The sequence below is a fragment of the Aegilops tauschii genome, chromosome 3 (assembly GCF_002575655.3).
Source record: "Aegilops tauschii subsp. strangulata cultivar AL8/78 chromosome 3, Aet v6.0, whole genome shotgun sequence".
In the NCBI taxonomy this organism is placed as follows: domain Eukaryota; kingdom Viridiplantae; phylum Streptophyta; class Magnoliopsida; order Poales; family Poaceae; genus Aegilops; species Aegilops tauschii.
The window spans coordinates 561,695,282-561,767,370 of NC_053037.3; the positions used below are offsets into that span (position 1 = coordinate 561,695,282).

Genomic DNA, 72,089 nt, shown 5'->3' on the forward strand with positions numbered 1-72,089 from the left:
AAATGCGAACAAACACACACAATCAAAGAACAAGTATCACAAGTCGCATGGAAAAAAAGTGCAGACTGTACCTTAGTCCTATAGCTGACGCGCCAAGCAGATGAAACGACGATCCAAACACAGTGATCAATTGATCGCCACAATTTCTGATAAAACAAACGAGAATGTAGGTCAGTTAAGAGCAAACAGATGGCTAGAAGCGCATGCTATATGCTGAAGCTATATTCACTAATATTCATTTTCTTATCAAGCTTGTTATGATAATGTCAAAAACATCTTTGAACTCTTTTACGCTGTCATGGTCGTATGTGCTATTTACCCGGCGCCACGAATGGGGGGTGGGGGGGGGGGGGGGGGGGGGGGGGTGGTGATCTGTATTTATACATGAGTTTCGTATGTACACGCACCTATTCAATTCATCTCACACCCTATTTCTTTTAGCAGTTCTAAGATTTTGTTGCAAATGGCAGTCACATATTTTATGGTCTGCATCACAACACAACACATCTGATTTGACATGAATCTTCATGATGCCACATGCGACAATCTTGCTCAAAACAACATAAAATAAAAAGCAGAGCTGACCGGCATGGTAAGAAAGGTGCCGCAAACAGCACCTGAACGAGAGAGACGAACAAACCAAATCCGATGATGATCCGAGAACTGCGATTTCTGAAAAAAGGAAAGAAAATCCAAGGCGTCACACGAAAGAGACATAACAACAAACACGTGATGAGCGTGAATGAAGCGATACAGCCAGGAATCGAAAATGAACATATGGACACTCATCAATAGAGATGAACAGAGCATGAAACGTACCTTGCCAGTGATGAAAGGTGCAGCGAAGAGGGTGGAACCGGAAGAGCGATCGATGAACAGCAACAGATCTAGAAGTCAGTTAACACCAACCTGGTAAAAGAACACCACAGAGGAGCAGTAACAAGAGCAGCAACACCTATCAAAAAGAGAACAACAGGCTGGCTTAAGGGAAGAGCGATTCTACCTCCATGGTTCTTTACGAGCGGAGCGGAGGACTGGATGGGGCGACGCAGAAGGACGAAGAGGCGACGAGAGCGATGCATGTATATATGAAGGACACAATAGAGGGCAGACGCAGGAGCAGAGTGAGCACATCCAAACGACGGTGGCTGGATATGAAAGCAACCGAACCTCACTGAGCACACCCAGACAAGAGGTACACAGGAGGCATACAACGCGGGTCGGCCAACGTGGGGCCTTCACATCAGAGAGCATGTAACCCGGGGGGTGAAGAGACGTTGTGTGCCACAAAACGCGCCCTGACACCAGCCATCGCTATCCCCCACTCATCGCAGCCCAACCATCCATCGCTATCTCTCACACAGACGCAATGCACCCACACGCATCGCCCGCAATCCACTGACAGGTCGGCCCAGCATAAACCAGGCCCATAGGCCAGGGTGTGAGCGCCCGAGGTAGGCTCCTCCGATACTAGCAGCGTAGCTTGCGACGCATTGCCGACACGATTGGGCAGAAGAATTGGAAGCACGCGATTGGCGAGCACGAGAATGCACAGTAGCAGGTGATGACATGGATGATGCGAGCGGGCGCCTATCGTGTGTAGCTTATTGTTTTGGATAGTGCTAGCACAAGTCTAAGACTATAGCGACGTCCATGAAGAGCGCACGTTTATCATCAAAAACCATTATGCTTCGCACCCTTCAGTTGCTTGCCTTTTTTTTTTTCGGGTAATCAGTTGCTTGCATGCATAGTACGAATTTCGTGCAAATATTTTTTTTCCAATGGTTTAGGATGAAACATGCTCAGCTAAAACACGAAATTCGTTTAAAACAAGCTAGCAGATTTAAATACTTTGGTCCTTTAGAAAGCACTCACTGGAGAAAATTCCAAGGAAATTATGCTTAACCATAGGGGTGGCATTTTGGTTCTTGAGTCAATTTTGTTGACAAGAAATGTTATTTGTCCAATTTTCAAGGAAACTGTCCACCATGAAAAATAATTAAAACTTCAATTTTGATACAGTACTACTTAGAGCATCTCCAACAGCCGCCGAACGCGCCGCGCGCTAAAAATCACTTTTCCACGCGCCCTTCGCCTGGTTTTGCGCGGCCAGCAGCGCTGGCTCCAACAGCCGCGCTAAAATGCAGCGCGCGCGCGCCGCTCCAGCAGCGCGCGCGACTCGCCGGCGCATGCCATATGTTGCATTTTGGCACAAAATGGATTTCAAACATTCAAAATGCAATGAACATGGCATATAAATTTCACACAAACAAGTTGATGAATAAAAGTTCATGCCCACAAGTTCATCCAACCAAGTTCAAAATGCAAACCAAGTTCATGACACAAACGAAAGACACATCAACCCTCGTCCTCGTCTTCGTCCTCATCTTCGGAAGACGATTCTTCCTCCTCCGAAGATGATTCTTCCTCCTTCTCCTCATCATTGTCGCGCACCGCATCACATGAAGCTCCGACGGTGTCGGCAAGATCTTCAACGGCATCTTCATGGGAAGGTGTGTGAGGAGGCACACCGGAAGACATTCCGCCCATAGCGGCCGGAGGTGCACCCATGCCTCCCATGAGAGAAGCAAAACTCATGCCTCCCATGGCGGCCAAGGCGCCGGGCGGTGCTCCAAAGCCACCCATGGCTCCCATGGTCTCCATGGTAGCTCCAAAGCCACCCATGGCACCTAAGCCGCCCACGGTAGCTCCGAAGCCACCCATGGCGCCAAGGCTACCGCCACCCATGGCGCCAAGGCCACCGCCACCCATTGCGCGAATCATAGCTCTTTTTTGGATCAAGACTTCTTCATGGGCAAGATTGACATACTCCTTTTGCGCCTCATTGAGGATAGATGTGTCCAAGAAGAACAAGTGCTTCTCCCATTCCAACAATCTAGTTCTCTCCTCATTGCTCACCTTCCTCTCCTCCAAAGCCACCTTCCTCTCCTCGGCCGCCACCCTCCTCTCCTCGGCCGCGGCATCTTGGTTCCTTGCCATTTTCCTCACCTCGTTGGCTTCTTTTCTTGCCTTCACAATAGCTTCCATAGCATTTTTTAGCTCATCATCTCCTTTCCTCTTCTTCTTTTCTTTTGCGTCTTTCTTGCACCCATCTGGCCGTTTTGGCTTCGAGTATGAAACCGAGTTGGGTATGGGGCTTCTCTTGCCGTCATCAGTTGATGCATCCTCCTCCTCCTCATCATCATCATCCAACTCAATTGTTCGCTTGCGTTTGTTGCTCAAATCCAAATCATCCAAATCATCACGCTTCTTCCATTTCTCATCATCCTTCAACACTTCATAGCAATGAGGCAAGGTAAATATCCTTCCTTTCTTGATCTTCCCCTTCTTGGTTCTCTTCTCCTCTCCTGTGAACAAGTTTTGTGCAATGTTGTACTACATGAAAGCAAAGCAAGTTCGCACTTCAAACACCAACAACAAGTATGATGAACATGGATGAAATGCCACTTACTCTATCGTCCTCATTGGTGCCACTTGGGTTCAACTTGTCAACCGCCTTTTGTGCGGTCGCCCACTTTTGACAATCCTTGTTGATTGTCGACCACCTGGACCGAAGTGATCGCTCGGAGCGGTCAATTCCACTCACGTTGCGAACATCAAAGTGTTCTTTCATCCGCCCCCAATAAGCATCTCTACTTTGATCACCTCCGACGGATGGATCCCTCGACACTTGCAACCAAGTATTGCATAGTAAGATGTCTTCGGCGTTGGTGTAATTGCCCGCTCTTCCTTTCGGCGCGTCGACAATGCCCTCACCATCCTCGTCCACCTCGAACTCATGGTCTTCGAAATCCATGTCATTGGTTTGAGACCAATGCGAATTGTTGGAGCCAACACCCATAGTTGACATGTATGCATCATCGTTGAGACTACAAAATATATAGAACAATGCAAATAAGCTATCTATATGAATGCATTCAAAAAATAACAAGAAAAGAAAAGTTGGAAAAAAAATCTACCTTTGGGGCATATCGTCGAACACGTTGTGCGCATCGGCCGCCGGTTCAACGAGTGAGCTCGCCGGCGCTTCGGTAGCCGCCGCGCCCGTCACACGCCCTGCAAGCTTCTTCCTCCTCGCCTTCGAGGTGCCGGAGCCGTCCGCCGCCTTGTTCTTCTTCGCGGATGTCTTGCCCTTCTTCGGCCGCGCGTTGGGGAGCTTCGGGGGGGGGGGGGGGGGGGCGGCACGGGGCGGCGCCGGCGCGACGCCACCCGCCGCCGAGGTCATCCGTGGCGGCATGAAGAGGCCGCGCGCGAGGCCGATGCTCGGAGGAACTCCGGCGGAGGCGAGGCCAACGCTCCCCGCGCTAGGGTTTGCGGAGGCGGCGGCGGCGGTGGAGGGGTCGCGGCTGTAGGATGGGGTGAGCGGGGTGCCGGCGCGTGCGTCCATCGGGTCAAGTTCGCCGGCGCCGGCGCGCGCGGGGCGAAGTTGGCGGGGAGGAGAGAGTGTGGCGCGAGCGCTCGTGTGTGCCGCGCGCGAAAGCGGGCGCCCCAAATACACATCGCGAGTTGGCGATTCGGACCGCGCGTCCAACTCCATATGCCGCGCGCGCGGTTATTGCGCACCCGCCGGAACCACTCTACCGGTTGCGGCGCGTTAAAATGGCCAAATTTGCGGCGCGACGCTTGTTTAACGCGGCTGTTGGAGATGCTCTTACTGTGAAAAGCTGTTTATATTCTCTGGGGAAAAAAGGCGTCAAGCTTCTACATATACTCCTACGGTCCTACCTCACATGTGAAAAGGAAGAATTGTTTAATCTATTCTTGTTTTGACTTAGGATGGAAAAAGTACATAGTGAAGTGTCGAGCAGCTGATCTATGGAGCAAAGACGCGGAGCAAGTCAGCAGTCACACACACCGTTTATTCGACGCACTGTCCTACATTTGAGAAGTCTCAGCTGTAGCGTATCGAATGCAGCACTGCTCACGTTTGAACAGATTCTCACCTCAACAAGAACGTGCAAATAAAAAAAAATTTTAACAAGAACGTGCAAATGAAAGAGCACCATATACTTATAGATGTTCGATGGGCAAGATACACGTGTACACAGTGTACAAGTACAATCAGTGTACTTGTGTAGCATCATCACTTTACAAAAGACGATAAGCAAAGGGAGGGACGGAGCTCGTAGAGTATCTGATTCTGATCCCTGCAGGTTAGCCATGTACCTGAACATAGTTTAGTCGAATTAACACACATATCCCTAAAGAACTCGTCATTGACACACATATCTCACAAGCACGTTGCTAGCTGCTGGCTAGACGTGTTTCCATAATTCTCCACGCATGTATAAAACTATAAAGGAGAAACATACTGCGTGCAGTGCTCATCGTTTTATTTTCTAAATATGACAGTAGAATATATTTTATTTTCCAACTAAGAATAAATGGGGTGAGTGTTTGTTTAGCTATATCATAACTTTTTTTAGTGTATTCTAAATTTCCACATGGATAATTAATGCGCTTGCCTATGGTTCACTTGAGAACTGAGTCACTTGACTAAGAAATAACTATTTTCTTACTTAATTTTAGATAGCCGGCTGATCAAGATTTTTTTTTGTACTTGCAAGTACCAAGATGTCCCGATCGAATCGTTATTAGTGGCGACTTCAACGGTATAGTTATTTATTATTTTCCATGGAAATAACACAACAAATAAAATTTGTATTATTGGTGCTCCTCGCACATTAAAAGAAGTGTATACTTGTATAAGTAAATAATGTTACACAAAAAGTCCAGTGCTTAACAATCTTTACGTTGAGAAGAAAGTAAAGAAGTCCTTAGGAAGAGGTGGAGCAGGGAGAAGCTAAAGAATTATACTTTCATTTTCTGTCGTCGCTACTGAACAACCAATTGTCCAAAGAGCTGGGACCTGATTACACAAATCCAGGATTACTGTATTGTGACAAAAAAATTGTGTCTTATTTTTATTCAGTATGTCATGTGTGGATAAGTGATGTTATAAGCAAAGTTGAGGGTCGCCAAACAGAACAATCTATTTTCTGACAAGTGTTCCAGATAGAACGATCATCGGTTTCTTTCTAAATGCGATCGCACACATGTTTTGTATTGCGTTGGATTACGGTTTAATAAGATCCAGGTTTTAACCCCATGCATTGGATTGATGTTCTGCAGAATTTTTTGGAACATCTACCATACAAGCACTAGCAAAACGTGATGCTAATCGGGTGCTGACTAGGAGCGGTACAGCAGTACTAGATGGAGCATAAACAACTTTGGTGTGCGGCACTATTCTATTCTTACGCGTGACGCACACACTGCCATTAACAAAGTAGTTCAAGCATCTATAAGTAGATGAAACCAACCACTGCACCCACCATCCAAATCATCGCAACAGCAGCAGCCGGGCAGAGCAATCTTCTTCTTCGATCTCTCGTCATTCATCAATGGCCAAGATCCAGCCCCTTCCTTCCTCTCCCTGCTCCACCTCTTCCTACGGAAACCAACAGAGCTCGCAGGCTTACACGGTGTGGATGAAGTCGCTGGTCTTCAACGGCAACGGCTGCGCGGTGTACGGCCCAGACGGCGCCGTCGCCTTCCGCGTCGACAACTACGGCTGCAGGGGCGGCCGCGAGGTCCTCTTCATGGACCGCGCCGGCAACGCCCTCATCAGGATCAGGCGCAAAGGCTTCGGCATGTTCAGGAGGTGGGAGGTCTCCCGCTGCGCCCACAACGGCGGCCAGGACGAGGAGGCAACGCCGTGGTTCAGAGTGCGCCGGGCCGAGAAGGGCGGGGCCGCCGTGGCGATGCACGGCGGCGCGGGGACGTGCTACACGATGGACGGATGCTGCGCGCGCAAGCCGGAGTACAGAATCCGCGACGTGGATGGCACGGTCGTGGCGGAGGTGGCGCGGAAGCAGACGACGGCGGGTGTGGTGCTCGGAGAGGACGTGCTGACGCTGACGGTGGGGCCGGAGGTGGGCCACCTGCTCGTCTTGGGCTTGGTCGTTGTGCGTGGCCTCATGAACGGATCCATGTGATGGATGAATTCCACTCAAAAAAAAAAATGTGATGGATGAATGCAACGGGTGCTCGTTCTCCGGTTCTCCTGGCGAAAATCTCCAATTTTGTACGTACAACTAGTTTAGAGTAGCCGAGAGCTTGTTTCACACGAACATTTAGAAGCCATTTTGGGAACATTTTTAGCCAAACTGAGGACATGAAAACTCTTTTTGGTGGATGTTTTTTCACCCTTTATCAAGTGTTGTTCGAAGAAATCCTTGTAGACGTATACATGTGGTAACATAATTGCAAGTGTTTTCTGTTTGGATGGAACGCAACAACATTTGACAAAAGTCAGAGCTAGATTCTTTTGAGGACGGGATGCCATGAAAAGGAAATACCATATGGTAGGATGGATAGAGCTTTGCACCCTAAGGGCATCTCCAATGGAAGGCGCTTGCTTAGGCGCTTAACTAGCTAAAGTAAATGATTTAAATTCCTAGCGTCTGTGCAAGAGTCCGTGTCTCCAACGGTAGCAGCTATCCAATAGGCGCCTGGGCCGATTTTTCCTCTCCTAATACGTGAAAAATTCCTTGTAGCGCCCGGCGCATCAGCTGGCATTAGTGCCAAAGATAATCCTTGGATCGACCAGGAATTGAACACAACGGCCAGGGAAACAATCCTAGCGTCGGGCACTAGCGCCCGCGTTGGAGATGCCCTAAGGCTTTGGGAGGACTTGGGCTGTTCATTTGCAAGAAGATGAACATATTACTTCTCATGAAATGGTGTTGGAAGCTTTCTCATGATCCCACGGGGTTGTGGATGACGATCATAAAAGCCAAATATTTTCCTAATTATTTCTTGGATAACCTAGAGGATCTCATACTTGGAACGGGAGCCGAAGAGTCAAGAAGATTTTTAGTTTAGATACTAAATTTGCAGCGGGCAACGGATGGGACACTTTTTTCAAGTTCAGCAAATGGCTTAGTACAACGCCCCTTCATGAGAAACACCCTCACATCTTTGTCCTAGCCTCTGAGCCTACAATTAGTGTTACCAACCTTTTGCAAGACAATTGAGTCAACATCAAGTTTAAGTGCAAGCTCAATTAACCGAGTGCTAGAAAATTGGGATTCGCTCCGTGGGGAGTTGGTTTGAGTTACCCTCAATGACAACACCGATACAACCTCATGGGAGTTGGAAGCGTAAGGTAACTACTATGTTAAATCTATGTATAAGTATTTGGTTTGTGGGCCTGCTATCTGCGATGCTAAGTGCCTTTGGTCGACAATGGTGCCACTGAAAGCGTGTGTCAACCCACTGAAAAATCATGGCCTGGGTGGTGGCACTTGTGTGTTACGCTTGGAACCTGAGAACACCAATCACATTATTTCCAACTATGCACCGGCCGGATCATTTGGAGATGTATTTACGAATGCTTTGGTTGCACTTGGGACCCAACCTCTTCTAATGAGGTGATTGGTATTCTTATGAATCTTAAGAGGTCATCTCGTACGCGTAGCTTGAAAGGCATTTGCGATGCTAGCCTTGAAGTTGTGTAATTGCTGCAACAAATTTCCTATTGAGGGGGCATCCCAAATCATCCAACTGACTATATTAAAATCTCTATTTTCTTTAGTTGTGGGAGTCCCTAGGGAAGATGAAGGCCATGGGAATGTGCACTGAATCAACAGAGAAAGTCAGATCCCATGATCATCACTAGCAACATTTATCTAGAACCCATTCCTATGTTTTGTGCTCGATGTCGAGGCCTTGTTTTAGTATTTGGTACTTATGTATCTTTGCAGTTTTGGTTTGTTCTATAAGACTATGTTATGTTGGTCTATCCACTTCTCGAGCGTTATTGATTTAATGAAACAAGCTTCAGGCACCTTTCATCTAAAACAACTACACATTTTCTCTTAGCGAGTACATTTTCCTGAACTTTACCATTAGCAAGATCAATGATTTTAGTCATGCTTTAATTTGAACTGGAGAATAGGATCGTGCAATTCCTAAATCACCTCCGAGAACAACTTACATAAAAGGAGGCACAAACATCATATATCCATTCTAATGTTTGTTACCTACTTATATGACAGCTTCAACCCGGTCAAATACATTCTTATTTGACCAATTGACTCAAGAAAAAGTGTGTGTGTGGTAAACCATACTTTCCTTGGAATTTCCAAGGGTGGCTGCTAGAAGGACCTCTTTTTTTTTAATCTGCTATCTTGATTCGTATTATTTTTTTAAATTTCTGTAAGGGTTTGTGCTGATTGATATACAACTTCTGGCCTTTTAGCAAGAGAAAAAGTCGCACACACGTGGGGAGAATCCACATTTTGCGTTGGGAAAGGGGCACAAGTCACATTTATATTATTTCTAATATTTTTTTACCTACTTATACGTCAGTTTCCATTCAACCCGGTCAAATATATTCTTATCTGACCAATTAACTCATGAGCCAACATGACCCCATCTGATTAAGCATACTTTCCCTGGAATTTCCGGTGGTGGCTGCTATCTAAAGAATATCTCTATTTTAAATTTGCTAACTTGTTTCAAACTTTCATCAGGGATGAAGTTCCAAGGTTGATCATGCTTCACCGGAAACTCTTAGCATACAATTTTTTTTTGCATGGAATTCGTATCCTACATGCAAGCACTTTTTTCAGAAACACGGTACAACGGCGGACACTAACATACAGACACTACACTTATACTTATGAATGAACACACACTACACTTATACTTATGAATGAATACACGTACACCTATGAGCACCTTGAAGAGAGTGAGCCGGCGGGTCATGAGATTGATGTAGTCAGCACGGACGGATGGTTAATGAAAATATCACCTAACACGGAATGCATATTTTCCTTTATGAGACACGTAGTTTGATACCTCGTGCGTTGAGGGTACAACCACCCTCCCTAACCATTCAACCATATGTCAAGCACGGAGTCTTTGATGATAAACATGTGCTATATGGTTGTCACTACTGCTGTAGACTCGTATTAGTCTGGTCCATTCGTTGAGGTGTCACTTTCATTTCTATTATTCCCACATCTTGTAGAAAAAGTGCAACTGATACGGTCAGCAAGCTTCACTTCTGAAGATTCATTTGTCTCGTATAAAGTACTCCAGTACAGTAGTAGTTCCGTATGCATGCATCTTGTGATCTCTATCAAAATGATTAATTGTCATCACTAAATGATTTCAGAAGTCTCCCATCCCAACAATTTTGTTTATGCTAAATTATAATCCGCAGAAGGCTCCCAATTTCGTGGTACGCATGCCCTTGCTTTGTTTAACACCGCATCTCTGGCCATCTTGTGTTCCTTGCTCTTCTGGTTTGGGAGATAGGCTAATCATTTGACCCATTAAAATATCTCAATTTCTCTCATATTAGTTGTCGCTGAAATAGATATATCTGAGTTCTCACTTCCGCATTATCCATGTAGTGCATCTGTATCCGTTTAAATTAGGTCATCACCACAAACTGCCGCTACATTGTAGGAAACAAGCTCATGTGTGCACTAATCTAGGTAGATGATGGAAACGTATGAATGGAGCTTAATTTTTTGGTACTTTGTCAACAGCCATGTGTGGATAACTATCTGTTTAGAAAAAAAAAAATCATGGCGTGGCCTTTGTGGAGTGACATCAGAGAAAACGACAGTGTAAACAAGTATGGGGATTAGATCGACCTTTAGCTAAACCTAGATAGCCTTTTTTTGCTAGCAGCTTAATTAGGTGCAATGCAACAAAGAGTACTTATATAGTTAGGTCGCTGTGCATACACATACCTGCTTTATAAATATACTATATGCTCACCAAATAGAACAAATAATCAGTAATATGTTCCCATCATAGACGTTGTGATTGGTCCAATAACTCGCACATGCTACATGTTGTGACTTGCATATTGGATCCAAGTTTGCAAATTAGGAGCAACTCTAGCAGAATCGAGATATCGGCAGCCTCCAGAACATGTATGGAGGACCTTTCATCGTAAGTTTGGATGCTGCCAAGTCAAGGTGCAAACTCGGAATCAGCTAAAACAGAGCCTCCAAAATTTTCATGTGGGTGGGACCCATTTGTCATAGACTATAACTATTTCTTCCCCCATTCTCCACCCACGCACGCAGAGTAAGCAGAAATTTAACACGGCCGATTTCATTCATAGGTAGGGGCGGAAAATTAGTCAGACCGTGATTTAGATTCATAAAGCTACTAATATTAAACTACTAAACCTACAACTAAACTAGTTGCGGCAGCGACGACGACGAGACTTCCGGACGTGGGACGTGCCGATGCGTAATGCGGCATTGGACACCTCAATATCATGGAAACAAGAGAGGATGGCCTCACCCCATGCTGGCGATGTGCGCAGGAAGACATTTTCGGGTTGCAATAGCGAATAAATGGGCCAGTTTGGCCTCATTGCACGCCAACCATTCGCGATGGTCGGCGTCGAAGCCAGGGCGGGCGCACGGTCCCAAATCGTTCGGTCCCTCTCGGCATCCATCCTCGGACTAACGCCAAAGGCATTATCAACGGCATCCCGGTAGACATCCAAGCCGTACACCTCCCCCTCCCCCTTGATGAGTGGGAAGGGAAGCTTGCTTAATGCTGGCTTTATCTCGCTTAATGCTGTGTAAAAAAAAGACTTCTTAATTCAAAGCCGGGCTAGGCTCGAGCCCCATCTCAGGCTCGGCTGATACCTTTTCTCTAAAAAAAACACCATATGAGCTGTTATTATGATGATCCGAGCGATATGCCGCATCTGCTAGAGTTTGTTCTCATTGTGCTGCTTCAGATGAATTTGCTCTTCTGGCCATTTGCAAATTTCATTAACCACTATGCCCCAGATTGCCATGTCATACTAAAAACCAAGTCCAAACAAACGACATGTCATGCTAAATGCCAAGTCCACATACAGGCACTATGTAAACGTGGCGCTAACTGAATGCTGACTGGTACGGTGCAAACAACTCGGGTGCAGAACTATTCTGTACTTGCGTGTGATTTGTACAGCGCCGATAGACGGATCCCAGGGTAACGAACAAGCTGCGAGTATAAATAGGCGGAGCCAGCCATTAAGCCCACCATCCCAATCGTCTCATCTACTTCGTCGCAACACCAGAAGAGCAGAGCAATCTTTCTCGACGACAATGGCCAAGATCCAGCCCCTTTCTTCGTCTCCCTGTTCCAGCTCTTCCTCCGATGATCACCAGCAGGGCAGGCATGCGTACACGGTGTGGATGAAGTCGCTCGTGTTCAACGGCAACGGCTGCGCGGTGTACGGCCCCGACGGCGCCGTCGCCTTCCGCGTCGATAACTACGGCTGCAGGGGCGGCCGCGAGGTCCTCTTCATGGACCGTCAGGGGAACGCACTCTTCACGATCATACGCAAGGGCTTCTGGGCGTTCAGCAGGTGGGAGGTCTGCCGCTGCGCCCACGACGGCAGCGAGGAGGAGGAGGCGACGCCGTGGTTCGGCGTGCGTCGTGCTGAGAAGGGCGGGGCCGCCGTCGCGATGAACGGCGGCGCGGGGACGTGCTATAGGATCGATGGGTGCTGTGCGCGCAAGCCGGAGTACAGAGTCCGCGGCGTGGATGGCGCGGTCGTGGCCGAGGTCGCGCGGAAGCAGACGGCGGCGGGGGTCGTCCTGGGGGAGGACGTGCTGACGCTGACGGTGGGGCCGGAGGCGGATCACCTGCTCGTCCTGGGCTTGGTCGTCGTGCGTGGCCTCATAACCCGCTCCTTGTGATGGATGAAACGGGGTGGTGACTCTCCTAGAGATTTTGGCGAACATATTGAAGTTTCTGCTAGCTAGTTTGAGAGTTTGTTTCACGCGAAACATTTAGAAACTCTTACTCCCTCCGTCCCATAATACAAGAGAGTTTTTGACATAAGTGTAGTGTCAAAAACGCTCTTATATTATGAGACGGAGGGAGTATTTGGGAGCCTTTTTTTTGAGTGGATTCTGGTCCCCCCCCCCCTAATTATCCCATTTAGCGAAATTTCATCCGTTTTACCCCATTTAGTAAAAGTTCTACCACGATTTACCCTGTTTAAAATTTCGTGAGTGTTCTGACCGACAGGTCCCAATTGAGTCCAGCTGGCATGCCACATCGATGGTTGACCGGCCCGATGGAGGTCGCTCGCGTTGCGTCCAAAGCATAATGCCTGAGTCGACCACGCTCCATACTCACACCCAATCGATTGCATCGCCCGTCCTGGCTTATGCCCGCACGTACCCGTCACGCTCGCTCGAACCTAGGGTTAGGGATTGTCAGGCATCGGCAATGGCTACGGCAGCAGCGGCGCGATTTCATACCTCCTCGAGCGGCGTTGTATGGCCGCGACATGAAGGCAAGAAACGACCCCGTGGAATCCGGCTCTGTCAATCTCGCCGACGTCTGGCCGCGACATCTAGGCAAGAAACGACCCCATGTAATCCGGCTCCATCAAGCTCGCCGACGTTAGCGTGGGCGCGTCCATGTACATGACCCCATCAGGTTGTGCTCAGTTGCGGATCTATGGGGACCGCTGGTCCAACAAATCAGCAAGGTTACCCCATTCCACATGATTTTGACCATCTGCATCATATATAGCAAATTTTTGTATTATGAAATTTTCCTGACTCATGCATTAGCCGGTGAGGCGTTTGATTCGGACAGAGTTAAAAATGCTTATTCGGACATATTAAGGACAGTAAAACTGAGCCTAAAATGAGCACTCTCACGCCTCAACATTTTTGACCGTTCGATTTCATGTGTTGAATGTCCAGGGTCGTCAGATCTTCCTCATGCGTGCGATGGCTCGCTAACTGGGCCAGCTGTCCTATTGATGGCTACTCCGGAGGAAAAATCGGAGTGTTGTGGTTGATTGGGCCGTGCGCGTTGTTGCAGGCCCGTGTAGCGTGGTGGGGATAACGAAGGCATGTACTAGGGAATATCTTCAAGCCTCAACAAAAAACTAGGGAATATCTTCAAGCAAGACCATTGATTTTTGCCATGCTTTCATTTTTGTACTGGGGAATATCTTCATGCAAGACCGAAATCACCACAGTTGATCCACATGTTAATTTTAGGATGCCGATAACTGCCACACGTGTGGCACAATGGACACTCTCCCACACGGCCCTGTGTGGCATATCCAGCAGGCAGCCCACACGGCCCTGTGTGGGCGGATATTAGAATTGCCCACACGTGTGGCAGGAGGAGCACCCTACCACACAACTCGTTCAGTTCGAGGGGATCGATTCCCTGCACGAATTCGTTCGTCAAGGTGAACCCACAGCCCCACACGCTCGATCACACCAGGCCCTTTTCCATGTGAAAAAAAGGAACAAAAAGCCCACCGACAACGAATTAAATGAAAAGGCCCAGATTTTGGTTCTTTTGTGACAAAAAAAACCCCATATTTGCTCAGCTACTGAAAAAAGCAAAAAAATTGCCATTCAAGTTTGACCAAACTATTTGCCATTGTATTGTTTTTAACAATGGCAAAAGGTATATAAACACATATTTAATCCCCTCAAATGAAATATGGCAAATCTGCCATGACAAAAAAATCAATTTTGCCATGTGAAAAAAAAACACAAATAGTTGAAAAATTCTTGTGAAAAAAACACAAAAAATTGACAGGACAACAAAAAGATAAAAATACAATGGCAATTAAAATTGCAGTGTTTTCAAGGAGATTTTTTGCCGTGCGTGAGAAAAAACACAAAAGGTTGAAAAATTAAGTATGAACAAAAAGAGATTTGCCATGGAAGATTGGTATCAAAGAATTGCCATGTTTTGTATGATGAATTTATCGTGTGTGAAAAACATAAAAATTGGAGATTCAAGTATGAAACAAGAAACTTGACATGGCAAATTCGTATCAAGAATTGCCGTGTGTTTGTATGATGAATTTGCCATGTGTAAAAAAAATAAAAATTTGAAAATCAAGTATGAACAAGAAAAATGCCATGACAGATTCATATCAAAACTCGCCACGAGAAATTCACGTAAGCTAAATTGGCCATGAACAAGAAAATTGGCATGGCAGATTCATATTGAAACTTGCCACGCCAGAAACAAACATGTAAACTAAATTGCCATGATTTGAAAACTAAATTTGCCATGATCAATAAACTAAATTTGCCATGAACCAACGAACTAAAATTTGCCATGATCAATAAACCAAATTTGTATCAAAACTTGGCAAGGCAGATTTGTATCAAGAAATTGTTGTGTTCCTGTATGATGAATTTGCCGTGTGTTTAAAAAACAAACAAAAGTTGAAAAATCAAAAAAATGAACAAGAAAATTGCCACAGCAGATTCGTACAAAAACTTGCGATGGCAAAATTCGTATCAAGAATTGTCATGTGTTTGAATGATGAATTTGCCGTGTGTGAAAAAAACACAAAAAAGTAGAAGATCAAGTATGAACAAGAAAAAATGACGTGGCAGATTCGTATCAAAACTGGCCACGACGAAATTCACTAAATTTGTCACGAACAAGAAAAATTGCCATGGCAGATTCATATGTAAACTAGATTGCCATGATTTGAAAACTAAATTTGCCATGATCAATAAACTGAATTTGCCATGATTTGTAAACTAAATTCTCCATGAACCAATAAACTAAAATTTACCATGATCAATAAACCAAAATTGCATCAAAACTTGGCATGGCAGATTTGTATCAAGAATTGCCATGTTTTGGTATGATGAATTTGCCGTGTGTGTAAAAAACACAAAAGGTTGAAAATCAAAAAAATATGAAGAAGAAATTCGTAAACTAAATTTGCCACGTCAGATTCGTACCAAAACTTTCCATGGCAAATTCGTACCAAGAATTGTCGTGTGTTTGAATGATGAATTTGTCGTGTGTGAAAAAAAAGTTGAAAATCAAGTATGAACAAGAAAAAGTGCCATGGCAGATTCGTTTCAAAACTTGCCATGGCAAAAATCACATAAATTAAAATTTGCCATGACTAGTAAACTAAATTGACCATGGACCAAATAAACTAAATTTGACATGATCAAATAAAATCAGTTTTGCCGTGATCAATAAACTAAATTTGCCATGGCAATAAACTAAATTTGCCATTATCAACAAACTAAATTTGCCGTGGTTAAGTAAGAAACAAAAGCATAAAAGATTGCCATGGGCATGTTAAAAAAAACCTAAATTTGCCATGGCAGATAAACATGACATTTCTGCCATGGCAAACTTTGAAAAAATGGGTCACAGGAACAATTTCTAAACTTGCTATGTGATCAAGTGTAGAAATTGCCATGCTATGTACACATAGTGCGACAACTTTGAAAAAACAAGCATGGCAAGAACATGAGAAAAGAATTGCCATGAATAGTTTACAGCTAACAGGAAAACTTACTTGCAATTGCCATAACAGAAAACATAGCTAAAAGAAGTTTGTACTAATTGAAGACGAACTTAAGTAACCGATTCAAATTTGCCATGGTCAGTACTACTCACACGGCAATTAGAAAAGCTAATAAAGTTCACCATGGCCAATGTAATAAAAATGCCTTGTTCCGTAAGGTAATTTGCCGTGCTAAATCCAATAAAATTGCAATGTCAAAGCATATTGGACAATGTATAGCATTTCAGTTTTCACTGAAAAAAGAGGCACTGAAAAACTACAAATGAATTTGGCATGGTCATATTGCCATCTGGCCATTTGTGAATTTCGCATGGTCGGTGAAAAAATAATTTGCCATTGTCAGTATAAATAAAAGTGCCAAAAAAAATACCAGTAGAGATAGACATCATCTGAGCTTAACGATTATAGCCATGAAAATTGATGAACAACATCTGAGCTTAATCATGGTTGCCATTTTCATACAATTTTAATGTTATGGGAGTAATTTCAAAAGGATAGTTGTGATGAAACATGGCAAAAATGACATAAAAAGTAACCATGGCTCAGTGGATGTAAGTTGCCACACACGTATGATAGAATTTGCCATGTTTGTGAGTTAGAGGACCTAGACATCTAGAAAGTGTGATTTATCAGAAAAATGTCATGCTACTGCTCTACCACACACCCAAGGATTGGCTAACACGAACAGTCCGCTACCCACGCTCTCCCAAGAGCCAGAACCGCCGCCTCTGCCAGTCGCCGGAAACAAATGACGGATGGAGTTATGGAACTCACTCACCTAGCAGCCCGCCGTTGATACGTCGCCATGGGGCTGCACTAGATTTGTGTCTTTGGGCTGGTTGGAGCATGAAAGGCATCGAGCGCGCCGGCGGGAGCACCGACCCGCTACCACGACGCTCGCGCCAGGCTGTTGCAGGCCTCCATCGACAGGTTGCCGCGCCTAACGCTGGCGAGCCAGGATCCCCGCTCCTCACGCAGACGATGCGAGCGACCAACAACAGGATTGCCGACTGGTGAGTAAGAATCCAAGGATGGAGGGGTGAGGGTGGCGTTGCTTCAGAGCGGGCGAGCAAAAGATGAGCAGAGGCCGGCGAGTACCTAGAGACAGAGGCGGAGGCGCGCGAGCTGCCGTTCCATGGCCATCGGATCCGGCGCGTGATGCAGATCAACGGAACTGCAAATGAGAGGTCGCCATGGGCAGCAGGCTAGGGCACCACAAATATGCCCGTCGTCAATGACGGCCAGCTGGTCCCCGGCCTCCCCCTCCAACCTCGGCGACGTGGAGGCGGACGGCGAGGTGTCGACTCCCGGCCTACCGCTGTGCGCGCCCAACCAGCTCTCCAGCTCGGCGGTTGGAGACCTCGAGGCGCAGGCTCTGCTCCCTGCTACCGTCGTCTCTGGAAACGGCAACAGGAACCGGCCTCCCCCACCAACCTGGGCGAAGCGGAGGCGGTCGGCGAGGTCCTGCGCGGTGATGGAGATTGCAGTGGGGAGTGGCGAGAGTGACGAGGAGAGAAGGCAGTGGGGAGGGGAATGGGTTGGAAAAGCGGTGGAGCTGCGAATGGATAACTCGTCCGGGCGAAAGCGTCAAGTGCCACACATTCGGGGGAACGCTCTACCACCCGCACGCCTCACTATGCCTACGTGGCACGGGAGATGCCGGCTGATTCCTGTAAGATTCGCGCACTGCAAATCAACGGTGATTAGCGCGTGTGGATGAAGTGCAAAACTGCCACACGTGTGGGCATTAGTATTTTCGTAATTTTATTACCTCATTGACCGATTTATATAAATTCTATAAACCATCATCACCTAGACAAATTTACATGTGCCCGTTCATGCACAAATAGTAAAGTTCTCACAACTTGATGCACGCTGTATCCACTCGTCTTTCTTCATATATTCCCATCAACCCACATTTCCAGCAAAATTCTTTTCCAAGCCTTCTTCTTTCTCCAGAAAAGTGCTTGTTCTTTTCTACTATCTCTGATCCATGGTCTCCATGATCGATAGTCCCTTCCCGATGTTGTCTACCAGCTTCCTAGGGCTCGCTCCATCAACGAGCCAACACTCCACTATTTCCCACCTTCGCAAGCACATCACAACTGCATGACCTAATAGTGCCGCACATTTTGTCTGATGCCATAGACGCCTCTCGCCATTCACCGCGGTAAGATGTCATCTTAGGAGGCCTAGGATATGGTAGGGATGGCCAAAAAACTCATATCTGTTTTGTCCTTTTTGCAATATAGATATGAGTTGGTTGATTCGAAAATTGATGTGTTGGAGCTTGAAAGCATTGCTCTAAGACCAAATTTGAACCCATCACTTTTCTTTTTTGATGGAATGTCACGGTTTTAACTATGGCCTTCGTGTACTTCAAGTTCCTAGTCCTTATATGAAGCGCGTGTTTCGAATAGTGAAAGTTAGGTTTCCTTTTATTGAAACCTATGGATCAATAACTTGAAATATTTTACTGAAAAGCAAGTTGAAACATTAAACATGTGTTAAGCAGCTCATTATTCATGGATGATAACTAGTTTCAACTAAGTTTTGTTTGTGTGCATCGATAGATGTAGATGTTGGGGGTACCCAGAACACATATGTTTTTCTTAAAGGCAACGCCGTATGGCGGAGCACAATCTATGGTTGATTACTGCATCGAGTTCTATATTGCCTTTTAAGCTTTTTTTTTTCAATGTGACCTTTGAAATTAGGAATACTAAGTACAATGTGGGCCTTTGCATGCACTCAGTCAATTTTCTTTCAGAAAAGTGTGCAGGAGAAAGTATGGTTGCACGCATAACTTTGGAGATTCTCTCCCCCATACAAAAGGCATGCATTTTAGTCCCTCCGTCCCAAAATAAGTGTCTCAACATTAGCACAACTTTGTACTACTAAATTTAGTACAAAACTGAGACACTTATTTTGGGATGAAGGGAGTGTTTCTTTGTGGCAATTTAGATTATTGAAAACTTCTGAACTAAAAGACTGATTTCTTATACAATTACATATTTGCATTCATTGCAACAAGAACTTGGGAGCTATGTCATCTTTGCATGCATTTTGACTAGTTCATATTTCTTTATTTAAATATATTTTTTGATAAAATTTAGAATCATTTTGATATCGGTACCAATAGCTTTGTCGTTACACATGATATGTTTCCAAAAAAAGATTTGTGATTTTTAAATTTCGAATTTGTTCAATCATTTCAATGCATTTAAATATCATTATAATTAAATAATTAATATTATTTTAGTTTTATTTAAATCAATTTTGGAAATATTTTACATAACTATTTCCTAAATAATCTGATGAATTTCTGTTATTTATGTCACATTGAGGAATATTTATAGAGATTTCACACAAATTTCAGTTATTTTAGTCACCTTCCAATAAAATCCTCAAAACATTTGACAAGATATTTTTAAATCCAATTATTTCCATCACATTTTAATCTAGTTCAGAAACATTTTTCCAAATTAGTTGAGTGTTTCAAACGAGCTTCAAACATGTGTCATAAAACTCACATTCAATTATTTTAGCCACAATTCAATTAGTTCCAAAAAAATCCCAAAGATTTTACACCAATTTCATTTATTTCTTTAAGATTTCATTGTCTCACACTTTTACAAATATATTTCATAAATATTCACATAGATTTCAATTTTTCAATTGCTTCATATATCTAAGACTATTGTGTATTTTATCTTTTGAATATTTACATTTTTTATTTTCTATTTTAAGTAGTTACATTATTCTTATTTTTAAAGATTTTAGAACTATTATTATTAGGAATTTCTGGGTTGTTAAATATTTAAAATCAAAATGCAAATAAAAAGAGAAATGCAAATAAATCAATATGCTACCATGCATATGTGTTTCCTTAATCACTTCATGGACGGTCATGGATTTATTTTTATTAGCTTCATTAATCAGCAGCAATGCAGCACCTAGTGCAAGGGTGATCTGTGTCTTATCTTGTTTGCTTAAAGTTTGGGTTTCATGGACATCCAATCGCCGCCCGCCTCGCCTCGGGGTGCCTTCCGGTGCCAACGAGGTGGGCCGTGGGGGGAACCCTGGCTTGAAAATTAGTTGTGGAGTTTGCGTCGTTCTAGCCCTAGCTAGGGCTTAGTCTAACGGTCGGGCCTGCAGTGGCAAGGTGATGGCGTCACTGACGACATTTAATAAATTCTTCGAGTCTTGTCCTCGTTTCAGCGATGCGGATCGGGGTCGGTGGAGGGCATGTGGAGCTTCGGTTGGGGTTAGATCTGGTTCCCTATGTATGTCTATGTTTCGTTTAGGTACCTGGGCTCAGGAATTTGAAAGTGAAATGACTACCATACATAGCTTAGAGTTGGAAGCTGCACTACTATACAGAGAAGACTGGATGTGAACACGGGCGTCTTTGATGGTGTCGTTCGGTGGAGTGGACGATAATGGTTCGTGTTTTGGTATTGTGGCTTCTCCGTTCGGTGGTCAGGTTTGGCTTCATGGGGAAGCTAGTGATGTTGGGCCTACTTGGTACTGTCTGGACGGATCATGGATGATTGTCCAACCCTCTTTGTTAACTACATGACACCCCGCGCATTGCAGCGGGAACATGCGGGAATTGGTTGTGATGTGTTATTTTGATGAGATTTGGTTTCTTGAATTTGAATATATGAGACTAAAGATTAACAATATGTGTAAATTTTTTATTTGATTATATATAATAAATATTAGGCAGTATCTCTTATGCATGTTGAGAGAAATCTTACATTCTTAAGAAGTTGGTCTCAATCCTCTCAGCATGCAAAGTGTCCACCTCAATGTCCCACTAAGCAATGCATTTAAGTCTTCTCTCCCACTAAGCCATACAAAATTTGCCACCTAAGTGAGTCATGCATTTAACTTATACTAAATTACAATTATTTTTGCATTAGTCTATGCATATAACGCTGCCACATAATATATTCATGTTAGTCATCCTTCACATTTTTGTTTGAAATAACATTTTTAACTATAATTCAAAAGTGTTATTCTATTTTAAGACACTTCCTTTTGTTGAAAGATTTACCTGCACAGTTTGATCAGATTTACCTGCTCTAATTAATTCCAGGACGGCCGGTGGCAATCTATCTTAGCTTCATCATCAATTACAATTAGGGGTAAACAATGTAGTAGTGCAATGTCGTACATCTTCGTGGACGATCAAATCAAATGGGATTTTGGACGTGCTACTTCTATGTGTTTTATTAATCATGTATCCTAGTTTGCATCCCCAGTTTGTCCATCATGTATTCTTCAGCATGGAGTAACTGTATTCTAGTATGTTTGATGATGCATCCAACATATGTTTGGTACCAATTCAGTTCGGTCAGATTATTCAACTGATACTATATCTGTGTTCAGGAGAAGCGTGGCTATCTTAATTAGCTTCATCATCACTTACACGTAGGGGGTGATGTAGTGTAACGTGGTATCTGTGTCTTATCTGTCAAAATTGGGAATTTGGGCATGCTATTATACATACAATGTGCTCAACTATTTTCTGGGATGGCATTTGCTTCGATCGTAGGATAGTAACTTTCTCTGTATTGCGTTACCGGTTATCTGGTATGGTTGTGAATCGGAAAGATCGACCCATAGTCACCGAGAAAGTCAAGATGAACTGCATCCTACATGTGTTGGTCAGGTTGTTTGGGAGGATGCATCAGTAACAGTATGCTTCCTACATGTGCCACACTTCAGTCAGTTTGTAGTTTAAAAAATGAGGGTGATTCAGATCATCATAGTTAAATATATTATGTAGTTTGTACTTCTGTGAGAAACTCACTTCAGTCCTCATTCTCGTGGAATGCTGATTCGATATCACAGGCTTTTCTTCTTACCGCACCTTAGTCCTAAGGGCATTGCCAATGCATAACCCTAGGGTGATGCCCCGCATTCCCGGACAACTGGCTCCACCGGGGTGATCGGCGCATCCACCGACTCGGCACGAGCGGGGCTGCCGGAAGCGTGATGACCCACAAGTATAGGGGATCTATGATAGTCCTTTCGATAAGTAAGAGTGTCGAACCCAACGAGGATCAGAAGGAAATGACAAGCGGTTTTTAGTAAGGTATTCTCTGCAAGCACTGAAATTATCGGTAACAGATAGTTTTGTGATAAGGTAATTAGTAACGGGTAACAAGTAACAAGAGTAAATAAAGTGCAGCAAGGTGGCCCAATCCTTTTTGTAGCAAAGGACAAGCCTGGACAAATTCTTATATTAAGGAAAACGCTCCCGAGGACACATGAGAATTATCGTCAAGCTAGTTTTCATCACGCTCATATGATTCGCGTTCGTTACTTTGATAATTTGATATGTGGGTGGACCAGTGGTTGGGTACTGCCCTTCCTTGGACAAGCATCCCACTTATGATTAAGCCCTATTGTAAGCATCCGCAACTACAAAAGAAGTACTAAGGTAAACCTAACCATAGCATGAAACATATGGATCCAAATCAGCCCCTTACGAAGCAACGCATAAGCTAGGGTTTAAGCTTCTGTCACTCTAGCAACCCATCATCTACTTATTACTTCCCAATGCCTTCCCCTAGGCCCAAATAATGGTGAAGTGTCATGTAGTCGACGTTCACATAACACCACTAGAGGAAAGACAACATACATCTCATCAAAATATCGAACGAATACCAAATTCACATGACTACTTATAGCAAGACTTCTCCCACGTCCTCAGGAACAAACGTAACTACTCACAAATCATATTCATGTTCATAATCAGAGGGGTATTAATATGCATAAAGGATGTGAACGTATGATCTTCCACCAAATAAACCAACTAGCATCAACTACAAGGAGTAATCAACACTACTAGCAACCCACAGGTACCAACCTAAGGCTTTGAGACAAAGATCAGATACAAGAGATGAACTAGGTTTTGAGATGAGATGGTGCTGGTGAAGATGTTGATGGAGATTGACCCCCTCCCGCCGAGAGGATCGATGGTGATGACAATGGTCATGATTTCCCCCTCCCCGAGGGATGTTTCCCCGGCAGAACAACTCCGCCGGAGCCCTAGATTGGTTCCGCCAAGGTTCCACCTCGAGACCGTGGCGCTTCGTCCTGAAAGCTTCCTTCTTATTATTTCTAGGACGAAAGACTTCATATAGCAGAAGATGGGCATCGGAGGTCTGCCAGGTGGCCCACGTGACAGGGGGCGCGCCCAGGGGGATAGGGCGCGCCCCCCACCCTCGTGGATGGTGGGTGGCCCCCCTTTGGTTGATTCTTTCACCAGTATTTTTTATTAATTCCAAAAACTGTCTCCATGAAGTTTCAGGACTTTTGGAGCTGTGCGGAATAGGTCTCTAATATTTGCTCCTTTTCCAGCCCAGAATTCTAGCTGCCGGCATTCTCCCTCTTCATGTTAACCTTGTAAAATAAGAGAGAAAATACATAAGTATTGTGACATAACGTGTAATAACGGCCCATAATGCAATAAATATCAATATAAAAGCATGATGCAAAATGGACGTATCAACTCCCCCAAGCTTAGACCTCGCTTGTCCTCAAGCGGAAGCCGATAACGAAAAATATGTCCACATGTTTAGAGATAGAGGTGTCGATAAAATAAAATATGGACATGAGGGCATCATGATCATTCTTAGAACAGAAACTTCATTGAAAACTAGCAAACTAGCAATTTATCATAACATCGGAAATAGTCAATATAAGAGCTTTTCAGCAAGTCCACATACTCAACTATCATTTAGTCTTTCACAATTGCTGACACTCACGCAATACTTATGGGTATGGAGTTTTAATCGGACACAGATAGATAGGGGCTTATAGTGTTGCCTCCCAACATTTTACCTCAAGGGTAATGTCAACAATAATAGTTCATGATAACTTACATCCAATTGGATATATATATATATATATATATATATATATATATATATATATATATATATATATATATATATATATATATATCAGGATCTTTCCAACACAATGTGCTTGCCAAAGGATAAAATGTAAAAAGGAAAGGTGAAGATCACCATGACTCTTGCATAAGGCATAAGACGGAAATAAAAGATAGGCCCTTCGCAGAGGGAAGCAGAGGTTGTCATGTGCTTTTATGGTTGGATGCACAAAATCTTAATGCGAAAGAGCATCACTCTATATTGCCACTTGTGATATGGACCTTTATTATGCAGTCCGTCGCTTTTATTTCTTCCCCATCACAAGATCGTATAAAGCTTATTTTCTCCACACTAATAAATCATACATATTTAGAGAGCAATTTTTATTGCATGCAACAATGACAACTTACTTGAAGGATCTTACTCAATCCATAGGTAGATATGGTGGACTCTCATGGCAAAACTGGGTTTAAGGATATTTGGAAGCACAAGTAGTATCTCTACTTGGTGCAAAGAATTTGGCTAGCATGAGGGGGAAGGCAAGCTCAACAGGTTGGATGATCCATGATAATATACTTTATTTCGGATATAAGAAAACATAACCCATTACATTGTCTTCCTTGTCCAACATCAACTCTTTAGCATGTCATATTTTAATGAGTGCTCACAATCATAAAAGATGTCAAAGATAGTATATTTATATGTGAGAACCTCTGTTTCTTTATTACTTCCTATTAATTGCAACAATGACCAAAACTATGTTTGTCAACTCTCAACAACTTTTACTCATCATACTCTTTATATGTGAAGTCGTTACTCTCCATAAGATCAATATGATCTCATTATTTCTTTTTATTCTTTATTTTCCTTTTATTTTTATTCCCTCGAGATCACAGCAAGATAATCAAGCCCTTGACTCAAAACTAATCTTTATTATATATAGCTCACGGACTCGATTACATAGAAGGATCATAAAGCAAAGCTCAAAACTAGATCATACGTACTAAAACTTTATTCTACTAGACCAAGATATTACCAAAAGGATCAAACTAAGAACAACGGTAAAGATAGGAGTGTTGTGGTGATACGATACCGTGGCACCTCCCCAAGCTTGGCAGTTGCCAAGGGGAGTGCCCATACCCATGTGATTATATCTCTTTCCTCGGGGGTGGTGATGGTGGAGTTGTTGATGATGTAGGCTTGTCGTCCATCTTCCAAGGCATAGGCTCACCATCGTAGAAGGATGATCGAGTCTCCGGGATCCTCAAATCTGCAGCCAAACTCATCCTCTTGAATCTATATTCATACTCACAGTTTTGGTTTTGCAGGTCATAGATCTGGGCTTGGAGGCGCTCAATTTTTTCGTGAAGCTTGAAGATGGCCTCCCCAATGTTCTTGCCATCCAGCTTGTGGTTGTTGGTGAACTCCGTGATCATTATGTGATTGGCGTCAAGTCCACGCTCCACCATCTCCTGGCACTTGAAAACTTGTTGCTCCATTGCTTCAAGCCTTGTCTCCACGCTTCCAGTCCTCCTTGGTCCCTCAACATCCTGGATGTGCAGCAACCCCTCACGCATCTCAATGGTTTGAGGATGTTGCAACACTTCCGCGAGGTAGGGGTTGATGACCTTCTCGAAGCACTTGTCCTTGGGGGCACTTGGGGACATCATGATGATATACATCTGTCAGAAAACAGCTCAAAACAAAAACAGGAGATATTTGCGTGATACGAGGGTCAAAACCTTCGGGAGATTATATAATGATTTTTTACCGACCAAAAGTAGTATCGGGCAAGAGAACGGAGTCCGGAGAGCACACGAGGTGCCCACGAGGCAGGGGCGCGCCCAGGGGGTAGGGCGCGCCCTCCACCCTCGTGGACGCCTCGTGTCCTTCCCGGACTACTTCTTATTTTCCTATTTTCTTAAATATTCCAAGATGGAGAAAAACTGCCATTAGAACTGTTTTGGAGTCGGTTTACTTACCGTACCACATACCTATTCCTTTTCGGAGTCTGAAACGTTCTGAAAAGTGTCCCTTATGTACTCCTCCGGGGTCACAGTGTCAATGACAATAGTTTCAACATTTATGGGATTACCTGAGATATAAAGTTTGATTCTTTGACCGTTCACCACCTTTGGATTTGTGCCTTCGAAGTTGTTGATTTTTATGGCACCGGAACGATAGAACTCCTCGATAACGTAAGGACCTTACCATTTAGAGAGAAATTTTCCTGCAAAAAGTCTTAAACGAGAGTTGAATAGCAACACATAATCACCTACATTAAACTCACGCTTTTGTATCCTTTTGTCATGCCATGTTTTAACTTTTTCTTTAAACAGTTTGGCATTCTCATAAGCTTGGGTTCTCCATTCATCAAGTGAGCTAATGTCAAATAGCCTCTTCTCACCGGCAAGTTTGAAATCATAATTGAGCTCTTTAATGGCCCAATATGCCTTATGTTCTAGTTCGAGAGGTAAGTGACACGCTTTTCCATAAACCATTTTATACGGAGACATACCCATAGGATTTTTATATGCAGTTCTATAGGCCCATAATGCATCATCAAGTTTCTTGGACCAATTCTTTCTAGATCTATTAACAGTCTTTTGCAAAATTAATTTAATCTCTCTATTACTCAGTTCTACTTGACCACTAGAGTGTGGATGATAAGGAGATGCAATTCTATGATTAACGTCATACTTAGCAAGCATTTTACGAAAAGCACCATGAATAAAATGTGAACCACCATCAGTCATTAAGTATCTAGGGACTCCAAACCTCGGAAAAATAACTTCTTTAAGCATCTTAATAGAGGTGTTATGATCAGCACTACTAGTTGGAATAGCTTCTACCCACTTAGTAACGCAATCAACAGTAACTAAAATATGTGTATACCCATTAGAGGAAGGAAACAGTCCTATATAATCAAAGCCCCAAACATCAAATGGTTCAATAACAAGTGAATAATTCCTAGGCATTTCTTGACGTCTACTAATATTACCAATTCTTTGACATTCATCACAAGACAAGACAAACTTACGGGCATCTTAGAAGAGAGTAGGCCAATAAAAACCAGATTGCAATACCTTATGCGTAGTTCTATCTCCAGCGTGGTGTCCTCCATAAGCCTCGGAGTGACACTTGCGTAGGATCTGTTCCTGTTCATGCTCAGGTACACAACGTCTAATAACACCATCTGCTCCTTTATAAAGGTGTGGGTCATCCCAGAAGTAATGTCTTAAATCATAGAAAAACTTTTTCTTTTGCTGGTATGTGAAACTAGGTGGTATAAATTTAGCAACAATGTAATTAGCATAATCAGCATACCACGGAGCAGTACGAGAAGCATTTATGACAGCTAATTGTTCATCAGGAAAGCTATCATCAATAGGCAGTGGGTCATCAAGAACATTCTCTAACCTAGCTAAGTTGTCTGCAACGGGGTTCTCAGCTCCCTTTCTATCAATAATATGCAAATCAAATTCTTGTAGCAAGAGAACCCATCTAATAAGTCTAGGTTTAGCATCTTTCTTTTCCATAAGATATTTAATAGCAGCATGATCAGTGTGAACAGTTACTTTAGAATCAACAATATAAGGTCTGAACTTATCACAAGCAAATACAACTGCTAAAAATTCTTTTTCAGTAGTAGCATAATTTCTCTGGGCACTGTCTAGAGTTTTACTAGCATATTGAATAACATTTAATTTCTTATCAACTCTTTGTTCTAGAACAGCACCTACAGCATAATCACTAGCATCACACATAATTTCAAAGGGTAAATTCCAATCAGGTGGCTAAACAATGGGTGCAGAAATCAAAGCTTTCTTAAGTATTTCAAATGCTTCTACACAATCATCATCGAAGACAAAAGGAATATCTTTTTGTAAGAGATTAGTCAGAGGCCTAGAAATTTTTTATAAGTCTTTAATGAACCTCCTATAAAAACCGGCATGACCAAGGAAACTTCTTATACCTTTGATGTCCTTAGGACACGGCATCTTTTCAATAGCATCAACTTTAGCTTTATCAACTTCAATACCTCTTTCAGAAATTGTATGCCCCAAGACAATACCTTCATTAACCATAAAGTGGCACTTCTCCCAATTCAAGACAAGATTAGTTTCTTCACATCTCTGCAAAACTCGATCAAGGTTGCTTAAGCAATCATCAAAAGAAGTTCCATATACGGAGAAATCATCCATGAAAACCTCAACAATCTTTTCGCAAAAATCAGAGAATATAGCCATCATGCATCTTTGAAAGCTAGCAGGTGCATTGCATAAACCAAAAGGCATACGTCTATAAGCAAAGGTGCCGAAAGGGCAAGTAAAAGTGGTTTTTTCCTGATCCTCTTTTGACACAGGTATTTGAGAGAAACCAGAATAACCATCTAGAAAGCAAAAATGTGTATGTTTGGATAATCTTTCTAGCATTTGATCAATAAAAGGTAAAGGGTAATGATCCTTTTTAGTAGCTTTATTTAATTTGTGGAAATCAATCACCATTCTATAACCTGTACCAATTCTTTGTGGGATCAATTCATCTTTATCATTAGGAACAACAGTAATACCTCCCTTCTTAGGGACACAATGGACAGGACTTACCCACTGACTATCAGCAACAGGATAAATTATACCTGCCTCCAAAAGCTTTAGTATTTCTTTTCTTACCACTTCTTTCATCTTAGGATTTAACCGTCGTTGGTGATCGACAACCGGTTTAGCGTCTTTCTCCAATTTTATTTTGTGCTGGCATAGAGTGGGACTAATGCCCTTAAGATCATCAAGAGTATATCCAATAGCAGCATGGTGCTTCTTCAAAGTTTTCAATAATTTCTCTTCTTCTTGCTCTCAAAGGTTAGCACTAATAATAACAGGATATATCTTTTTCTCATCAAGATAAGCATATTTAAGAGTATCAGGCAATGGTTTAAACTCAAACACAGGATCGCCCTTGGGTGGAGGAGGATCCCCTAGGATTTCAACAGGCAAGTTGTGTTTCAAAATAGGTCCCTGTTTAAAGAATACTTCATCTATTTCCCTTCTTTCATTCATAAACATATCATTTTTATGGTCTAGCAAATACTGTTCTAAAGGATCATTAGGAGGCATGGCAATAGAGCAAGACCAATAATTTCATCTTTACTAGGCAATTCTTTATCATGGGGTTGTCTACGAAATTTAGCAAAATTAAACTCATGAGACATATCCCCCAATCCAATAGTAACAACATCCTTTTTGCAATCTATCTTAGCATTAACAGTATTCAAGAAGGGTCTACCAAATATAATAGGACAGAAGTCATCTTGTGGGGAACCAACAACAAGAAAATCAGCAGGATATTTAACTTTCCCACACAAGACTTCAACATCTCTAACAATCCCAACTGGTGAAATAGTGTCTCTATTGGCAAGCTTAATTGTAACATCAATTTCTTCTATCTCAGCAGGTGCAATATCATGCATAATTTCTTTGTATAAGGAATGAGGTATTGCACTTGCACTAGCCCCCATATCGCACAAGCCATGATAACAATGATCTCCTATTTTAACAAAAATAACAGGCATGCCTACAACAGATCTATGTTTATTTTTAGTATCGGGTCTAGCAAGTCTAGCAGCTTCATCACAGAAGTAAATAACATGCCCATCAATATTATCGGCCAAGAGATCTTTAACCATAGCAATACTAGGTTCAACTTTAATTTGCTCAGGGGGTGTAGGTGTTCTAGTATTACTCTTACGAACCACAATTGAGGCTTTAGCATGATATTTATTCTAGTAGGGAAAGGTGGTTTCCCAATATAACCAGTAGGAATAATAGGATCAACATTATAAGTGATAGTCTTTTCTTCAACTTTAATAGGTGCAACTACTTTTACTTCAATGGGAGGATTATATTTAAACCACTTCTCCTTAGGGAGATCAACATGAGTAGCAAAGGATTCACAGAAAGAAGCTACTATCTCAGAGTCAAGTCCATATTTAGTGCTAAATTCACGGAAAACATCGGTATCCATAAAAGATTTAACACAAGCAAACTTAGGTGTTATACCTGACTCCTTACCTTCGTCGAGATCCCAATCTTCAGAGTTGCATTTAATTCTTTCCAATAAATCTCATTTGAATTCAATATTCTTCATCATAAAAGAACCAGTACAAGAAGTATCGAGCATGGAGCGATTATTGAGAGAAAGCCGAGCATAAAATTTTTGAATAATAATTTCTCTTGAGAGCTCATGATTGGGGCATGAATATAACATTGACTTAAGCCTCCCCAAGCTTGAGCGATGCTTTCTCCTTCGTGAGGCCAAAAATTATATATATATAATTACGATCACGATGAACAAGATGCATAGGATAAAACTTCTGATGAAATTCCAATTTCAATCGGTTGTAGTTCCATGATCCCATATCATCACATAGCCTAAACCATGTCATGCCTTTCCCTTCAAAGATAAAGGGAAGACCTTCTTCTTGATAACATCCTCGGGCATACCTGCAAGCTTAAATAATCCAGAAACTTCATCCACATAGATTAGGTGCAAATCGGGATGTAATGTTCCATCACCTGTAAAAGGGTTAGCTAGCAGTTTCTCTATCATACCCGAAGGGATTTCAAAGTAAACATTTTCAGTAGGTTCAGTAGGTTCAGTAGGTTGAGGAGCAACTCTTTGCTCTACTGGTCGGGGTGAAGATACCCCGAACAAGCCCCTCAAAGGATTACTTTCCATAGTAACAAGTGACAGTAAATTTCAGCACACTATATAAATTTTTCCTTACCAATTTCCACTTACCAAAGGCGCTTCACTCTCCGGCAGCGGCGCCAGAAAAGAGTCTTGATGACCCACAAGTATAGGGGATCTATTGTAGTCCTTTCGATAAGTAAGAGTGTCGAACCCAACGAGGAGCAGAACGAAATGACAAGCGGTTTTCAGTAAGGTATTCTCTGCAAGCACTGAAATTATCGGTAACAGATAGTTTTGTGATAATGTGATTTGTAACGGGTAACAAGTAACAAGAGTAAATAAAGTGCAGCAAGGTGGCCCAATCCTTTTTGTAGAAAAGGACAAGCCTGGACAAATTCTTATATAAAGGAAAACGCTCCCGAGGACACATGGGAATTATCGTCAAGCTAGTTTTCATCACGGTCATATGATTTGCATTCGTTACTTTGATAATTTGATATGTGGGTGGACCGGTGCTTGGGTACTGCCCTTCCTTGGATAAGCATCCCACTTATGATTAACCCCTATTGCAAGCATTTGCAACTACAAAAAAAGTATTAAGGTAAACCTAACCATAGCATGAAACATATGGATCCAAATCAGCCCCTTACGAAGCAACGCATAAACTAGGGTTTAAGCTTCTGTCACTCTAGCAACCCATCATCTACTTATTACTTCCCAATGTCGTCTCCTAGGCCCAAATAATGGTGAAGTGTCATGTAGTCGACGTTCACATAACACCACTAGAGGAAAGACAACATACATCTCATCAAAATATCGAACGAATACCAAATTCACATGACTACTTATAGCAAGACTTCTCCCATGTCCTCAAGAACAAACGTAACTAATCACAAATCATATTCATGCTCATAATCAGAGGGGTATTAATATGCATAAAGGATCTGAACATATGATCTTCCACCAAATAAACCAACTAGCATCAATTACAAGAAGTAATCAACACTACTAGCAACCCACATGTACCAATCTGAGGCTTTGAGAAAAAGATCGGATACAAGAGATGAACTAGGGTTTGAGATGAGATGGTGCTGGTGAAGATGTTGATGGAGATTGACCCCCTCCCGCTGAGAGGATCGATGGTGATGACGATGGTGATGATTTCCCCCTCACGGAGGGTTGTTTCCCCGGCAGAACAGCTCCGCCGGAGCCCTAGATTGGTCCCGCCAAGGTTCTGCCTCGAGACCGCGGCGCTTCGTCCCGAAAGCTTCCTTCTTATTTTTTCTAGGACGAAAGACTTAATATAGCAGAAGATGGGCATCGAAGGCCTGCCAGGTGGCCCACGAGACAGGGGGGCGCGCCCAAGGGGGTAGGGCGCGGTCCCACCCTCGTGGATGGTGGGTGGCCCTCCTCTGGTTGATTCTTTCACCAGTATTTTTTATTAATTCCAAAAACTGCCTCCGTGAAGTTTCAAGACTTTTCGAGCTATACAGAATAGGTCTCTAATATTTGCTCCTTTTCCAGCCCAGAATTCCAGCTGTCAGCATTCTCCCTCTTCATGTAAACCTTGTAAAATAAGAGAGAAAAGGCATAAGTATAGTGACATAACGTGTAATAATGGCCCATAATGCAATAAATATCGATATAAAAGCATGATGCAAAATGGACGGATCAAAGCGACGGGCCCGGCCCGTAAAGCCAACTAGACGTGCTCAAGCCCATTCGGAGGGACGGCGATCCCGTGAAGGCCCGGCTCCATGTGATGGAAGCGGTTAGATCCCAAGACAACGTCGGCCTCCAAGGATCTGGTGCATCGGCGCGCCACGCGATAGAGATCTGCGGTGGTGAGCACCCTTTGTGCAGCAAGCTCCGCACGGACCCCAATTTGATTTTTTGTGCCAAACATTAATAAACGTTTTCATAGTTTCCAAAGTTTCTTCACCGGATTCTTTTTTAGTATTCACCCGAGCTCATATGAGATCGGTATCAAAACAACACTTTCGGTTTGAAAATGTATATGAGCTTGGGATGAAAACAACACTTTCGGTTTGGATATGTCCTTCACTCCTAGCTCACCTTTCTTCAAAGCTCCAACCTCTCCTCTCCCCTCACCTCTTGAAGTCAGCTCATAGAGTCAACAAGTGGAGTGGCAGCCATGGCAGGAGAGGTGAGTAAGGAGAAGGTAGGGAGCGTGCTCATGCAGGCCATGCTGATTTGGAGGAACTTACGGCGGCAATGCAACCTCCTCCAAGAGCGCTAACGAGCCACCTACCACTCGGACAACTAGGATGGCAATGTTCGTGCTCGCTCGATTATCGCTGTGCTGCCCAACTCGACGGCCTTCCCTTTGCACCTAGTAGATGCTAGTAGATGCAAATCCCCGCGTTCCTATGATACAAATTTACAACAAAAATCCACCGTGTTGCCAGCAAGCACATTTTTTTTTCTTAGGGTTTTGAAATTTCAAAAATCACTACAGTGATGGTAGTTGTCCTGTAGTGGTAGCTGAGGTAGCACGCGACCCTTGGTGACGGCGGCCAAAAGGAGTCAAAGAGGCCGTTCGAGTGGGCCCACCTGGCAGAGCCTCATCGCCTGCAAAGCCAGAAAGATTCGCGTCCGTTGCCCCATCCCGATTCCCTCCTCCATTCCCTCCGCCATTGTTCAAAAATCAAAACTCCAAACTTTTCTCCTGTCCTTCCTCCCATCCCACAACTGCGATCCGAGAGAGAGAGAGAGAGAGAGAGATCAGGAGGCGGCGGCCATGGCGGGAGAGGTGAGCAAGAAGGAGGTCGGGAGCGTCCTCATGCAGGCCATGATGGCCGCCAAGAACCTGCGCCCGCAGCGCGACCGCCTCCTGCAGCTCCAGCGCCGCCTGCAGCGCCTGCGGGCCGCCACCCCCGCCCCCGCGGACGCCGACGACGCCAAGCTCCGGGAGCTCGCCACGGACCTCTTCAAGGTCTACTACATCGGCATGGAGGCCGGCGCCCGCATGCTCAGCACCTGCCTCGAGCTGGCCGTCAAGAACGGCGGCCGCTTCGCCATGAACCCCTCCTTCGCCGTCATGCCCGACGAGCAGCTCCACGACGCGCTGCTCGCGCAGCGCCTCCCGGCCCGCCCCACCACCCAGCCCGAGGCCTTGGCCCGCGTCGAGGCCGCGCTCTTCGCCGTCAAGCTGCCCGAGGAGTACCACATCCCGCGCTGCATCGAGCACCTCGTCGGCTCCCGCCCCCCGCACCCCGGCGGCAAGCACGGCACCGCCTCGCCGGACGGCAAGCCCAAGACGGCCATCGACCTGGACAAGGCCCTCGACTTCCTGGACCGCGGGTGCACCATCCTGAGCCTCGCCGTGAAGCACGTCGACCTCGCCGTCGCCGTCCTCTCCCGCTTCCTCGACCCCAAGGAGCTCGCCAGCCTCGCCGAGTTCACCGACAAGGTCACCTACATCTCAGAGGTCTGTCCAAAGCCCAACGAATCTTCCTCTGCTGTCCAATTCATCCATCAATCTGAGTGTCCTGTCCAATTCATCCAACAATCTGACTGTCCAATTCGTGTTGTTGCAGGACGGGCCCTACCCATCATCATATTAGCCAGCTCACTACTTCAGCTGATCGATCGAGGCTGTTGACAATGGATTGAAGGGGGTGGGAACCCTCCAATTGTTGATCCAAGCCATGCTCCTCCTACCAATCAGTCTTTTTTTTTATCTATCATGATCTCTAGCTACTTCATTATTCAGACTTACGATTTCAGTTTAGTTCAGTTTGGTCAGATTAATCTGCTGCTATGCTACTATCTGTGTTTACTTAATTCCTGAACGGCCGTGGATATCTTTCTGGATCACTTCATCAGTTAGGTGTAATGTAGTAGTAGTGTAATATGCATCTTATCTGTGGGACAATCGAATCTGATGTCAAATTTGGGATTTTGGACATGCTGCTATAATTTTAATCATGTTCTGTGATGTTATTTGTATCGATCCTAGGATGGCAATTGATATTAACGCGTGCATTCCCCGGTTTGTATATTGTTCTAGCTGTGATGGTGGATTTGTGGTCAGCAAGCACCTCATGGACCGCACGCATTGTTGATCATCAAAGCTAAATTTAACTAGTTCGTTATGCAGACTTATGATTTAAATTCATTTCCGTCAGATTAGTAATTTCCTAGCTGCTGCTAGTATCTGTGCTTACTTAATCTCTGAACGGCTCCTACTATCTAGTGTAATGTTGATCTGCATCTTATTAGTGGGACAACCGATTGAATCGAATTGCTGCACACAATGGATGTCAAATTTGCGATTTTGGGCGTGCTATGTTTGATCATGTTCTAATTCTAGGATTGGTAGCAATCTTGCATAACGATATGTGCATGATACCCTGTTTGTGAATATTGGCCTGAAAGGCGTAACAGCGATTCTCTTCTGGTTGATTTTTTTTCTGCTGAAATGATGAACTGATGATCGATAGTCCCCAACAGCTTATGGACTGCATCCTACTCCATCCGTTCCTAAATATAAGTCGTTTTGGTAGGGAGTACATGCTAGTTGATTATATGGGATAATTCATGAGGCATAGTGTGTTAGTTGTCCCTTCTCTAGCATGTCTGGTAATTTTCTGCCTCATTTTAGTTATTTTTGTATGTAATCTTATCCCTACTTGCTCGATACGAATCTATGAAAGTTCTTGGCGATAAAAAGCCGATTTTTTATAATTAATAATTAATAATTCGGTAATTTCAAAACTAGTAAAGAAGACTTGAAATTTTAAAAAATGGGAAGGACGCCATAAACAACGGCGTCCAGACCTGGATGCCATTAAGAACCATGCCCATGTCTGGACGCTATTGCCAACAACGTCCAATTGTGTGTTTCCGTCAGTGCTTCAATTAAACTAAACTGAGTCGATACATGGAGTTGCATGAGTTGTAAAACCTAATTCGCTGGCAATCATTGCTCCTCCTCCTTGTTGTGCGGTAAGCAACCTCGGCCGATGTTACAAACCCAGCCACTACTCCATCAAGCACAGGGGATTACTGCTCTCTCGTATCGATTCACTCAAATATCAGGTCTGATTACAGGAGGGGAAAGACTAAAGAGGAGAGATTGGGGAGGAAGAGAGCAAAGAGCATCTCTAGCTCTGCATTGACTTGCTCTGGGTAGAGGCGGCGGAGCTCCGCCATGTACGCCTCGTCGAAGGCCTCCGCCGCCAGCCTTTCCCTCACCTCCCTGTGCTCCCTTGCCTCCTATGCGGAGACCACTCGCAGGTTGACGACATCTAACCACGACATCTCATCGAACTCAAAGTTCCGGTGGCCGTCAGTGTCGTGCAGCCGGACCGACCAAATGTCATATTCTTTGGTGTCTTGCTCGGCGGAGTGGAAGGATCCGAGCCAAAGCTTCTCGTAGGTGTGCCAGTTTGTGCTCTCGGCCACCCGCGTCCCCATGCCCGCTGCCGCACACCGATGTACGACCTCTGAGGCGGCAGCGTTGCGAGGAGCTCGGGGAAGCCGGAGAGCCTGCCGCGGAGGCTGATGGGGTGGCGCTCGAGGAAGCGCCACGAAGACGGCACAAGGCAGATGGGTCGACGCTGCGCTCGCGGCTGCGCGGATCCGCGCTGCCAATGGGCGGCGGGGCGGGGCATCCACAGGATTTGTCCATGGTGGCAAGGGCGTGGGCATGGGAGTTGTGTGTGTGTGCGGGGGCGGGGGGGGGGGGGGGGGGGAGGGGTCGCCTGCGAGATGAGGGCGGCGAGGGATTAAGGGAGAGAGGCAAAGAGCGTGGTGTGCTTTTACTCCACAACCGAATGGTTGAGTAAGTTTAGGCGCTCGGCTCGACGAGGACTAAAATATATACTCCAGTATGGGATTTACGGGATCAGCTAGGTCCGGTTAGAGGAGTAAAACGATTTTTTTTACTTCCTAGAAGGTTTTAGGGATCGGCTAGAGATGCTCTAACCCTTATCATGGTCCTTCAGTTCGTTTAGTGATCCCTTTGAATAAGGTATAGGAATAAGAGTTACAGTACTAATAGCCACATCAACAACACAATTAACTTGCATATCCCTCTTCTATGAATCTGACACAGTCAATGCAAGCGTACCGCTTGAAGGGAGTGGAGGATCTCGCTGGCTTTTAGGGTCCAGCCAATTGCATCATCTCTTCCGAATTTGCATGGCGATGCTGCAGTCGGGATGTTACAACAAACAACGCCGATCATCACAGTGACTGAGATACCGGCCGCTTGCCATTATGATCCACCAATCGACATTTCTTTGGACGCGCAAGCATATTAGGATGGGGACAACCGATTCAGGGGTTCCTCGGTTGGGTTGGTTCAATCATGCACTGGACGCCGCTAACATTAGCGTCCAGACCTGGACATGGTTCGCAGTAGCGGCCAGCTTGGACGCTGTCACTCATAGCGTCCTTCCTATTTTTCAAAATTTCAAGTTACCTTTACCAGTTTTGGAATAATTGGTTTATCATTTATTATTAATAAAAAAATTGGGATAAAAAGACAAGGTCTCTAGTGATTCCTGCATGACTAGTTGTTTGTTTTAAATATTTAGTTTAAGATCCGAAGTTTGCAAATATATGTCTTTTGTTTACGTTCCCTAATGTGTTTTTAGATGAATCAAATCGCATATCTTTACATGGATACTAGCTCCTTTTACTTCAGCAGGCATGCTAAGAAAGGATTATGTCTGAAATTCGTAAAGCAGGTTCATATGTTGGCATGCCATATTTTCATTTGGTCTTGCAAGGGCCTATCTTGTTCACTTGTAATGGGTCTGAGCTACTAATAAGATATATCCTAGTGTCGGATAACTAAACCACCATCACTCAACGAAAATCGATCTAGCAACTCGCTTTTTTGAGCTAGCACCACTCAATGAAGTCGATCTGGCCACTCAATGGAATCGATCTAGCAAACCGACTTTTCTGAACACAACAATCGCCAAAAAGGCACTAGAATGGGCGTTTGCCGAGATGGAAACGCACAAGACCGCCTCATAGTTCACAAGTAATCTACATTGTGTGTAACCAAATTTTATGCTAGGAGTACTCCCTCCGTAAACTAATATAAGAGTATTTAGATACCTACTTTAGTGATCTAAACGTTCTTATATTAGTTTACAGAGGGAGTATTTATCTACCAGCATTTTCAAGTTTGGAAAACTACCTCAGGAGTGACGCCAATTATCTACTAGCTATTGACTGCTGGCTGGCTCTGCAGGATGGTCCCACCAGAACGTTTGACTCATCTTGACCATGGTTGTGTCTACCCCTAGTATTTCAGTCCAAACCTGTCTCTTGTTTCGAGCTCATCAACCTGACTGGCCGCCGATTGATGCATCTTGTTCATCTCACTGCAGATTAGCGAGCCCACCACTTCACCTGATCCATCAACAGATTAGGTAGCTTACTACTTCACCTGATTGATGGAGGCTGTCGACCGAAGGGGGCTGGGATCCCTTGAATTGCTGATGGAAGCCATGCTCCTCTTATCAGTCGTCTACTTTATCATGCAGCAGAATTATGATTTCAGTTCAGTTCAGTTGGGTCCGTCAGATTAATCTGCTGCTATGCTACTACTACTATATGCCTTTAATTAATGAGGTCGTGGACGGCCGGTGCCGGTGGCAATGTATCTTAGCTTCATCAATATGATACTTTAGCGCATCTTATTCGTTTACCATTGAATCGAATCGCATGACAAAATCAGGATTTTCGACGTGCTACTACTACCATGTGATTGAATAATCATGTTCTGTGATGCCATTTTTCGGTTGGGATCCTAGCTAGCTAGCTTGCATCCCCAGATTGTTAATCATGTTTTCTTCTGCATGGAGTAACACTATTCAAATGTGTTTGGTAATTTTCTACTCCCTCCGTCTAGGGTGTGTAAGTCACCTTACGAAAATCAAATAATCCCAAAACACTAAGGCACGGTACATTAACTCCCTCCTCGTTTCTTGTTTTGTGACATATCGACCAATAAGAGATGTGGACCGTGCATGCTTTCAATGACTTGAGACTACCAAGCATGACATGCAGTGGTTCGTTCATTTCATGCAATGCTATTAATTAGCAAAAAGACATTAAATTTTCTCGTTTTCCTCTCCGCCTTGGTCGCGGTGCACAACGTAAGATGACTTACACACCTAGACGGAGGGAGTAAGCTACATGCTGGTAACAGGGAATGGAAGCATTGGTCAGCCATAGTGTGCTTGCTGTGTTGTCCCTAGTGGTTCATCCAGCATGTGTTTGGTAACCTAGTGCCTCGTGTTATTATCTCTGGTGCCCTCATGCGCCTACTAATTCTTTTGAATCGCTCTACTGGCGAGAAGATCCATCCATACGTATGTTTTTTTTTTGCAAAACAAAAGATCTTGCATTACTCAGCACAGTTTACAGGATTACATTCTCGTTCTACAATATCTCGGACTACTTCCGTACGTATGTAATCTGGAATAGAATGAAATGTCCTTTATCAAAAAAAGATGTAATCTGGGATATATGTACGTGAGGAGCGAAAAATATTTGCATTCATTTTCAAATATATCTGCAGGAACAAGAACAAGAGGATATATATCTTGAAATACTCCCTCCGTTCGGAATTACTCGTCCAAGAAATGAATGTATCTAGATGTATTTTAGTTGTAGATACATCCATTTTTGTGACGAGTAATTCCGAACGGAGGGAGTATATAGCAATGGTTGAGCATTTATATTCCTTGTAGAATGTGGCACTGTTACTGTACTATGCTAACAAACTAGTGCTGTTTTGTGTTTTTCTTGTTTTGTTTCTGCGGACCAAAGGGTGCCGCCACCGGTTGGCTCTTCCCAAAACGAGACACTTATCTCACTTAATTGCAATTTCAAAAATAAAGAAGCTTTGCATTTTTTAAACTGTCTTTTCTATATCACCAAAGAAATCATCTTCCGAAAAAGGGGAATTTCTTTCTATTCTGCTATTGCTGATCGATGGGGGCTGTCAACAAGCGACCCAAGGGGAAGGAATCCCTCGCATTGTTGATCCAAGATGGGCTCTCCTTATCAGTCAACATGTGATGATCTCTAGCTAGTTAGTCCATTATGATCCCTCAAAAAAAAAAAAGCTAGTCCATTATGCAGACTTATGTTTTCGGTTCAGTTCGACCAGGCTAATCTGCTTTTATGCTACCATTTGTGTATGCTTAATCAATTCATGAACGTGTTATATTTAGGAACAAGAGGGAATATATGCCTTGCTACGAACTACAGTCGGTTGGCTGTTCCCAAAAATGGACATTTGTCTCACTTACCTGTCCAAGAATTCCAAAAAAAAATTGCATTTCGAACCCCTTTTATCACCAGAAGAAAAATATTAAAAAAAGGAATGCGTATCCATCGGTCGAGGCTTTCGACAATTGAAGGGGGGTGGGATCCCTAGCCTGCATCGTCAATCCAAGCCGGGCTCTCCTTATTATCACTACCACGTGAATTTACCACATCTCTATACTGCCTGTAAAATGTACGCCTAGTTTACAACAAACGAGTTTCACGGTACCGCTCTTCACAATCTGCCAGTAAAATGCGAACGTTTATATGCAGGATCATCAGGGGGCTAGTAGATGCGCTTAGCTAGGAGTATGTTTTGTGGAAGCCGTCCATCCATCCCACAGCAGCATGAGAGCTACAGACTACGGTGCCATCCATTCATCCTGCTCCTCTGTCAGCTAGCGCTTGATCCACCCATGGATGGATGAGGTGTCCCGTGCAGGCCGGGAGTACAACTTTTGACCGGCCGTCGTCAGGTCAGGTCTGGTCAGGACTGAGGAACGGTACGCTATTTGATTTCTCTTTCCAAACGATATTGTATTTGATTTGATTTTACATTAATTGTGATTAATTAATTTCCTAACAAATTCTTCCTTAAATGTAGGCATGGTAAATTAAAGATATTTTGTTTGTGTCCAATCATGAGGACCAACGCTTCCTAATTTTTTTTTCATACTCCATTCGTTTCTTTATACAAGGTGTATTTGTTTTTTCAAAGGTCAAATGAGTGCATGTTTGACCGGGTTTTTAGAAAGAAAAAATATCAATATCCACAATGCGAAATTTATTTCATTTGATCCATAAAGAAAAGTAGTTTCGTATTTTATCTATTAGGTATTGCAGATGTTGTTTATTCATTCTATAATCTTGATCAAGCATGCAAATGGTTGACTTGCACGGAAAAGCAATGCACCTTATATTCTGAAAATGGAGGGAGTATGAAACAAGATTGTTGCTTCCTATTATTTTCTTTGCTTCGTACGAAAAGAAGTTTTCAACTGCTAGGATTTTTTTTGCTTCCTACACTGTTTTCAATCGTGACAATCGTTGCTTCCAAAACTTTAGTTTGTTTTTCTCTTTTGTTTTGGAATTTTATCATTTGTTTCGATCAAATTGCTTTCATATGGTTAGAGTTTGCCCAATAACTGTAGATTGCTTTTGTCTTGTTACAATTGTTTGAGACTATTTCGGTCTTGTAGTTAGAAGTTGTGTCCAACATATTTTGTTTGAGTAGACAAAATATGTTTCATGCGGCCAGAGAATTGTTTTGAGTGTATGGGTGACATGCTCCCAACAAAGTAAAAAAATTGTTTCCATCGAACATTACATAAAAAATTAGAACTTGCTTGAAAATACAATTTTCTTCATAGGAATTCCAAATTTGCTTCCATAGAAGTTCCTCCGAACAACATGAATGTATCATAGGGTTAGGTTTTTATTCATCTCGGCACGATACAAACCCCACCAAGAATGGTCGCGCATCCTTCCACATACAGACGGTTCAAGAGGTTTTTACACTCTTCCTGACTGGTGGTCCACCTTGATGATGATGGCACAAGGAAGAGCGGAACCAACAAAGGACACCTCGACGACGATGGTGAGGATGTGCAAGACAAGCTAGCAAGACCAAATGAATCACACCCGCTAGGAAAACACCAACAGAGGAATGGATAAATTGCTTTCGTTATCACGGGTGCACTAGAAAATATATATAAATTGTAGTATGCTAGCAAAGATAATAATATGGGAATTGTCAGAACAACTGATAACATAAGATCGGTGAAAATAAGTACAATGGGAGATAATAACTTAACTGGTTAACAACACAATGGCAACGAGAAAATGAGGTAGCCAAGAAAGGAATGATGCAAAGCATGCACACGATATACTGGATTATGTGATGAAACTAGAACCATGGGGGCAATGTTCAAACTAGAATACCCCAGAAGAATGGAGCAACCAGGACAGTAAGCTAGAAGCGTGGATGTAAGTATGCAACTTAGCCAGAAAAACCAAGAAGCAGAAGGCCAATGTTTAAGTTACAATAGTGCTAACTAATGCAAGCAATAGAAATATGCGTTAAGACACAGCAGGACAAGATATAGGAAGCATGAAACTAAGGAACTCGACATTACATACCTTGGTATGATGCATATGTCATTGATAATGGACAACAAACCAACTAGCTACCAACATGGTGCTGCATATTTTCTGTTACCGACATACAAACTGAGCCGATGACATATGTTGATCAACGGAAGCATTTCTTCGTACGGACAAAATATTGATTGTAAATATAGAAGCACCCAATGCATGAAGCATGGAAAAAGATGCAAATGGGTACATTAGAAGTTTAATGTGGAAGTTTCGAATCAGCTGTAGTCCATGGGTCTGACGACTATTTTGCTAAATCGCAATGCAATATATCGGTCTGACGAATGCTTCTGATCAGAATACTGATTAGACGTTTCCCATTTTGTTAAGGTAATGCCCGACATGCTCGCTCTATCCAGTCGTGCCGCCAGACTCGCCAGCGCTACGTTTTCTTTGGAAGGCCTTTTGCGGAAGGTTTTTTTCTACAGTTACAGACTTTTTTTCTACTCCCTCCGTAAAGAAATATAAGAGTGTTTAGAGGGAGTACAAGGCAGTGTTACAAAACGTTTCACCTTGCTTGGAGACACACCTTTTCAAATGAACACTCTATGTCTCTATGGACTAGCATTCTCAAATTTTAAAAACCAGAGTGAGGGTTGTCCTGTAGTGGTAGCAGAGGGAGCGGGAAATACACTTTGGTTCCTAGTTGTAGATGCACCCTATATGGGGATTTTTTTAATAATTAAACCAAAAGTCAAAATAGGTAAGAACTATTTTTAGAATAAACCTGACTTACTTTTGCACTAGTATATAAATTTTCATGGAAGAAAACCAATGTTGACTTCACATAGAAAAAAAATATTTGCTATTATAGGTCACTATTCACACTATTTTGACCAAAAAATTGTCTTTTAAAAGAAGTCAAACGGGGGTTTTCTTTTTGTGGAATTTTTCTCACGAGTACAATGGAAGGTCAATTTTTTTAAAAATATTTTCAATTTTTTTTGACTTTTTGTTAAATTACTAAAAAAATCCATATAGGGTGTAGATGTCCCCATAGACCAAACATCGGCCTCCCGGAGGCAGCACGCTACCCTTGTGCTTGTGGGTGGATGAGCATGACCCCTGTCAAAAGGGCTCAAAGGTGGGCTCATCCTGCAGAGTCAGCCAGCAGTAGGGCTCCTCTCTTCAATAGCCGTGTGACACGTGTCCCCTCCATCCTCATTTCACCTCCGACCATCGCTCACCTCCTCCAAAGCTCCAACCTTTCTCTGCTCTCCTTCCTTCCTTCCCAAGAAGACTACCCTCTGGCCTCAGAGCGAGAGAGAGAGGGAGGTAGCGGCCATGGCGGGGGAGGTGAGCAAGAAGGACATGGAATTACTAGTAGAAAATAGGGCTTTGGTCACAGGGCAGTATTCACATTAGTCCCGGTTCAGTCACGAACCGGGACTAATGTGAGCATTCGTCCCGGTTCGTGCGGCTAAGGCATTAGTCCCGGTTCACCTGGGGCCTTTAGTCCCGGTTGGTGCCACGAACCGGGACTAAAGGGTGCGATGCCCATTAGTCCCGGTTGGTGCCACCAACCGGTACTAATGGGCTTTGAGGCATTAGTACCGGTTCATGGCACGAACCGGTACTAAAGGTCCCATTTTCAAACTCTACCCCCCCCCCCCTTGGACCGCCTTTTCAGTTTTACAAAAAACAAAAGAAAATGATGGAAATGTCAAAAAAATAAAATAAAATAAGTTTCCCATGTGATATGTGGTCTAGTTGTTGGGAAAATTAACAAATATGAATTTCAAATTTATTTGCAAAATCTCTCTGGAATTTGTAAAATGGGCATAACTTTTGCATACGAACTCGGATGAAAAAGTTTTTTATATGAAAAATCATCTACTTGAAAAGTTACATCCGAATTTAACAGGAGGAACCCCGTTAAACATTTTCAAAATCCTCAACCTAACATAAAAAAAGTTACGGGGCTTTTAAGATCTAGAGTGGAAAAAATCAAAAAAATTTCAAACTGTGGTCAAACAATGGTCAAACTAATTATTCTAGAATATTAGTGTTACTAAATAATTATTTCAGTTATTTTGAATTTTGGTCAAATCTGGTCAAACTGTGGTCAAACAATGGTCAAACTAATTATTCTAGAATATTAGTGTTACTAAATAATTATTTCAGTTATTTTGAATTTTGGTCAAATCTGGTCAAACTGTGGTCAAACTAATTATTCAAGAAATATTAGTGTTACTAAATAATTATTGTTTTTTAAAACAATAGTTTCAAACTCAAATAGTGAAATATGTCACTTCATGCTCAAGCAAAATTCCTGAGGGTTAATAGGATTGACATCTTACTATTGTCAGGAAAACAACAAGTGCAGACTTGGAAACGAGGGAGAATAGAACCCGGAAGTTAAGCGTGCTCAGGCTGGGGGAGTGGGAGGATGGGTGACCGTTCGGGAAGTTAGATGATTTGGAATGATGAGGGGTGATTAGAGATTAGAGGATAAATTGAGCAGTGATGAGGGGTGATGATTAGAGATTAGAGGTTAAAATAATTCAGAAATTTAAAAATAAAAAAAATTCAAATTTTTTTAAAAAAATCATAAAATTTCTTTTAGTCCCGGTTGGTATAAGAACCGGGACTAAAGGGGAGAGCCTTACCAACCGGGACAAAAGCCCCTTTTTCTACTAGTGAATCCATCCTCCTTGAGTACGCCATGATGACCGCCAACAACGTGAAGGTGCAGCGCGACCGCCTCCTGTAGCTCCAGCGCCACCTGCAATGCCTCCAGGCCGGCCGCGCCACTGAAGATCACAACACCAGGCTCGGGATGCTCGCCACGGACCTCTTCAAGGTCTACTATATCGGCATGGAGTACGGCGCCCACACGCTCCCCACCTGCATCTGCCTCGCTCGTCAGAAGGGCGTTAGCTTCTCCCTGCCCGACATGGCTTTCGCGGTCATGAACAACGAGCAGCTCCATGAAATGTTGCTCGCGCAGCAATTCCCGGCCCACCCCACCACCCAGGCCCTGGCCATCAACCGCGTCATGGCCGCCCTCCTGGCCGTCAAGCTGCTCGAGGAGCACCTCCTCCCGCGCTGCGTTGAGTGCCTCGTCGCCGGCAGGGCCCCCATCCCTCACAAACCGTCGTCCCTGTTGAGTATCATGATTAGATTGGATACATAGGATAGACTAGGAAGTATTATGGCTTGTCTTGTACTTCAAGAAGATCACCTACTCCTATATATATGCCCACGAGGCTCAAACAATAAACATCAATTTCACCAATCCCTCGCTATTCCCTTCTAACATGGTACAATCCCTCTATATTCCCTTCTAACACTCCCCCGACAGGGACGACGATCTGGACCCGGTCGACGCCCCTACAGAGGGCCTCGCCAAGGTCGACGTCTCCGGCGACCCGTGCGCCACTGCCAAGACCGGCAGCAAGCCTCGTAATGCAGCCCGCGGAGGAGGCGGAGAGGTGGACAAGGCACTCGACTACATGTACCGCGCAAACAGGATCGTGAGCCTCACCATGAATCCTTGTAACACCAACATTCATGGGATCTTTGCACCCAAAAAAATTTCCTCGACATATAAATCACTGAGCTTAACCTGGATATTCGCTCTTTTAAAAAAAATAGTCAAGTTAAAGAGGAAAATCTCTCTACCAACGTATCTAGATCTTGCGGTATAATCTTGAGATCATGTTTTTTTCTTATTGTATCGAAATAAAACTGGATCCCCAATTTTTAAAGTACTTTGTAAAATCTTTTCAACTTAATATTCAGTGTATCAATGGGATCATTACTATTAACATGTTGATACTAGATTTCATGGACAATAGGAAGAATCTTTTCGTTCTTTAACAAGGAAATATGAAATCTAAAATAAGGTGTCTTATCCAGTAAATGACCACTATTAATCATCAGAGGATTATGATCAGATATATCCTTGACGAGCTTCTTCAGATGTAATAGAGGAAAAACATCTTCACGAGAAGAAGACATCAGGAACCTATCCACCTTCTCCAATGTGGGAAAAGTTAGCTTAGTAGATCGGTATATAGATCCCCAGTCATATAGACTTATGTTTGATTCAGAGTGTGATAATGGAATTTAAAATGCTATTGTAGTGAGGTATAGGTGCACCTTTATTCTTCTCTCTCTAGTTATCTCAAGACATGGTAATCACCACCGGCAATGTAAGGCACATATATATCATTACACAAGGATGCAAATTCAGTGAGGAAAAAGGGGTTTCCCCCTTGAGCGTCTCCATAAAAATCACCAAAAGGGACTAGGTAAACCTATTTATTTTGTCCCGTGAATTCAAGTGAATAGTATATTGTCCCAAGTCAAAGGAGAAAATATCAAAAGTATCTTTAATAACACCACACAAAATACCCCCAAAATTTTCCTATAGATGGAACCCACTTTGACAGAAAAGCTTCTGAAGGATCAATCTTTAAGAAAAAACATTGTTTGAAATCTCTCCTCATAGTCTCTTACAAACCAATGAACTCTTAGGTATGACTATTAACAAGATCTACTAAACAGGAAAACGGGCCTTTCTTCCAAACCCCTCTACAAATTCGAGAATATACCTAGGATTTCTATATTCCAATAGTTTTTCTACATCTGCCAGCTCTGCCAGGACGCAGGAAAAAAAATCGCAGCTGTCTTTTCCTTCTAGTAATAGGACCAACTGAAATACTAGGGGTAGACACAACCACACCCTTCTTACAAGGAGATGTCGTTTTGATTTTCCTAGAAGGAAGTAAAGAAAAACTTTAAACTCATGCTCAATAGCTCTGGAAATAGCACTATCCTCACTAACAGTGATAACCACACTACTAGATCGTTCCTTAACTTTACTATAGTCAAGGAAATATAAGAACCCTAGGCCAAGAGCCCGTAACCCATGAACAACCCAATGCATTCATAAGGAATGATTGTGTGACAAATCTGGGTAATATGACCAAGCTTACTACATTGCTTACACCTAATCATAGGGCAATCAACAGTTAAGTGTCCATGAATACCACGGTTCATGCAATGGTTGAACTTATCTTAAGAAGGATCTTGAAGGTCCGAGAATATGGCCGCCGACAGGAGCATCATTGCAGTACACTACTCTCCTTGCACCTCATAGGCCATCTTGTCCCATTGCTTGTTGATGGGAGCTGAACCAAAATTACCAGAGTTTTGGTAAGATCCTTCTGGAGCTTCGTTCTACCAGTCATAATTGTGCCACTGGGCCCGATTTGATTTGCCTCTTCCCATCTGACACCCCCACGTTCTCGCGTCGGCCACCCTAGAACCATACTTCACCTTGATCGTCCATCGATCTCGATGGCGTGGTGGGGCCTAGAGGTCGTGGAGTAGGAGACATATATTTGGCTACTTCTGCAATGGAACAAGGATCACTTGCAACCTTGCGCGGCCAAAACCTAAAGGATTCAGTGGTAGGAGCAACATAAGCCAAAGCTCACGGCGTTTCTAGTTTCGACCGTCTTCATCCTTTGAACATGCCACTCTATGCCCCTAGGTGAGTCTCTTTTCGCGGTTTTTTTGTTGTTGCACCAAGATGAATTTAGATCCAAAAAAATTAAGAATCATGTAGATCCAATTTTTGTTCAAAAAAACATGCCACCTTGCTTGGAACCAATTGTTCATTGTGTGGACTAGCATTTTCAAATTTCAAGAACCACACGACCCTTTGTCCTTGTGGATGGATGAGCATGACATGACCCCGGTCAAAAGCTGTCAAAGGTGTGCCCACCCAGCAGGATCCTCCGTCCTCTTCAATAGCCGCTCGACACGTGCCCCCCTCCGTCCTCTTTTCACCTCCGCCTCGTCGTCAAGCTCCAACCTTTCTCCTGTCTCCTTCCTTCCTTCTGAAGACCCACCTCCGGCGAGCGCGCGCGCGAGAGAGAGAGCGACCATGGCGGCAAAGGGGAGCAAGAAGGACATCGAAACCGTCCTCATGCAGGCCATGCTGGCTGCCAAGACGGTGCGGGCGCAGCGCGACCGCCTCCTGCAGCTCCAGCAGCGCATGCAGGACCTCCAGGCCGACGCCGCCCCTGCCGACGTCGAGGCGGACGCGGACGCCAAGCTCAGGGAGCTCGCCTCCAACCTCTTCAAGGTCTACTACATCGGCCTGGAGGCCGGCGCCCGCATCCTCACGACCTGCATCCACCTCGCCGAGGAGAAGCGCATTCTCTTCTCCCCGCCCAACCTGGCTTTCGCAGTCATGCCCGACGAGCAGCTCCACGACGCGCTGCTCGCGCAGCAGTTCCCGGCCCGACCAGGTCCCAGGCCCAGGCCATCGACCGCGTCATGGCCGCCGTCTTGGCCATCAAGCTGCTGGAGGAGCACCTCCTCCCGCGCTGCGTCGAGTGCCTCATCGGCGGCAAGGCCCCCGTCCCCGGCAAGACCCCCGACTCCTCGCCCGACAGCAGCCCCGACAGGGACGACGACCCGGTCGCCGCCGCCTCCGAGGCCCTCGCCAAGGTCGACCTCTCCGACGACCCGTACGCCACCGCCAAGCCCGGCCCCAGCAAGCCCCGCCAGGCAGCCAGAGGCGGCGGCGGCGGCGACGTGAACAAGTCGCTCGACTACCTGTACCGCGCAAACAGGATCGCGGCGCGGGCCTCGCCGTGAAGCACATCGACGTCGCCGTCGCCGTCCTCTCCCGCTTCATGGACCCCAAGGAGCTCGCCAGCCTCGCCGAGTTCTGCGACGACCACGCCTACATCTCCGAGGTCTGTCCAAGCTCTCCAAACCTCGCTCTTTTCCTCTCCTTCCTCCAGTCCTAGATGAAAATGATGAATCCATGGATGGATCTGACGGCCGAATCCATTTGTCCGATTGACTGCTGCAGGAGGGATTCTATCTAGCATCCGATTGACTACTACTCCCTCCGTCCGGAAATACTTGTCATCAAAATGGATAAAAGAAGATATATCTAGAACTAAAATACATCTAGATACATCCCCATTTATTCATTTTGATAACAAGTATTTTCGGGCGGAGGGAGTACTTCACCTCATCGATCAAGCCATGCTCTCCTTATCGGTCTTCTCTTTAGTTTACCATCCATCCAGACAGACCTGTGGTTTCAGTTCAGTTTGGTCAGATTTTATCTGCTGCCATGCTCTTCTATTTGTGCCCAATTAATTCATGGAGGGCCTTGACTATCTATCTTAGCTTCATCATATCAATTAGGGGTGATCAATGTAGTACTGTGATCATGTTGATCTGCATCTTATCTTATCTGTGGGACAAATGATCGAATCGAATCTCAGGAGCTATCTTAATTAGCTTCATGGATCGTAGTAGTTCAGATGTCGTAGCTGCATCTTGTTCGTGGACGACGGAATCGAATTGCATGAAAAAATTGGGATTTTGGACGTGCTACTACTATGTGTTTTAGTAATCATGTTCTCTACTATGTGTTTACTTCTATGCGGCGTAGCAACATTCTAGTGTGTTTGGCAATCCTCCTACATGCCTCTTTTTAGCCGAATTGTCCTACATGCTGGTTTATCTAGGACAGTTTTTGCTTGATGTCCCTGTTTACCAGAATGTTTGCCGACCTTCTGCCTTATGTCATTATGTGTGTTGTTCTGATGGCCCTATTGCTTCTTTTGAATCATTATAATGAAGATGGAAGTATAGAACCAACATACATGATCCGGAACCTTTTGATTTCAGTTGCATTGCTGATCATAGAGGAGCTCCTATCAGTCGCTTAGTTCATCTATATATGCTCTCTAGTTCATGCAACCTTTTGATATTAGTGCAGTCGGCTCAGATTACTCTGTTGCATGCTCCAATTTTTTGTTAAATTAATTTCTGGGCGACCGTTGCTATCTTAACTAGCTTCATTAGGGGTAAATGTCATATGCAGTGTAATGCTGATCTTGGACATACTATATGTGAGACAACTGAATCAGATCAAATTGCAGTTTCAGCGCCATGTCAAAATAGGGATTTTGGACATGCTACTATTATGTGTTTAATCATTTTCTGGGATGGCATTTGCTTCGATCATAGGATAGTAATCTAGATTGATTAGTGAATGTGTCAATCCCCAGTTCGTTAATCTTGTTCCCAATGGCATAACAATTATCTGTTATGGTTGTGTACTGTGATGATTGATCGATGGCCACCGAGAAACTGCATCCTGCATATATATGCTGGTGGTTTGGGAGTATGCATTAGTCACACAGTACTCTGTTGCTTTTCCAACATGTTGTTTGGAAATTGTCTGCCTCGTCTTGGTTATTTTGTACTCCCTCCGTTTCTAAATATAAGTTTCTTTAAAGATTTCAATATGAACTACATACGGATGTATATAGACGTATTTTAGAGTATAGATTCACTCAATTTGCTCCGTATGTAGTCTATATTGAAATATCTAAAAAGACTTATATTTAGGAATGGAGGGAGTAGAGTAGTAGCTAGGAAAAGACGAGGGTGATTCAGATTAGAGTTAAATACATGTACGTTCTTGTACTTGTGTGATAAGCTTGCTTCATTCCTCTACTCGTGAAATGCTGAATGGATATGATAGACATTTCTTTGTGACACATTTTTTTATAAATCTTGCTATCGCCGGCACTGTGCCACTTCATCCTCACCCGGTCGTTGTGTCCAAAGATAGAACAACAAAGAGAAAAGTGCCTCAGATCCGGAAATCAATCCCCATTGAGCACTAACTGAACTAATTATTCCAAATGAACAAAACCACGCATATACATGGAATGGGCTGGGGAGAGGAGGTACCTAGGGCAGCCACGAGATATTTGATCCTACTGTTGAGCTTAAATTCTCCTGTGATAATAAAAAATAAAAACTTAGTTAAAAGTTTGAAATAAAACGGAAATTGTTTGCACCAAACATGCTCATGCCTTTACATGCACAAATGATTGTGTAAACATGAAAACAAATCTAAACTGTGCTAAAAATAGCATTTTAATATATATTTTTAAACACAACCTTGGAGGTGGTGGAGTGGAGTTTAGAGGTGGAGTGTAATTGGGTGAAGTAGAGTAGTCCCAAACACAACCTTAGACTCATGCAAGCGGTGCGACATACTCCCTCCGTTTCTAAATATAAGACCTTTTAGAGATTTCAATACGGACTACTACGAATATAGACATATTTTAGCGTGTAGATTCTCTCATTTTGCTCCATATGTAGTTCATATTGGGATCCCTAAAAGGTCTTATATTTAGTAACGGAGGGAGTAATACACTTAACAACTTTTAGAATTTGATCTAAATGTTGTCAATAACAAACATAGTACACCGAAGCTTATATTGTAGGCCTTGGGTTGTGGTAGATATCAACAAAACAGTTCTGGACTTGACATGAACTTCTCGAGAAGGCACTATTTCGGGCCTGAATCTCAATCGATGTGATATATGTTGGAACTAAATAATCAACAAAAAGCAGTTATTATAAAAGTCTATTACTGTGGTAACATGTGATCTTTTTCCCAGATGATGTGGTGCTTGCAGCTAATAGATATCTACTACAGATTGAATGTTGAACGTGGCTAATTTTTGAATTAAGTTATAAAATAACTTCTTGAATGCATGCAAGTTGCAAGAGTCGTCATGGATAGAACATGTGTGCCTACCAGATAATTATGAATCATGAAAAAAAACATAAATAAATGAACTGACCATGAAACTAAAAATAAACTATAAATGTCAACGTGCGGGGATGATGACACAATTTGAGGACAACCACACTATCTAGAATTTGGTATTAGTTATTACTAAGAGTCTAACCTTACACATATTTGTGAGACTCGTACATATAAAATCATCAACAGAAGTATTTTAAGGTTCCAAATTAGAAATAAAATATATATAGCACACTTTATCACATCTAGGTACCACAAATTATTTCAAATATGAAAAATGTCTGTGTTCATTCATTTATTTTGCTTAGTTTAGACGAAATGTAGTTCAGCTAAATGTGTCAAACAGATTTTGATAAGCTAACAATCTTTTTATGTTGAATATAGTAGTACATTGGCACTATGGTAAAAGTAGAAATTATAAGATTGTATAGAAAATATTGTGTTCAAAAAAAGCGTATACTCCCTTCGTTATGTAATGTAGCGCGTGTACATTTTTGGAAAAGTCAAACATTACAAACTTTGACCAAGTTTATAGAGCAAAACTATGTATGTCTACAATACTGAATATATAAAATGTGAAATTACGACTTGTGTTGAATTGAATCTAATGACATATGGGTAGACGTAAATGTTTTTTTCTTCACAACCAGCATGTTTCAAAACTTTTGTAAGAAATACACAAGCAATTGAACGAAAGCAAAACTACAATTGTACGTGCTGTAGAACAACGTGTATGATGACCAGATCAGAAAAGGAGTTGCCTTGTGGCTAAAGAAAGTCATGTAGCGATGACGTTTGGTGACCCCGTCCAATCCAATTGCTCGGCAGCAGCAGCACTTTGCACTGTTCTCCTGGCCCCAAGAAAAGAAACGATCATAGCTTCACACGCTTCCCTTGCAGCTGCAGTGTCCTCTTGTTGCACTTGCAAAGAAACGTACGCAGTATTGTTTGCTCTTCGTTTTGTTCAGGCGCGGTTGATTGTGAAATGTATCGTAGCTACAGCGTTGTTTGCCGAGGATCCGATCCAAACAACACTTGCTTAAGGCTTGTGCTGTTGTGCCACCGGACGAGATGAGAATGTGAGGCCAACTCCAACTCAACGCACAACCCCATCTTGTCCTGCCGTGTTGCTTAAGGCTTGAAGCGACGGCCCAACGTGCAATCCCATCTTAAAAAAACGTCCGTTCGGCGTTCAGTACAACCCATTTCCAACGCAAACATGCGTCCAGTTTTCGTTCAGGCGGACAGCGAATAGACGCCCACGCGTCTGCTCTTCGTCCGCCTCACGCTCGCCTGTCGGCCGCCCACCTACCCCCACCACCCAAATTAAATGCACACCCACCTGCCAACAACCCATCCACCTGGTCGTCGTCCTTTTTAATATGGAAGCCATGGACCGACCAGTCCACAAGCTTCCACTTCCATCTCCGCCTGCCTCCTCAAACCCCGACACCCAAACCCTAGCCCGCCGCTCTTCCACATCCTCTCCTCCCCCCGCCGGTGACAATGGTGTGGGAGTGGATCCCCGACCGCAAGGGGAGGCACGACCACAAGGCCGGGTTGTCCTCCGGCCGTCGTGGCCGCTCCACCCCTACTCCTCCACCTCCACCTCCCGCATTCCACATCGCACCGCTGGCGGCCGCATCTCGGATGCAGTCGTGCATCAAGGCAGAGATCTGCAAGCGTTATTGGGAGAAGGTCACGGCTGCCGTGGAGCGACATGCACCGCCCCGATAACTGGCATCTCTCCGCGGATCGGGTTCCCATTCCACCGATCCCGGTGAGTGGCCGGGCCCGCCTTGAGGAGATCGACCGCTGCCGCGGCCGTTTGTCGCCTGACCTCGTCCACGACCGGAGGTATGCCATGGACACCCCGATGTGGAATACATTGCTCCACGACGAGCACGTCCTTCACCGGCAATCCTTCTTTGCCGGTCATGCTCCGAGCCCGCCGCGCGCCCGTCCCAGCCACACGCGAGTAGGCTGGTTCGCGGCCTGACGCCCACGTCATCCCCATCGCCATCCCTGCCACCACCCATTTCAATGACCACCGAGGAGGAGGAAGAGTTGATCAGGCGGGTGCTGGAGGACTCCGTCCACACCCAGGATAAGGTCCAATGGCAGGCCCTCAAAGAGATGATGACCTTCTCCGCAGCCAGCGATGTAGCCATCCCGAAGCTCGATGCCGTGGTCAAGGAGCAGGCCATGGAGGAGGAGGAGGAGCTCGCAGCATGGAACCCAGCATTGGTCGGCCAGAGATGGTCGTGGACGGAGACAGTGTCGTGCACGCTGACACGTGGTCACCGTCCCTGCCACGGCCAAAGGTCGTGCAGGCGCATACGCATGCGCCACCCGCCTGGCAGGGGCCGCCTGCCCACCTTTGGACGTCGCCGGCCTACATCAACCTCATTGGCGACAAGGACGACGACGGCGGGAACTGAAGACGACGACGGTCGGGGCGGCACGGCCTTATCTACCTATTTTTATTTCGTTTAAATTTTTAGTTTAGTTAACTATGTGGTGGACTGGACTTTTGTGACATTTTATGTTTATATTTATGTTTTTAAATTATGTGCAATGTCTATTTGAGTTTTATTTGGATAAATTTGCAAGTTCAAGAAACAGACAATTTAGAATGCGGCGCACCAGTTGGACGCACCGACGGCCAAATGACCGCATCCGGATACCCATGTCTGTTTCGCCGATCCAAAGGACCAAATTCGGACAAAACATACGTCTGTTTGGGTCGACGGTTGAAGTTGGGCTGATCAGGCCAACTCCAGCGCACGACCCCAAACAGACGTCTGTTTTGCCAGGATTCTGTCCGTTTGGGTAGGGCAATGGGGTCGTGTCCGGGCCTTTCCTGGGATACGCCGGCCGTGCGTACAATGCACGGCCGCATTTCGGCCGCATCCCGTCCGCATACATTTTTCTTTTCAGGCACATATCTTTTATTTTCATCATTGATTTTGATACATTGAAGCACATTACCAAATTTTGACTAGAAAAGTAAGATCAAAGAAAACAAGAACCACAAAAAGACATTTTAGAAGATAACCAACTTCCATAACTTCTCCAGTAAGTTGGATTAGTGCCTTCTCGATGCATTCATTGTTGATCTGCGGAGGCTCAATCTTGCGTGCTTCTTTCTTCTTTGAGTCTAAAGAAGTAGACGTTGCTTCCTCGCATCTAGTCTCATGTATAGCCTCTATTCTAGCAACAAGTGTACTAGTCTCATCTCTAGCCTCTATTCTAGCTAAAAGTACACGAACATCTACTAAATTGCACTCTATCAATATATCGATGTACTCTTCTTTCCAATACCAAAAGTTGCATCAATTCTACACAATAAAAATTTGAGTTAGCACAACTAGTACCCCATCGGTTGAGCACCTGATGAACACCCATCCGGGATATTCCGGCGCTGTAGACACGCGGCGCAAGACCTTCTTTGGGCAGTCGCCGGACTTAATGAGTGGCAACGGTGCGCCGACGAGCTTTTGGGCCAGCAACAAGCCCGACCGATGGCCGTTCGTGGAACCGCCGACGGTGTAGATCCGAGCGGCTAGAGGCGGAGTCACTACCTGCATACGGCCTTGCGGTCTTGTCGGGGCCTTCTGGCCCGGTGCCCGGCCAGTCCATGACACGACGCGGCCTCCCACAGCCGGGCGAGCTCAAGCCCGGCCAGATCCGCTCCAAACCCGACCACCGGGTGCGCAAATTAGATGGTCGTGGTTGGGTAGCTCGGGGGCGTCGAGGGTAAGGGGGCTGGGTGAGCGTACGTCGCAGCTGCACAGCGGTGATGGCAGCGGCGGCGAGGAACGAGAGCGGCGGGGGTGCGGCGCTCGAAAAAGGGAGGCCTGTGCACTGGAGTTGGCCTCAGATCACCGGCAAGCAAAGTAGCTTCTATGTACCGTACAAAGCATAGCTACTGCTGCCTACTCCATTTTGTCCGCCAGCGATCCATGAGGTGTACAGCAGTACAGTGCAGGACGGGACTACAGATGCGAAGAGAACTTTTGACCGGTCTGTCACTGACATTTGCCAGACTATTGATGGTCACAGGTAGAGATACGGTAGTACACTCGCCGCAGAAAAAAAAGATACTGTATGGTGGTACACTGCACAAGATCATTTTCTTTATTTGATTTGATTTGATGTGATGTGATGCCACAGGAAGCAATGAGACACCCGTACGAACGAATAAACCGGGGATGATCAAATCAAAGGTCGGTTTGAAGCAAAACAAAATAATACTCCTGTTCATCCCATTCCTCCAAGAAACAACATGGAACGTGCGCGTTCGATGTTTGAATGTTTACTACTGGGTTTTTTTTTAGAAACGCAGTTCAAACGCAGATGTTGACACATATGCACATATACGAATCCCTAGGATTGCATACTTTACCCCTATGAGGACCGATATACTACACGGACGCGTCATCTTGACATTGACCAAGTCATTATAGGACAGGAACATCTTATTCTACTGAACGAACATCATCGGATGGATTGAAATGAATTTAGAAAAATGAAAGCACCAATGCCAAGTGTATGACTTGAGCCTTGGTGGACTGTTTCCACCACAAAACCTAACAATCTGAACTATGCTCATAAGAAACCACTTTTTGAAGGGGTGATAGCTTTATTGTTTGTAAGATTAGTTTGCTCGTGGAACAAAAAAGATTCTTGTGTTACTCACATTTCGTCTAACTCAAACTGATGTAAATCATTTTAAGGTAACCTTTTTCGAGAAAACTTCTGATTTATTCATCAACTGTCAAGATAGTAGAAAGAACACTAGAAGTAAAATTTGCATCCAAGTCCGTAGACCACCTAGCGACGACTATAAGCACTGGAGCGACTATGGAGCGGCTCGGGTCATGCCCATGCAAAGCTGTTAAACAATGTAATATTGAAGGACTGCATTAACTGTCTCACGTTACGTCTTAAGCGTACCTAGAGAAGGCCTCAATCCTCTCCACTAGAAAAGCATGCATGCATTAAAATAACTCAAACTGTCATTGCATGTTGTTATATTCGAAAATTTTAAAATATTTTATAGCTCAAACATCACCTTGATTCAAAATCCTTTTTCATGTAAAAGAAATCGTCACGATGAGACCTTCAAAACCAGAACCCACGTTGATATGTTCCAATGACTTTTTTGAGGGGTCAAACGTTATCATGCCTGCCCATTGACCACCACAACAAGCTCCCGCCGCAGAAAAGAAACGATCACGGTACTCTTCTCTTGCAGTTGCAGTTGGAGTGTCCTCTTTTTTTTTTTTTTTTTTTTTTTTTTGACAAAGGCATGCAGTGCCTTTTTCTTTGGAGAAAGAAACGTACGAGGTGATTGTGAAATGCATCCTAGTGCCCTATTGTTTGCCCTTCGTTTTCTACTCCAACAAATTACTAGTTAACGTGCAATTGATTGTGAAATGCATCGGAGCTACACTTGCTCAAGATGCGATCCAAACTAAATCTAATCCAAAACAGCACTTGCTCAAGGTGTTTGCTGTTTGTGCCACCGGACGAGGTGAGAATGTGATTGATCAGATCACCGGCAAGGCAAAGCAGCTTGTATGCTATGCGTGGGCGAGGTGTACAGTGAGTGCAGGACGGGACTGCTACCAGTGCCACGCCAGTACGATGGATGACAACTTTTGACCCCACTTTGACAGCCAAGGTGGTAAAGAGTCCTGTTGACGGTCACAGGTACGATGGAGTAGAGATATGGTACACTGTACAAGATGCTTTTTCTTTCCGGATGATACTTCATGTGATTTGATGTGATGTGATGGCACAGGAGGCCATGAGCCATCCATCTGAACGAATAAACCAAGGGTAATCTCATCAAACGTATTTAGACAAATCTAAGACCAGAATTTTGGGACGGAGGGAGTACTAGAGAAGAGCAGAGCAGAGGTCCCTCCCTTACTTCCAAAGTTCCACTATAAAAGCTCCAATAAAGAAGAAATAAAAATTTAAGAAAAATTGAAATAATGAAGGTTTTCTAAGAAATAATGAATAAGTGGCACTGGTATTACCCTATAAGAACAAATAAAATAAAATAATAATGAAACAAAATCAAAATAATGAACTTTTCAAAAAAAAAATGAACTAGTGGCATTGGTGTTGCCCTTCAATATGAAAAATAAAAAAAAACATAATGACGAAATTTGCACACAAGTCGTGCTTTTCATTATATGTTTAAAATAATCATCCAATTGTTGACTTCACACAAAAAGAAGTTCCCCAAAATAATGAATTAGTAGAATTGGTATTGCCCTTTCAAACAAGAAAGTGAAGAAACTAAACAAATAACAACAAAATTTACACACTGTTTATACAGAAAAATGCACCTTTTTGTAATACGCAATAATTAGCATATGTTACTAAAATTCCCTAAAAAATTCCTTTAAAAGGATGTATTAGTAGCATTGGCATTACCCTTAAAGAAGAAACAAACTGAAATAAAAACTAAAAAAAGTCAAAATAATTAAGTTTTCGAAGAAAGGATAAATTAGTGGCATTGGTATCACCTTTAAGAAAAAATAAATGTTTTAAACAATAATAACACAATTTTTCCACGGTTTACACATAAATTACTTTTTTATAATATCCAAGAATAACATATTACAATGGAATTTTTGAAAAAACTCAGTTTTCTAAAAAAGAATAAATCACTGCCATTGGTATTACCCTTAAAAAATAAAAATAAAAAGGTAAAGCAGAATGTAAGTAAGTTTTCTAAAGAAGAATGAATTAGTGGCACTGGTATTACCCTTAGAGAATAGATAAAATAAAACAAGTAATGACAAAATTTGCACATGGTTTACATAGAAATTTTGTTTTCTTTTTAATATGCAAGAATAAGCATGTAGAGCGGAGTTTCCACAGAATAATAAGTTTCTTAAGAAGGAACTGAATAGTGGCATTGGTATTAGCCTTAAAAAAGAGAGACAATAAAATAAAAATAAAAAACAAAATCAAATTAATGAAGTTTTTTTTAGGGAAGAATGAATTGGTGGCATTGATATTACTCTTCCCAAAAACAAAAAAAAAATATTAAAACACATAATGAAATTTTTGCACATAATTCACAGAGAAATTACGCTTTTTCATAATATGCAAGGATAAGCATATATTGCTGAAATTTATTAAAAAAAGTTTCCTATGGAGAAATAAATTAGTGGCATTGATATTACCCTTAATGAAGAAATAAAATGAAATAATAACAAAACAAAATCAAAATAATGGATTTTTTATAAGGAAGAATGAATTAGTGGCATTGGTATTACCCTTTTTAGAAGAAAGAAAATTAAATAAAAACTAAAAAATTCAAAATAATGTAATTTCCTATGGAATAATCAATTTTTCTAAGGAATAATGAATTAGTGGCATTGACATGACCCATTAAGAAGAAATAATGAAATAAAAACTAAAACAAAACCAAAACGATGGATTTATGTTTCTAAGGAATAATTAATTAGTTACATTGGTGTTATTCGTTGAGATACACCATCTCCAACACTGACATGAAGTTTTGCAGTGCAGTTGTAGGAGCGAAGACAATGTGGCCATCAGGCTCGTGAACCATGAAGATCGTAAGTTTTACTTCTTGTTGCTCTACATGGTCAATTCATTGATTCACTCAAATTTTCAATTTGATAATCACCATGTTATATAGCCCGGACGGGTTAAGGAACACAACTCCTACACACTCCATGACGATGTCGAAGTTAGCCAACCTTTGTCGGTCGAAACTGAAGCTAGAGGACCAAAACACACAATCATGCCATCTGCTCTGCCGGACAGTGCCACAGAGACAAACCTACGGAATAAAAAAAATGACTCAAAGAACTAGATCAAGGGAAGTCCCTCCCAACAACGCAAAAACACCATTAGCGCGAGAACGAGGCAGGGAAGACTTGCTCCATGTTCGACGATAGCTCCATCGCCACACCACCGACGACAAAGGATCAAAACCTTAATTAAAAAATCCGGCTACCACCATTGACACGAAACAATGAGGTCCATGTCCCTTTTCATCGCGGAGCTGGCGAATGGAAAAAGGGGGCAGGGGGAGGCGTGAGCTCGTTGGGAGGAGATAGATCAGCGATGTCGTGCTACTATCTCTGTCCGGGTTACTAGTCCTCGTATTTTGGTCATATTTTTATAGTGAAGTTAAGTAATAAAATATAATTCATATGTAGCAAAAATATTCTTAATAAAAAATACATTTGAATATATTTTTTAATGATATGCCTTAACATTTTGACTTTCCTAGTCAAATACGTGGTCAAACTTTCATTTGTAAAAGCCCGGAGAGAGAGGTTTCAGGGTACTATCGATGGCATTTCCCAAATGCTATTCATCTGCCACCTTTCTAAAATTTCTGAAATTGCACGTCTTGTAGTGGTAGCGGAGGGAGCACGCCACCCCGGTCAAAAGGGGTCAACGTGCAGGCTGAGACGCGGTTCTGGTGGGCCCGTCCTGCAGAGCAGGATTGCCTCCAGTAGCCGCTCGACACGTGCCCCCCTCCGTCCTCTTCCCACCTGCCTGCAGTCTCTGTCGCTCTCGCCTCTTCGGAAAACCCCAACCTTTCTCTCCTCTCCTCTCCAAGAACTCACCTCCGGCCATGGCCATGGCGAGACAGGTGAGCAAGAAGGACCTGGAAGTGGTCCTGACGCAGGCCATGATGGCCGCCAAGAACGTGCGGGCGCAGCGCGACCGCCTCCTGGAGCTCCACCGCCGCCTGCAGCGCCACAAGGCGGCCGCCCCCGCCCCCGCCCCTGCCGACGCCGACGCCAACGCCAGGCTCGGGGAGCTCGGCTCGGACGTCATCAAGGTCTACTACCTCGGCCTGGAGGCCGGCGCCAAGATGCTCGGGAGCTGCGTCGAGATCGCCGTGGAGAGCAACGCCATAGCTGCCATCAACATTGCCTTCGCGCTCATGCCCGACGAGCAGCTCTACTACGCGCTGCTCGCGCAGCGGCTCCCGCCCCGCCCCACCACCCAGGCCCACGCCTTCGCCCGCCTCGAGGCCGCCCTCCTGGCCGTCAAGATGCTCGAGGAGCACCACCTCCCGCGCTGCGTCGAGTGCCTCGTCGGCGGCCAGGCCCCCGTCCCCGGCAAGCCCGCGCCTGATGCCGCCGACGCCGACGCTGAGGGCCTCGCCAAGGCCGACCGCCCGGGCGCCACCGCCAAGAAGAGCAGCAAGCCCCGTCACGCACCCAGCGGCGACGTGCACAAGGCGCTCGACTACCTGCGCCGCGCAAACAAGATCACCAACCTCGCCGTGAAGCACATCGACCACGCCGTCACCGTCCTCTCCCGCTTCGCCGACCCCGAGGAGGTCGCCCGCCTCACCGAGTTGACCGACAAGCACGCCTACCTCGGAGTTGAGGTCCAAACTCCAAATCTCTCTCGTGTTCCTTCTTAGAATCTACCGGCATGAGCATCAATCTGACAGTTCGATTCATCATATATGTTCATCTCACTGCAGATTAGCCAGCCCACTACTTCAGCTGACCCATCAGCAGATTAGCCAGCTTACAACTTCACCTGATCGATGGAGGCTGTCGACCGAAGGCGGGTGGGATTCCTTGAGGCTTGAATTGCTGATCGAATTAAGCCATACTCCTCCTAGCATATATACCAGCGGTCGACTTCATCTATGATCTCTAGATAGTTCATCATGCATTGCAGACTACTTATGGCTTCAGTTGAGTTGGGTCCTTCAGACTAACCTGCTCATATGCTACTATGATCTGGATGCAATCTGTCTTAGCTTCATCAGTTAGGGATAATAATAATCAATGTAGTACAGTAGTAGTGTGATGTTGACTGCATCTTATCTGTGGGGCGATCGAATCGAATTGCAGGAGCTATCGTACTAGTTCAATGCCGAAGCTGCATCTTTGTTCGTGGACGATCGAATCGAATTGCACGATAAAATTGCATCTGTTGTGTGTTTTAATCATGTTATATGTGATGTCACTGCGATGTTTGGTAATCTTCGTAGCTACATGTCGGTTATTTGGGACTGGGAGCATCGATCAGGCACAGTTTGCTTGATGTCCCTGTTCATCCAAACCTACTGCCTAATTGTGTTATTGGTGGCCTGATGTCCCTACTTGATGTGCCTGAAGGTAGAACCAGCGTACATGATTTCAGTTGCATTGTTGATCAGAGCCGATCGAGTTCTTATCAATTGCTTAGTTTATCTAGGCTCTCTAGTTCATCCAACCTGTTGATTGATATCAGTTAAGTTTGGTCTGTATAATCTGCTGCTACTATATCTGTGTTTAATATCCGGAGAACTGTGGATATTCTTAATTTAGCTTGTAATATTAGTAGTGTGATGCTGACATGCATCTTGTATCTGTGGGACAACCGAATCGAATTGCAGTTTCAGAGCATGTCAAAAATTGGGATTTTGAACACACTACTACTATGTGTTTACTCATTTTCTGTGATGGCATTTGCTTCGATCATAGGATAATAATCTAGATTAATAAATGTGTGCATCCCCAGTTCGTTAAACTTGTTGTGCATGGCGTAACATTTATCTGGTATGGTTGTGAATTATGATGATCAACCATAGTCACCGAGAAACTAATGATGAACTGCATCCTACGTATGCTGTTTGTTTGGGAGGATGCATCCGGCACATTATGCTATCCCTGCTCCAACATGTTTAGTAATCTTCTGCCTCGTATTATTTTGTATGCAATCTTTTACCTACTAGTTAGTTCTTGGCGTGATATCCCAACTTATTCTTTTGAAACGCCTAGTGATTCAGATTAGAGTTAGATATAGCACTATGGGAAAAAGGTTCTGCGCCGAGTGCTCGGCTGCTCGTCGAGTTCTTTTCCGTGGGTACTCGGTAAACAAGGACTTTGCCGAGTGCTCCCCAAAATAAACTCCGCAAAAAGAAGACACTCTGTAACTACCAACCATCCTTAGGTAAACTCCGCAAGGGCCTTAGGAAAAAATTCTCTCTTTTTCCTCGAGGAAAGGCACGGAAGTTGGAAGCTAAGCATGATTTAAATCATGAAATAGTATCATACTCAATCTAGTGGGTAAGTAGAGTTAACAAATAGAGAGATCAAACTAATCTTGTAAAACATTGTTAATAATGAAGGAAGGAATTGTCAAAGAAATTAAGACACACTTTGGGCTTATAGAACTGCATATAAAAATCTTATGGGTACGTGACAATAAAAAATGCTTTATGGACAACATGTCACTTACCCTTAGAACTAGATCATAAAGCTCATTGGGATGCATGTCAATCAATCAAATTAGTTATGATTTCCAGTTAGCCAAAGAGAAGAGGTTGTTTGACATGAGTGCTTTAGATGAATGGAGGAATGAATATTACCAAAATGCAAAGAGGTTTAAAATAAAAAGTAAAAAATTGGCGTGAGAAGAGATACAAAAATATGAATTAAAAGTAGGAGACAAAGCTATCTTCTAGAAGTCTAGTTTCAGACATTTTGCAAATCAACTTCTATCCAAATGGGAAGGTCAAAATATCATGGAGGGCATTTACCGGTTAGGTGCAATCAAGATCAATGATGTCATGGACACAAGACCAGGAGTGGTGAACGGGAAAAGACTCAACATTCTATTGTCGGTAACCCGCTTGAAGTGGACACGGATGTTATAAAAGTAAGTACCCCCAGAAGAATTCATTGTAAATAAATTCTGGGAGGGTCCACAACTGGGAAAAATAGGTACGTGAAAAGGTTTGAAAATGACCTCCTGACAATTATGCATTTTTTGCGAGCTTTTATGAAAGTCAGGAATATCGGACGAAAGAATTAACAGAGGGGAGACATTTGGGGCTCATATGTCCCTACCTCATGGTCCACCCCCGGTCATGAGCCAGGGGCGTGTGAAGCCTGCGGGGTCCCCCTCTATCCAGTCTTTTGCCCGATGCTTGCCTATATACTTTTTTTCGGATTTTTCTGATATGTGTATCATGCCTATTAGCCTCTGTTTCATATCGAGTTATTTTCTATCTAGATTTTGAGGATGTACATCACCATGTCTTCGCGTGGATCATCTAACAAGGAGTGTGTAGCACGACTTGTTGATGCTGCCATAATTTCCAACTCCCAATAATAAAAACCAAAACCACACGGTCTACCGGTTAACGATTTAATTAGTCTCCAGGTGTGTGTCCAGTCAGGCGGGATGGGCTCCAACGAGGCAAAAGATCCTAGAGCTAGCGTCGATGTCGCGATGATCTGATGGAGGCAAAGACGGTAATGTGGAACAAGCTACATGCATGGCTACCTCATCTGCATCGATATGTTACGGCGAAGAGGGTAGCACTGGAACGCAGCCGCAGCCGCAGTGTCGCTCGCACGTAGATCCACTGCTAATTCTTTTTTTTACCCTATACTAGAACAATGACCGTGCGTTGTAATGGGATAAAAATATTCTAATACATCAGCTTGTGATTTACTTGTCCATAATAATGCGATTGTGTAAATAAATGCTTATCAACTTCTGCCCGTAAATTACGTTATATTTTGTTAGAAGTTTGGTAAGTAAATTTAAGTGAAATTGATTGAGATGGTAAGCAAATTAAGGTGATTGATTATCATATACATGAAAGGTTGGACGAAGGGGTGGTGGGAAGAAAGGTGAAATGGAAATCTTACATTCTTTTTAAGTAGTAGAGATTCTGCCCGTAAATTACGTTATATTTTGATTAGAAGTTTGGTAAATAAATTAAAATAAAATTGGTTCAGATGGTAAGCAAATTAAGGTGATTGATTATCATATACATGAAAGGTTGGACGAAGGGGTGGTAGGAAGAAAGGTGAAATGAAACCTTACATTCTTTTTAAGTAGTATATAGAGATATATTTTGTCCTCCACCTCCTATGGTTTTTGCTATTTGTGCTGCCCAGTCAACCGCCTTCTTCCATGTGGCACCTCCGTGCTCTATGCCTTGTCGCCACCCCCTATAGCACAGCTATCTGTGCCTATGCTTATGTGAAATGGAAGTGTGTTCTGGAATTACACATAGAGCTGGGAATTCTCAATTCTGGTCCAACATATTAGAGTAACTCTAGCAGACCCCGCATCCTCTCGACCCGCAAAACATTTTTGCAGTTCGCGGAAAAACGTCTTTGTGGGTCGGCACGGACGGCCGCAGTTGCAGACCCCGCATAATGGACCCGTAAAAAAGCATATTCTGAAAATATCTTTTTTACGAGTTGGGGTTGCGGCGTCTGATCTGGCGCATCTCCTCCCAGCCCGCAAAACTTAAATTTGCAACTCAATTTGATCTAGCATATTGCATTGCTTTGACAACATTGGATACAAAAAGCATCACCAAATCTTTGCTAGAATAGTAAGACCAAAGAAAACAAGAACTACAAGAATGCATTTTAGAAGATTTCCAATTTCCATAACTGCTCCCACTAGTTGGACTAATATCTTCTCCATGCATTCGTTGTTGATCTGTGGATTCTTGATTTTGCATTCTTCTTTCTTCATCTTTGGTTCGGAAGAAGTAGATGTTGCTTCCCCTCTAGTTGCACATGCAGCCGCATCATTGCCTTCGATTGTACTAAGGAGTGCACTAACATCTATTAAATTTCTTTCTATCAACAAATCAATGTATTGCCCTTCCCAAAACCAAAATGAGCATCCTTCGTCCTACACAAAAGAATGAGCAAGCTCGAAGTGAGCCACCGCAATTTAGCTAAAGAATGAACTGTGAAACGAGCTACCGCAAGTGCACGTACCCCGTCGTCTTCGCATTTGAAGAACACCCATCCGGGGTGCTTCGGCGTGCTCGAAGTGAGCCCCAGCACTTTCCGCGTGCAGTCGTCGCACTCTATGAGAGGCATCGGCAAGCCACAAAGACGCTGCGCGAGCGCCGAGCCCGGTGGACGGCCGGACGAGTACGGCGGGCGGCGACAGCGGGCGGACGAACTCGCACCTGCATGCGGCAATGCGCCCTTGCCTGGGCTGCGGGAGAGGCTCCCCGACCACTCCATCGCTTGGGGCAGCAACCGGCGGCCGGAAAAAGCCAAATCCGGCGACCCGCGATGAAGTGCCGCAGATCTGCAAATCCGGCGGCCCGCCGACGCAGGGGGGAGGCCTCGTGCGTGTGGCGGCCTTCCGGCGTGCTCCTGCCGGCTGCGGTCGCCGGAATCTTGGGCGGCGGCCGGCGGCGGCGCGAGAGGGGAGAGGACAGGTGGTTGTTGGGAGAAAGCGCGGGATGAAATGTCCCCCCACCAACCGCTTCCGCTTATATGCAGGGCACCGCAGCCGCGAGTGGGAAACCCGCGTTTTCCCGGGTTGGGCTCGGGATTTTGCCGCGCACCCTAAAAAATTTTGCGGGCCGGGGCGGGATGCGGGGTCTGATCGGGCGGGTTTTTCCGCCCGACCCGCATTTTGGCGGTTATTTTACGGGTCGGGACGGGATGCGGGGTCTGCTAGAGTTGCTCTTAAAAGTGAAAGGACTTTTTTATCACCATGTTAGAAAAATAATTAGGGATGGGAAAAACACTAAATTCTAGGAGGATTGGTGGGTTGATATAAAAAGAAGCCTGCTACCTCTTGAGCATGCGTTGGTTCTCCCTTGAAGAGGAAAGGGTGATGCAGCAAAGTAGCGTAAGTATTTCCCTCAGTTTTTGAGAACCAAGGTATCAATCCAGTAGGAGATAACACGCAACTCACCTAGTACCTGCACAAACAATCAAGAACCTTGCAACCAACGCGATAAAGGCGTTGTCAATCCCTTCACGGTCACTCGCAAAAGTGAGATCTAGTAAAGATAATAAGATAAATATTTTTGGTATTTTTGTTGTATAGATTGGAAAGTAAAGATTCCAAAAATAGTAAACGAGATGCGATGTAAATAAAAAAGATGCAATATAATAAGAAAGAGACCCGGGGGCCATAGGTTTCACTAGTGGCTTCTCCCAAGATAGCAAATATTACGGTGGGTGAACAAATTACTGCCGAGCAATTGATAGAAAATCGCATAGTTATGAGAATATCTAGGCAATGATCATGAATATAGGCATCATGTCCGTGTCAAGTAGACCGAAACGATTCTGCATCTACTACTATTACTCCACACATCGACCGCTATCCAGCATGCATCTAGAGTATTAACTTCATAAGAACAGAGTAATGCATTAAGCAAGATGACATGATGTAGAGGGATAAACTCAAGCAATGTGATATAAACCCCATCTTTTTATCCTCGATGGCAACAATACAATACGTGCCTTGCTACCCCTATTGTCAAGGGGAAAGGACACCTCAAGATTGAACCCAAAGCTAAGCACTTCTCCCATTGCAAGAAAGATCAATCTAGTAGGCCAAACTAAACCGATAATTCGAAGAGTCTTGCAAAGATATCAAATCATGCATATAAGAATTCAGAGGATAACCAAATATTATTCATAGATAATCTTGATCATAAATCCACAATTCATCGGATCTCGGCAAACACACCACAAAAGAGTATTACATCGAATAGATCTCCAAGAACATCGAGGAGAACTTTGTATTGAGAACCAAAGAGAGAGAAGAAGCCATCTAGCTAATAACTATGGACCCGAAGGTCTGTGGTAAACTACTCACACATCATCGGAGAGGCTATGGTGTTGATGTAGAAGCCCTCCGTGATCGATTCCCCCTCCGGCAGATCGCCGGAAAAGGCCCTAAGATGGGATCTCACGGGTACAGAAGGTTGCGGCGGTGGAAAAGTGGTTTCGTGGATCTCCCTGATGTTTTTAGGGTATAAGAGTATATATAGGCGAAAGAAGTACGTCGGTGGAGCTCCATGGGGCCCACGAGGGTGGGGGGCGCGCCTACCCCCCTGGGCGCGCCCTCCTGCCTCGTGGCCGCCTCGCGGAGTTCCAGACTTCAACTCCAAGTCTTCTGGATTGCGTTTGTTCCAAGAAAGATCATCGCGAAGGTTTCATTCCGTTTGGATTCCGTTTGGTACTCCTTTTCTGCGAAACACTGAAATAGGCAAAAAAATAGAAACTGTCACGGGCCTTCGGTTAATAGGTTAGTCCCAAAAATAATATAAAAGAGCATATTAAAGCCCATTAAAAATCCAAAACAGATAATATAATAGCATGGAACAATAAAAAATTATAGATACGTTGGAGACGTATCAAGCATCCCCAAGCTTAATTCCTGCTCGTCCTCGAGTAGGTAAATGATAAAAACAGAATTTTTGATGTGGAATGCTACCTAACATATTTTTCAATGTAATTTTCTTTATTGTGGCATGAATGTTCAGATCCAAAAGATTCAAGACAAAAGTTTAATATTGATATAAAAATAATAATACTTCAAGCATACTAACCAAGCAATTATGTCTTCTCAAAATAACATAGACAAAGAAAGCTCGTCCCTACAAAATCATATAGTTTGGCTATGCTTCATTTTCGTCACACAAAATGCTCCAATGATGCACAACCCCGATGACAAGCCAAGCAATTATTTCATACTTTAGTATTCTCAAACTTTTTCAACTTTCACGTAATATATGAGCGCGAGCCATGGACATAGCACTATAGATGGAATAGAAATGGTGATTGTGGAGAAGACAAAAAAGAGGAACATAGTATCACATCAACTAGGCGTATCAATGAGCTATGGAGATGCCCATCAATAGATATCAATGTGAGTGAGTAGGGATTGCCATGCAACGAATGCACTAGAGCTATAAGTGTATGAAAGCTCAACAAAAGAAACTAAGTGTGTGTGCATCCAGCTTGCTTGCTCATGAAGACCTAGGGCAATTTGAGGAAGCCCATCATTGGAATATACAAGCCAAGTTCTATAATGTAAAATTCCCACTAGTATATGAAAGTGATAACATAAGAGACTCTCTATCATGAAGATCATGGTGCTACTTTGAAGCACAAGTGTGGAAAAAGGATAGTAACATTGCCCCTTCTCTCTTTTTTTCTCATTTTCTTTGTTTGGGCCTTTTCCTTTCTTTTTTTATGGCCACTTTTTTTCCGTCCGGAGTCTCATCCCGACTTGTGGGGGAATCATAGTCTCCATCATCCTTTCCTCACATGGGACAATGCTCTAATAATGAAGATCACCACATTTTTATTTACTTACAACTTGAAGAATTACAACTCGATACTTAGAACAAAATATGACTCTATGTGAATTCCTCCGGCGGTGTACCGGGATGTGCAATGAATCAAGAGTGACATGTATGAAAAATGATGAATGGTGGCCATGCCATAAATACGATGTCAACTATATGATCATGCAAAGCAATATGACTGTGATGAAGCGTGTCATAATAAACGGAACGGTGGAAGGTTGCATGGAAATATATCTCGGAATGGCTATGAAAGTGCCATAATAGGTAGGTATGGTGGCTGTTTTGAGGAAAGTAAATGATGGGTTTATGGTACCGGCGAAAGTTGCGTGGCACAAGAGAGGCTAGCAAAGGTGAAAGGGTGAGAGTGCGTATAATCCATGGACTCAACATTAGTCATAAAGAACTCACATACTTACTGCAAAAATCTATAAGTCATCAAAACCAAGCACTACGCGCATGCTCCTAGGGGGATAGATTGGTAGGAAAAGACCATCGCTCGTCCCCGACTGCCACTCATAAGGAAGGCAATCAAAGAAACACCTCATGCTTCAAATTTGTCACACAACGGTTACCATACGAGTACGGGACTTGCAAACCTCAACACAAGTATTTCTCAATTTCATAATTACTCAACTAGCACGACTCTAATATTACCATCTTCATATCTCAAAACAATCATCAAGTATCAAACTTCTCATAGTATTCAATGCACTCTATATGAAAGTTTTTATTATACCCATCTTGAATGCCCATCATATTAGGACTAATTTTATAACCAAAGCAAATTACCATGCTGTTCTAAAATACTCTCAAAATAATATAAGTGAAGCATGAGAGATCAATAATTTCTATAAAATAAAACCACCACTGTGCTCTTAAAAGATATAAGTGAAGCACTAGAGCAAAATTATCTAGCTCAAAAGATATTAGTGAAGCACATCTATTCTAATAAATTCCAATTCATGTGTGTCTCTCCAAAATGTGTGTACAGCAAGGATGATTGTGGTAAACTAAAAAGAAAAGACTCAAATCATACAAGACGCTCCAAGCAAAACACATATCATGTGGTGAATAAAAATTATAGCCTCAAGTAAAGTTACCGATAGATGAAGATGAAAAAGGGGATGCCTTCCGGGGCATCCCCAAGCTTAGGCTTTTGGTTTTCCTTGAATTTTACCTTGGGGTGCCTTGGGAATCCCCAAGCTTAGGCTCTTGCCACTCCTTATTCCAAAATCCATCAAATATTTACCCAAAAACTTGAAAACTTCACAACACAAAACTCAACAGAAAATCTTATGAGCTCCGTTAGTATAAGAAAATAAACCACCACTTTAAGGTACTGTAATGAACTCATTCTTTATTTATATTGGTGTTAAACCTACTGTATTCCAACTTCTCTATGGTTCATACCCCCCGATACTAGTCATAGATTCATCAAAATAAGCAAACAACACACGAAAAACAGAATCTGTCAAAAACAGAACAGTCTGTAGCAATCTGTAACTTTTGAATACTTCTGGAACTCCAAATTTCTACCAAATTAGGACGATCAGGGTAATTTGTATATTAATCTACTGAAAAAAGAATCAGGGTAAAATCTCTTTTATGTGATTTATGAAAATTATTTTTGTGAGCACAAAATTTCTGTCTTTTTCAGCAAGATCAAGCAACTATCATCCAAGAAGATCCTAAAGGTTATACTTGGCACAAACACTAATTAAAACACAAAAAACACAATCATAGCAGTAGCATGATGAATTATTTATTACTAAACAGGAACAAAAAGCAAAGAACAAAAATAAAATTGGGTTGCCTCCCAACAAGCGCTATCGTTTAACGCCCCTAACTAGGCATAAAAACAAGAATAGATCTAGGTATTGCCATCTTCTCCCTTTTGGTGATAAAGAGAGAATTTCTTATCTAAAGCACTTATCTTTCTATTTTGTGAAAGTACGTGGCCATTAATGGTAGAAGAAAGATTAAGCATACTACGAAAATTTGCATCTAAACTAGCCTTCATCTCTTTGATAATTTCATTCCGATAAAAACACAAAAGAGAGGTGGATTCAACCTTTTCACTCATGGGGTGCCCAAATATAGTTTTCATCTTTACATAGGTATCGATGGCATCCCCCTCAAGAAAACCTTCTTCAAAAATAAAATCCAAAAGTTGCTTGAAAGAAGAGTAAATCTCAATTTGATATTGGAGCACATAGCTGGCTTGGATCCTTAATAGCCTATCCCAAGCATCTTTTAAAGATTCATCAAGCAAATACCGAAAAATTCCGGGGTCATCTTCATCAAAATTATTCAAACTCTCATCGATAACCCCGGTAGGTCTTTCCATAGCATCATTATTTATGAGCTTAGAAAGGACAGAGGGACTATCTAAAGTATTAAAACCCGTGAGAAAACCCTTAGCCCCTTTTGGTTCGGCCATGGCGATAGAAAGGCAAAGGTTTTTGAAAATCGTTTTAGAAGTGGGGGAGAGGACAACGAGAGGCGAATGGCAAATAATGTATAGCGAGGGAGAAGAGTTTGTGATGGGTACTTGGTATGTCTCGACTTGAGCGTAGATCTCCCCGGCAACGGCGCCAGAAATCCTTCTTGCTACCTCTTGAGCATGCGTTTGTTTTCCCTTGAAGAGGAAAGGGTGATGCAGCAAAGTAGCGTAAGTATTTGCCTCAGTTTTTGAGAACCAAGGTATCAATCCAGTAGGAGATAACACGCAAGTCACCTAGTACCTGCACAAATAATCAAGAACCTTGCAACCAACGCGATAAAGGGGTTGTCAATCCCTTCACGGTCACTCGCAAAAGTGAGATCTAATAAAGATAACAAGATCAATATTTTTGGTATTTTTGTTGTATA

The 72,089-nt window shown here is 43.6% G+C and overlaps 4 protein-coding genes and 2 pseudogenes across 4 annotated transcripts; all 6 read left to right on the forward strand.

Annotated features, from left to right (window-relative positions):
* Nucleotides 1–6,374: 6,374 nt before the first annotated feature.
* LOC109758905 (protein LURP-one-related 11-like) lies at nucleotides 6,375–7,237 on the forward strand. Its single transcript, XM_020317764.3, has one exon. The coding sequence runs from the start codon at nucleotides 6,426–6,428 to the stop codon at nucleotides 7,017–7,019; it is 594 nt and encodes a 197-aa protein (XP_020173353.1). The 5' UTR covers nucleotides 6,375–6,425; the 3' UTR covers nucleotides 7,020–7,237.
* Nucleotides 7,238–12,161: 4,924 nt separating this feature from the next.
* Nucleotides 12,162–12,872, forward strand: LOC109758895 (protein LURP-one-related 11-like). The gene has a single exon (XM_020317755.2). The coding sequence runs from the start codon at nucleotides 12,162–12,164 to the stop codon at nucleotides 12,756–12,758; it is 597 nt and encodes a 198-aa protein (XP_020173344.1). The 3' UTR covers nucleotides 12,759–12,872.
* A 20,744-nt stretch (nucleotides 12,873–33,616) lies between these two features.
* Nucleotides 33,617–34,960, forward strand: LOC109776122 (uncharacterized). The gene is made up of 2 exons (XM_020334793.4): nucleotides 33,617–34,450; nucleotides 34,560–34,960. The coding sequence occupies exons 1-2, from the start codon at nucleotides 33,761–33,763 to the stop codon at nucleotides 34,584–34,586; spliced, it is 717 nt and encodes a 238-aa protein (XP_020190382.1). The 5' UTR covers nucleotides 33,617–33,760; the 3' UTR covers nucleotides 34,587–34,960.
* Nucleotides 34,961–43,758: 8,798 nt separating this feature from the next.
* On the forward strand, nucleotides 43,759–46,296 carry LOC109776119 (uncharacterized; annotated as a pseudogene).
* Nucleotides 46,297–48,314: 2,018 nt separating this feature from the next.
* On the forward strand, nucleotides 48,315–49,339 carry LOC109776123 (uncharacterized; annotated as a pseudogene).
* An 11,336-nt stretch (nucleotides 49,340–60,675) lies between these two features.
* Nucleotides 60,676–62,092, forward strand: LOC109776120 (uncharacterized). The gene is made up of 2 exons (XM_020334792.4): nucleotides 60,676–61,499; nucleotides 61,599–62,092. Exons 1-2 carry the CDS (start codon nucleotides 60,732–60,734, stop codon nucleotides 61,638–61,640), a joined length of 810 nt encoding a protein of 269 aa, XP_020190381.1. The 5' UTR covers nucleotides 60,676–60,731; the 3' UTR covers nucleotides 61,641–62,092.
* Nucleotides 62,093–72,089: the final 9,997 nt, after the last annotated feature.

What these genes read in the sequence shown, in the direction of transcription:
- LOC109776120 (XM_020334792.4), top strand. Translation starts at nt 60,732, where the DNA reads ATGGCCATGGCGAGACAGGTGAGCAAGAAGGACCTGGAAGTGGTCCTG. An exon ending in ACGCCTACCTCGGAGTTGAG is followed by an intron (nt 61,500 to 61,598) that starts GTCCAAACTCCA and finishes ATCTCACTGCAG; the next exon opens with ATTAGCCAGCCCACTACTTC.
- LOC109776122 (XM_020334793.4), top strand. Translation starts at nt 33,761, where the DNA reads ATGGCGGGAGAGGTGAGCAAGAAGGAGGTCGGGAGCGTCCTCATGCAG. An exon ending in AGGTCACCTACATCTCAGAG is followed by an intron (nt 34,451 to 34,559) that starts GTCTGTCCAAAG and finishes GTGTTGTTGCAG; the next exon opens with GACGGGCCCTACCCATCATC.
- LOC109758895 (XM_020317755.2), top strand. Translation starts at nt 12,162, where the DNA reads ATGGCCAAGATCCAGCCCCTTTCTTCGTCTCCCTGTTCCAGCTCTTCC.
- LOC109758905 (XM_020317764.3), top strand. Translation starts at nt 6,426, where the DNA reads ATGGCCAAGATCCAGCCCCTTCCTTCCTCTCCCTGCTCCACCTCTTCC.